The following is a 72,089-nucleotide window of genomic DNA, read 5'->3' as shown; positions in this document are numbered from 1 at the left end:
TTTTATTTACAGTATATAATGTACATTTCGTGTAATTTTTGATATTTTATGTAGAGTATATTAAATATAATTACTGTAGTTTTTGATAGTTTATTTACAGTATATATAACACATATTTGGTGTACTTTTAGATATTTTATGTACAGTATGTAATATATATTTACTGTACTTCTTGATATATTATTTACAGTATATAAAATGTATTTGGTGTACTTTTTGTTAATATTATATGTACAATACATGAAATATATTTAGTGTACTTTTTGATATTTTATGTACAGTATATAAGATATATTTTGTGTCGTTTTGATATTTTATGTAAATTATATAATACATATTTGGTGTAGTTTTTGATATTTTACATAGGGTGTCTCATATATATTTACTGTCCTTTTTGATAATTTATTTACAGTAGATAATATACATTTGGTGTAATTTTTGATATTTTATGCACAGTATATTAAAAATAATTACTGTAGTTTTTGATAGTTTATTTACAGTACATATAACACATATTTGGTGTACTTTTTGATATTTTATGTACAGTATGTAATATATATTTACTGCACTTTTTGATATTTTATTTACAGTATATAAAATGAATTTGGTGTACTTTTTGTTAATATTATATGTACAATATATGAAATATATTTACTGTACTTTTTGATATTTTATGTACAGTATATAAGATATATTTTGTGTGCTTTTGATATTTTATGTAAATTATATAATACATATTTGGTGTAGTTTTTGATATTTTACATAGGGTGTGTCATATATATTTACTGTCCTTTTTGATATTTTATTTACAGTATATACTATACATTTGGTGTAATTTTTGATATTTTATGTACAGTATATTAAATATAATTACTGTAGTTTTTGATAGTTTATTTACAGTATATATAACACATATTTGGTGTACTTTTTGATATTTTATGTACAGTATGTAATATATATTTACTGTACTTTTTGATATTTTATGTAGAGTATATAAAATGTATTTGGTGTACTTTTTGTTAATATTATATGTACAATATATGAAATATATTTACTGTACTTTTTGATATTTTATGTACAGTATATAAGATATATTTGGTGTTCTTTTGATATTTTATATAAATTATATAATATATATTTGGTGTAGTTTTTGATGTTTTACATAGGGTGTGTAGTATATATTTACTATCCTTTTTGATATTTTATTTACAGTATATAATGTACATTTGCTGTAATTTTTGATATTTTATGTACAGTATATTAATTATAATTACTGTAGTTTTTGACAGTTTATTTACAGTATATGTAACACATATTTGGTGTACTTTTTGATATTTTATGTACATTATGTAATATATATTTACTGTACTTTTTGATATTTTATTTACAGTATATAAAATGTATTTGGTGTACTTTTAGTTAATATTATATGTACAATATATGAAACATATTTACTGTACTTTTTGATATTTTATGTACAGTATAGAAGATATATTTGGTGGCCTTTTGATATTTTATGTAAATTCTATAATATATATTTGGTGTAGTTTTTGATATTTTACATAGGGTGTGTCATATATATTTACTGTCCTTTTTGGTATTTTATTTACAGTATATAATGTACATTTCGTGTAATTTTTGATATTTTATGTACAGTATATTAAATATAATTACTGTAGTTTTTGATAGTTTATTTACAGTATATATAACACATACTTGGTGTACTTTTAGATATTTTATGTACAGTATGTAATATATATTTACTGTACTTCTTGATATATTATTTACAGTATATAAAATGTATTTGGTGTACTTTTTGTTAATATTATATGTACAATATATGAAATATATTTAGTGTACTTTTTGATATTTTATGTACAATATATAAGATATATTTTGTGTCGTTTTGATATTTTATGTAAATTATATAATACATATTTGGTGTAGTTTTTGATATTTTACATAGGGTGTGTCATATATATTTACTGTCCTTTTTGATATTTTATTTACAGCAGATAATATACATTTGGTGTAATTTTTGATATTTTATGCACAGTATATTAAATATAATTACTGTAGTTTTTGATAGTTTATTTACAGTACATATAACACATATTTGGTGTACTTTTTGATATTTTATGTACAGTATGTAATATATATTTACAGAACTTTTTGATATTTTATGTACAGTATATAAAATGAATTTGGTGTACTTTTTGTAAATATTATATGTACAATATATGAAATATATTTACTGTACTTTTTGATATTTTATGTACAGTATATAAGATATATTTTGTGTCCTTTTGATATTTTATGTAAATTATATAATACATATTTGGTGTAGTTTTTGATATTTTACATAGGGTGTGTCATATATATTTACTTTCCTTTTTGATATTTTATTTACAGTATATACTATACATTTGGTGTAATTTTTGATATTTTATGTACAGTATATTAAATATAATTACTGTAGTTTTTGATAGTTTATTTACAGTATATATAACACATATTTGGTGTACTTTTTGATATTTTATGTACAGTATGTAATATATATTTACTGTACTTTTTGATATTTTATGTAGAGTATATAAAATGTATTTGGTGTACTTTTTGTTAATATTATATGTACAATATATGAAATATATTTACTGTACTTTTTGATATTTTATGTACAGTATATAAGATATATTTGGTGTTCTTTTGATATTTTATATAAATTATATAATATATATTTGGTGTAGTTTTTGATGTTTTACATAGGGTGTGTAGTATATATTTACTATCCTTTTTGATATTTTATTTACAGTATATAATGTACATTTGCTGTAATTTTTGATATTTTATGTACAGTATATTAAATATAATTACTGTAGTTTTTGACAGTTTATTTACAGTATATGTAACACATATTTGGTGTACTTTTTGATATTTTATGTACATTATGTAATATATATTTACTGTACTTTTTGATATTTTATTTACAGTATATAAAATGTATTTGGTGTACTTTTAGTTAATATTATATGTACAATATATGAAACATATTTACTGTACTTTTTGATATTTTATGTTCAGTATATAAGATATATTTGGTGGCCTTTTGATATTTTATGTAAATTATATAATATATATTTGGTGTAGTTTTTGATATTTTACATAGGGTGTGTCATATATATTTACTGTCCTTTTTGATATTTTATTTACAGTATATAATGTACATTTCGTGTAATTTTTGATATTTTATGTACAGTATATTAAATATAATTACTGTAGTTTTTGATAGTTTATTTACAGTATATATAACACATATTTGGTGTACTTTTAGATATTTTATGTACAGTATGTAATATATATTTACTGTACTTCTTGATATATTATTTACAGTATATAAAATGTATTTGGTGTACTTTTTGTTAATATATGTACAATACATGAAATATATTTAGTGTACTTTTTGATATTTTATGTACAGTATATAAGATATATTTTGTGTCGTTTTGATATTTTATGTAAATTATATAAAACATATTTGGTGTAGTTTTTGAAATTTTACATAGGGTGTGTCATATATATTTACTGTCCTTTTTGATATTTTATTTACAGAAGATAATATACATTTGGTGTAATTTTTGATATTTTATGCACAGTATATTAAATATAATTACTGTAGTTTTTGATAGTTTATTTACAGTACATATAACACATATTTGGTGTACTTTTTGATATTTTATGTACAGTATGTAATATATATTTACTGCACTTTTTGATATTTTATTTACAGTATATAAAATGAATTTGGTGTACTTTTTGTTAATATTATATGTACAATATATGAAATATATTTACTGTACTTTTTGATATTTTATGTACAGTATATAAGATATATTTTGTGTCCTTTTGATATTTTATGTAAATTATATAATACATATTTGGTGTAGTTTTTGATATTTTACATAGGGTGTGTCATATATATTTACTGTCCTTTTTGATATTTTATTTACAGTATATACTATACATTTGGTGTAATTTTTGATATTTTATGTACAGTATATTAAATATAATTACTGTAGTTTTTGATAGTTTATTTACTGTATATATAACACATATTTGGTGTACTTTTTGATATTTTATGTACAGTATGTAATATATATTTACTGTACTTTTTGATATTTTTTGTAGAGTATATAAAATGTATTTGGTGTACTTTTTGTTAATATTATATGTACAATATATGAAATATATTTACTGTACTTTTTGATATTTTATGTACAGTATATAAGATATACTTGGTGTTCTTTTGATATTTTATATAAATTATATAATATATATTTGGTGTAGTTTTTGATGTTTTACATAGGGTGTGTAGTATATATTTACTATCCTTTTTGATATTTTATTTACAGTATATAATGTACATTTGCTGTAATTTTTGATATTTTATGTACAGTATATTAAATATAATTACTGTAGATTTTGATAGTTTATTTACAGTATATGTAACCCATATTTGGTGTACTTTTTGATATTTTATGTACATTATGTAAGATATATTTACTGTATTTTTGATATTTTATTTACAGTATATAAAATGTATTTGGTGTACTTTTAGTTAATATTATATGTACAATATATGAAATATATTTACTGTATTTTGATATTTTATGTACAGTATATAAGATCTATTTGGTGTCCTTTTGATATTTTATGTAAATTATATAATACATATTTGGTGTAGTTTTTGATATTTTACATAGGGTGTGTCATATATATTTACTGTCCTTTTTGATATTTTATTTACAGTATATACTACACATTTGGTGTAATTTTTGATATTTTATGTACAGTATATTAAATATAATTATTGTAGTTTTTGATTGTTTATTTACAGTATATGTAACACATATTTGGTGTACTTTTTGATATTTTATGTACAGTATGTCATATATATTTACAGTACTTTTTGATATTTTATATACAGTATATAAAATGTATTTGGTGTACTTTTAGTTAATATTATATGTACAATATATTTAATATATTTACTGTATTTTTGATATTTTATGTACAGTATATAAGATATATTTGGTGGCCTTTTGATATTTTATGTAAATTATATAATATATATTTGGTGTAGTTTTGATATTTTACATAGGGTGTGTCATATATATTTACTGTCCTTTTTGATATTTTATTTACAGTATATACTATACATTTGGTGTAATTTTTGATATTTTATGTACAGTATATTAAATATAATTACTGTAGTTTTTGATAGTTTATTTACAGTATATATAACACATATTTGGTGTACTTTTTGATATTTTATGTACAGTATGTAATATATATTTACTGCACTTTTTGATATTTTATTTAGAGTATATAAAATGTATTTGGTGTACTTTTTATTAATATTATATGTACAATATATGAAATATATTTACTGTACTTTTAGATATTTTATGTACAGTATATAAGATATATTTGGTGTCCTTTTGATATTTTATATAAATTATATAATATATTTTTGGTGTAGTTTTTGATATTTTACATAGGGTGTGTAATATGTATTTACTGTAATTTTTGATATTTTATTTACAGTATATAATGTACATTTGGTGTAATATTTGATATTTTATGTACAGTATATTAAATATAATTACTGTAGTTTTTGATAGTTTATTTACAGTATATATAACACATATTTGGTGTACTTTTTGATATTTTATGTACAGTATGTAATATATATTTACTGTACTTTTTGATATTTTATTTACAGTATATAAAATGTATTTGGTGTACTTTTAGTTATTATTATTAATACAATATATGAAATATATTTACTGTATTTTTGATATTTTATGTACAGTATATAAGATATATTTGGTGTCCTTTTGATATTTTATGTAAATTATATAATACATATTTGGTGTAGTTTTTGATATTTTACATAGGGTGTGTCATATATATTTACTGTCCTTTTTGATATTTTATTTACAGTATATACTATACATTTGGTGTAATTTTTGATATTTTATGTACAGTATATTAAATATAATTACTGTAGTTTTTGATAGTTTATTTACAGTATATATAACACATATTTGGTGTACTTTTTGATATTTTATGTACAGTATGAAATATATATTTACTGCATTTTTGATATTTTATTTAGAGTATATAAAATGTATTTGGTGTACTTTTTATTAATATTATATGTACAATATATGAAATATATTTACTGTACTTTTAGATATTTTATGTACAGTATATAAGATATATTTGGTGTCCTTTTGATATTTTATATAAATTATATAATATATTTTTGGTGTAGTTTTTGATATTTTACATAGGGTGTGTAGTATATATTTACTATCCTTTTTGATATTTTATTTACAGTATATAATGTACATTTGCTGTAATTTTTGATATTTTATGTACAGTATATTAATTATAATTACTGTAGTTTTTGATAGTTTATTTACAGTATATGTAACACATATTTGGTGTACTTTTTGATATTTTATGTTCATTATGTAATATATATTTACTGTAATTTTTGATATTTTATTTACAGTATATAAAATGTATTTGGTGTACTTTTAGTTAATATTATATGTACAATATATGAAATATATTTACTGTATTTTGATATTTTATGTACAGTATATAAGATATATTTGGTGTCCTTTTGATATTTTATGTAAATTATATAATACATATTTGCTGTAGTTTTTGATATTTTACATAGGGTGTGTCATATATATTTATTGTCCTTTTTGATATTTTATTTACAGTATATACTATACATTTGGTGTAATTTTTGATATTTTATGTACAGTATAGTAAATATAATTACTGTAGATTTTGATAGTTTATTTACAGTATATATAACACATATTTGGAGTACTTTTTGATATTTCATGTACAGTATGTAATATATATTTACTGTACATTTTGATATTTTATGTACAGTATATAAAATGTATTTGGTGTACTTTTAGTTAATATTATATGTACAATATATGAAACATATTTACTGTACTTTTTGATATTTTATGTACAATATATAAGATATATTTGGTGTCCTTTTGATATTTTATGTAAATTATATAATATATATTTGGTGTAGTTTTTGATATTTTACATAGGTTGTGTCATATATATTTACTGTCCTTTTTGATATTTTATTTACAGTATATAATGTACATTTGGTGTAATTTTTATGTTTTATGTACAGTATATTAAATATAATTACTGTAGTTTTTGATAGTTTATTAACAGTATATGTAACACATATTTGGTGTACTTTTTGATATTTTATGTACAGTATGTCATATATATTTACTGTACTTTTTGATATTTTATTTACTGCATATAAAATGTATTTGGTGTACTTTTAGTTAATATTATATGTACAATATATGAAATATATTTACTGTACATTTTGATATTTTATGTACAGTATATAAGATATATTTGGTGTCCTTTTGATATTTTATATAAATTATATAATATATTTTTGGTGTAGTTTTTGATATTTTACATAGGGTGTGTCATATATATTTACTGTCCTTTTTGATATTTTATTTACACTATATAATGTACATTTGGTGTAATGTTTGATATTTTATGTACAGTATATTAAATATAATTACTGTAGATTTTGATACTTTATTTACAGTATATATAACACATATATGGTGTACTTTTTGATATTTTATGTACAGTATGTAATATAGATTTACTGTACTTTTTGATATTTTATGTAGAGTATATAAAATGTATTTGGTGTACTCTTAGTTAATATTACATATTCAATATATGAAATATATTTACTGTACTTTTTGATATTTTATGTACAGTATATAAGATATATTTGGTGTCCTTTTTATATTTTATGTAAATTATATAATACATATTTGGTGTAGTTTTTGATATTTTACATGGGGTGTGTCATATATATTTACTGTCCTTTTTGATATTTTATTTACAGTATATACTATACATTTGGTGTAATTTTTGATATTTTATGTACAGTAAATTAAATATAATTACTGTAGTTTTTGGTAGTTTATTTACAGTATATATAACACATATTTGGTGTACTTTTTGATATTTTATGTACAGTATGTAATATATATTTACTGTACTTTTTGATATTTTATTTACAGTATATAAAATGTATTTGGTGTATTTTTAGTTAATATTATATGTACAATATATGAAATATATTTAATGTACTTTTGATATTTTATGTACCGTATATAAGATATATTTGGTGTCCTTTTGATATTTTATGTAAATTATATAATACATATTTGGTGTAGTTTTTGATATTTTACATAGGATGTGTCATATATATTTACTGTCTTTTTGATATTTTATTTACAGTATATACTATACATTTGGTGTAATTTTTGATATTTTATGTACAGTATATTAAATATAATTACTGTAGATTTTGGTAGTTTATTTACAGTATACATAACAAATATTTGGTATAGTTTTTGATATTTTATGTACAGTATGTAATATATATTTACTGTACTTTCTGATATTTTATGTACAGTATATAAAATGTATTTGGTGTACTTTTAGTTAATATTATATGTACAATATATGAAACATATTTACTGTACTTTTTCACATTTTATGTACAGTATATAAGATATATTTGGTGGCCTTTAGATATTTTATGTAAATTATATAATATATATTTTGTGTAGTTTTTGATATTTTACATAGGGTGTGTAGTATATATTTACTGTCCTTTTTGATATTTTATTTACTGTATATAATGTACATTTGTTGTAATTTTTGATATTTTATGTACAGTATATTAAATATAATTACTGTAGTTTTTGATAGTTTATTTACCGTATATATAACACATATTTGGTGTACTTTTTGATATTTTATTTACAGTATGTAATATATATTTACTGTACTTCTTGATATTTTATTTACAGTATAAAAAATGTATTTGGTGTACTTTTTGTTAATATTGTATATACAATATATGAAATATATTTACTGTATTTGTGATATTTTATGTACAGTATATAAGATATATTTGGTGTCCTTTTGATATTTTATGTAAATTATATAATACATATTTGGTGTAGTTTTTGATATTTTACATAGGGTGTGTCATATATATTTACTGTCCTTTTTGATATTTTATTTACAGTATATACTATACATTTGGTGTAATTTTTGATATTTTATGTACAGTATATTAAATATAATTACTGTAGATTTTGATAGCTTATTTACAGTATATATAACACATATTTGGTGTACTTTTCGATATTTTATGTACAGTATGTAATATATATTTACTGTAGTTTTTGATATTTTATGTACAGTATATAAAATGTATTTGGTGTACTTTTAGTTAATATTATATGTACAATATATGAAACATATATACTGTACTTTTTGATATCTTATGTACAGTATATAAGATATATTTGGTGGCCTTTTGATATTTTATGTAAATTATACAATACATATTTGGTGTAGTTTTTGATATTTTACATAGGGTGTGTCATATATATTTACTCTCCTTCTTGATATTTTATTTACAGTATATACTATATATTTGGTGTAATTTTTGATATTTTATGTACAGTATATTAAATATAATTACTGTAGATTTTGATAGTTTATTTACAGTATATATAACACATATTTGGTGTACTTTTTGATATTTTATGTACAGTATGTAATATATATTTGGTGTCCTTTTGATATTTTATATAAATTATATAATATATTTTTGGTGTAGTTTTTGATATTTTACATAGGGTGTGTAGTATATATTTACTGTAATTTTTGGTATTTTATTTACAGTATATAATGTACATTTGGTGTAATTTTTGATATTTTACGTACAGTATATTAAATATAATTACTGTAGTTTTTGATAGTTTATTTACAGTATATATAACACATATTTGGTGTACTTTTTGATATTTTATGTACAGTATGTTATATATAGTTACTGTACTTTTTGATATTTTATTTACAGTATATAAAATGTATTTGGTGTACTTTTAGTTATTATTATTAATACAATATATGAAATATATTTACTGTATTTTTGATATTTTATGTACAGTATATAAGATATATTTGGTGTCCTTTTGATATTTTATGTAAATTATATAATACATATTTGGTGTAGTTTTTGATATTTTACATAGGGTGTGTCATATATATTTACTGTCCTTTTTGATATTTTATTTACCCTACATACTATATATTTGGTGTAATTTTTGATATTTTATGTACAGTATATTAAATATAATTACTGTAGATTTTGATAGTATATTCACAGTATATATAACACATATTTGGTGTACTTTTTGATATTTTATGTACAGTATGTAATATATATTTACTGTAATTTTTGATATTTTATGTACAGTATATAAAACGTATTTGGTGTACTTTTAGTTAATATTATATGTACAATATATGAAACATATTTACTGTACTTTTTGATATTTTATGTACAGTATATAAGATATATTTGGTGTCCTTTTGATATTTTATGTAAATTATATAATTTATATTTGGAGTAGTTTTTGATATTTTACATAGGGTGTGTCGTATATATTTACTGTCCTTTTTGATATTTTATTTACAGTATATAATGTACATTTGGTGTAATTTTTGATATTTTATGTACAGTATATTAAATATAATTACTGTAGTTTTTGATAGTTTATTTACAGTATATATAACACATATTTGGTGTACTTTTAGATATTTTATGTACAGTATGTCATATATATTTACTGTATATTTTGATATTTTATGTAGAGTATATAAAATGTATTTGGTGTACTTTTTGTTAATATTATATGTACAATATATGAAAAATGTTTACTGTACTTTTTGATATTTTATGTACAGTATATAAGATATATTTGGTGTCCTTTTGATATTTTATGTAAATTATATAATACATATTTGGTGTAGTTTTTGATATTTTACATAGGGTGTGTCATACATATTTACTGTCCTTTTTGATATTTTATTCACAGTATATACTATACATTTGGTGTGATTTTTGATATTTTATGTACAGTATATTAAATATAATTACTGTAGTTTTTGATAGTTTATTTACAGTATATATAACACATATTTGGTGTACTTTTTGATATTTTATGTACAGTATGTAATATATATTTACTGCACTTTTTGATATTTTATTTAGAGTATATAAAATGTATTTGGTGTACTTTTTATTAATATTATATGTACAATATATGAAATATATTTACTGTACTTTTAGATATTTTATGTACAGTATAAAAGATATATTTGGTGTCCTTTTGATATTTTATAGAAATTACATAATATATTTTTGGTGTAGTTTTTGATATTTTACATAGGGTGTGTAATATGTATTTACTGTAATTTTTGATATTTTATTTACAGTATATAATGTAAATTTGGTGTAATATTTGATATTTTATGTACAGTATATTAAATATAATTACTGTAGTTTTTGATAGTTTATTTACAGTATATATAACACATATTTGGTGTACATTTTGATATTTTATGTACAGTATGTAATATATATTTACTGTACTTTTTGATATTTTATTTACAGTATATAAAATGTATTTGGTGTACTTTTAGTTAATATTATTAATACAATATATGAAATATATTTACTGTATTTTTGATATTTTATGTACAGTATATAAGATATTTGGTGTCCTTTTGATATTTTATGTAAATTATATAATACATATTTGGTGTAGTTTTTGATATTTTACATAGTGTAATATGACAGTGTCATATATATTTACTGTCCTTTTTGATATTTTATTTACAGTATATAATATATATATGGTGTAATTTTTGATATTTTATGTACAGTATATTAAATATAATTACTGTAGATTTTGATAGTTTATTTACAGTATATATAACACATATTTGGTGTACTTTTTGATATTTTATGTACAGTATGTAATATATATTTACTGTACTTTTTGATATTTTATGTACAGTGTATGAAATGTATTTGGTTTACTTTTAGGTAATGTTATATGTACAATATAGGAAAGATATTTACTGTACTTTTTGACATTTTATGTACAGTATATAAGATATATTTTGGGGCTTTTTGCTATTTTATGTAAATTATATAATATATATTTGGTGTAGTTTTTGATATTTTACATAGGGTGTGTAGTATATATTTACTGTCCTTTTTGATATTTTATTTACTGTATATAATGTACATTTGTTGTAATTTTTGATATTTTATGTACAGTATATTAAATATAATTACTGTAGTTTTTGATAGATTATTTACCATATATATAACACATATTTGGTGTACTTTTTGATATTTTATTTACAGTATGTAATATATATTTACTGTACTTCTTGATATTTTATTTACAGTATAAAAAATGTATTTGGTGTACTTTTTGTTAATATTATATATACAATATATGAAATATATTTACTGTATTTTTGATATTTTATGTACAGTATATAAGATATATTTGGTGTCCTTTTGATATTTTATGTAAATTATATAATACATATTTGGTGTAGTTTTTGATATTTTACATAGGGTGTGTCATATATATTTACTGTCCTTTTTGATATTTTATTTACAGTATATACTATACATTTGGTGTAATTTTTGATATTTTATGTACAGTATATTAAATATAATTACTGTAGATTTTGATAGCTTATTTACAGTATATATAACACATATTTGGTGTACTTTTCGATATTTTATGTACAGTATGTAATATATATTTACTGTAGTTTTTGATATTTTATGTACAGTATATAAAATGTATTTGGTGTACTTTTAGTTAATATTATATGTACAATATATGAAACATATATACTGTACTTTTTGATATTTTATGTACAGTATATAAGATATATTTGGTGGCCTTTTGATATTTTATGTAAATTATACAATACATATTTGGTGTAGTTTTTGATATTTTACATAGGGTGTGTCATATATATTTACTCTCCTTCTTGATATTTTATTTACAGTATATACTATATATTTGGTGTAATTTTTGATATTTTATGTACAGTATATTAAATATAATTACTGTAGATTTTGATAGTTTATTTACAGTATATATAACACATATTTGGTGTACTTTTTGATATTTTATGTACAGTATGTAATATATATTTACTGTACTTTTTGATATTTTATGTAGAGTACATAAAATGTATTTGGTGTACGTTTTGTTAATATTATATGTACAATATATGAAATATATTTACTGTAGTTTTGATATTTTATGTACAGTATATAAGATATATTTGGTGTCCTTTTGAAATTTTATGTAAATTATATAATACATATTTGGTGTAGTTTTTGATATTTTACATAGGGTGTGTCATATATATTTACTGTACTTTTTGATATTTTATTTACAGTATATAATATATATTTGGTGTAATTTTTGATATTTTATGTACAGTATATTAAATATAATTACTGTAGATTTTGATAGTTTATTTACAGTATATATAACACATATTTGGTGTACTTTTTGATATTTTATGTACAGTATGTAATATATATTTACTGTACTTTTTGATATTTTATGTACCGTATATGAAATGTATTTGGTGGACTTTTAGTTAATATTATTAATACAATATATGAAATATATTTACTGTGTTTTTGATATTTTATGTACAGTATATAAGATATATTTGGTGTCCTTTTGATATTTTATGTAAATTATATCATACATATTTGGTGTAGTTTTTGTTATTTTACATAGTGTGTGTCATATATATTTACTGTCTTTTTTGATATTTTATTTACAGTATACAATATATATATGGTGTAATTTTTGATATTTTATGTACAGTATATTAAATATAATTACTGTAGATTTTGATAGTTTATTTACAGTATATATAACACATATTTGGTGTACTTTTCGATATTTTATGTACAGTATGTAATATATATTTACTGTACTTTTTGATATTTTATGTACAGTATATAAAATGTATTTGGTGTACTTTTAGGTAATGTTATATGTACAATATAGGAAACATATTTACTGTACTTTTTGACATTTTATGTACAGTATATAAGATATATTTTGGGGCTTTTTGCTATTTTATGTAAATTATATAATATATATTTGGTGTAGTTTTTGATATTTTACATAGGGTGTGTAGTATATATTTACTGTCCTTTTTGTTATTTTATTTACTATATATAATGTTCATTTGTTGTAATTTTTGATATTTTATGTACAGTATATTAAATATACTTACTGTAGTTTTTGATAGCTTATTTACAGTATATATAACACATATTTGGTGTACTTTTCGATATTTTATGTACAGTATGTAATATATATTTACTGTAGTTTTTGATATTTTATGTACAGTATATAAAATGTATTTGGTGTACTTTTAGTTAATATTATATGTACAATATATGAAACATATATACTGTACTTTTTGATATTTTATGTACAGTATATAAGATATATTTGGTGGCCTTTTGATATTTTATGTAAATTATATAATACATATTTGGTGTAGTTTTTGATATTTTACATAGGGTGTGTCATATATATTTACTGTCCTTCTTGATATTTTATTTACAGTATATACTATATATTTGGTGTAATTTTTGATATTTTATGTACAGTATATTAAATATAATTACTGTAGATTTTGATAGTTTATTTACAGTATATATAACACATATTTGGTGTACTTTTTGATATTTTATGTACAGTATGTAATATATATTTACTGTACTTTTTGATATTTTATGTAGAGTACATAAAATGTATTTGGTGTACGTTTTGTTAATATTATATGTACAATATATGAAATATATTTACTGTATTTTTGATATTTTATGTACAGTATATAAGATATATTTGGTGTCCTTTTGATATTTTATGTAAATTATATAATACATATTTGGTGTAGTTTTTGATATTTTACATAGGGTGTGTCATATATATTTACTGTACTTTTTGATATTATATTTACAGTATATAATATATATTTGGTGTAATTTTTGATATTTTATGTACAATATATTAAATATAATTACTGTAGATTTTGATAGTTTATTTACAGTATATATAACACATATTTGGTGTACTTTTTGATATTTTATGTACAGTATGTAATATATATTTACTGTACTTTTTGATATTTTATGTACTGTATATGAAATGTATTTGGTGTACTTTTAGTTAATATTATTAATACAATATATGAAATATATTTACTGTATTTTTGATATTTTATGTACAGTATATAAGATATATTTGGTGTCCTTTTGATATTTTATGTAAATTATATAATACATATTTGGTGTAGTTTTTGTTATTTTACATAATGTGTGTCATATATATTTACTATCTTTTTTGATATATTATTTACAGTATATAATATATATATGGTGTAATTTTTGATATTTTATGTACAGTATATTAAATATAATTACTGTAGATTTTGATAGTTTATTTACAGTATATATAACACATATTTGGTGTACTTTTCGATATTTTATGTACAGTATGTAATATATATTTACTGTACTTTTTGATATTTTATGAACAGTATATAAAATGTATTTGGTGTACTTTTAGGTAATGTTATATGTACAATATAGGAAACATATCTACTGTACTTTTTGACATTTTATGTACAGTATATAAGATATATTTTGGGGCTTTTTGCTATTTTATGTAAATTATATAATATATATTTGGTGTAGTTTTTGATATTTTACATAGGGTGTGTAGTATATATTTACTGTCCTTTTTGTTATTTTATTTACTGTATATAATGTACATTTGTTGTAATTTTTGATATTTTATGTACAGTATATTAAATATAATTACTGTAGTTTTTGATAGTTTATTTACCGTATATATAACACATATTTGGTGTACTTTTTGATATTTTATTTACAGTATGTAATATATATTTACTGTACTTCTTGATATTTTATTTACAGTATAAAAAATGTATTTGGTGTACTTTTTGTTAATATTATATATACAATATATGAAATATATTTACTGTATTTTTGATATTTTATGTACATTATATAAGATATATTTGGTGTCCTTTTGATATTTTATGTAAATTATATAATACATATTTGGTGTAGTTTTTCATATTTTACATAGGGTGTGTCATATATATTTACTGTCCTTTTTGATATTTTATTTACAGTATATACTATACATTTGGTGTAATTTTTGATATTTTATGTACAGTATATTAAATATAATTACTGTAGATTTTGATAGCTTATTTACAGTATATATACCACATATTTGGTGTACTTTTCGATATTTTATGTACAGTATGTAATATATATTTACTGTAGTTTTTGATATTTTATGTACAGTATATAAAATGTATTTGGTGTACTTTTAGTTAATATTATATGTACAATATATGAAACATATATACTGTACTTTTTGATATTTTATGTACAGTATATAAGATATATTTGGTGGCCTTTTGATATTTTATGTAAATTATACAATACATATTTGGTGTAGTTTTTGATATTTTACATAGGGTGTGTCATATATATTTACTCTCCTTCTTGATATTTTATTTACAGTATATACTATATATTTGGTGTAATTTTTGATATTTTATGTACAGTATATTAAATATAATTACTGTAGATTTTGATAGTTTATTTACAGTATATATAACACATATTTGGTGTACTTTTTGATATTTTATGTACAGTATGTAATATATATTTACTGTACTTTTTGATATTTTATATTGAGTACATAAAATGTATTTGGTGTACGTTTTGTTAATATTATATGTACAATATATGAAATATATTTACTGTATTTTTGATATTTTATGTACAGTATATAAGATATATTTGGTGTCCTTTTGATATTTTATATAAATTATATAATACATATTTGGTGTAATTTTTGATATTTTACATAGGGTGTGTCATATATATTTACTGTACTTTTTGATATTTTATTTACAGTATATAATATATATTTGGTGTAATTTTTGATATTTTATGCACAGTATATTAAATATAATTACTGTAGATTTTGATAGTTTATTTACAGTATATATAACACATATTTGGTGTACTTTTTGATATTTTATGTACAGTATGTAATATATATTTACTGTACTTTTTGATATTTTATGTACCGTATATGAAATGTATTTGGTGGACTTTTAGTTAATATTATTAATACAATATATGAAATATATTTACTGTGTTTTTGATATTTTATGTACAGTATATAAGATATATTTGGTGTCCTTTTGATATTTTATGTAAATTATATAATACATATTTGGTGTAGTTTTTGTTATTTTACATAGTGTGTGTCATATATATTTACTGTCTTTTTTGATATTTTATTTACAGTATACAATATATATATGGTGTAATTTTTGATATTTTATGTACAGTATATTAAATATAATTACTGTAGATTTTGATAGTTTATTTACAGTATATATAACACATATTTGGTGTACTTTTCGATACTTTATGTACAGTATGTAATATATATTTACTGTACTTTTTGATATTTTATGTACAGTATATAAAATGTATTTGGTGTACTTTTAGGTAATGTTATATGTACAATATAGGAAACATATTTACTGTACTTTTTGACATTTTATGTACAGTATATAAGATATATTTTGGGGCTTTTTGCTATTTTATGTAAATTATATAATTTATATTTGGTGTAGTTTTTGATATTTTACATAGGGTGTGTAGTATATATTTACTGTCCTTTTTGTTATTTTATTTACTATATATAATGTACATTTGTTGTAATTTTTGATATTTTATGTACAGTATATTAAATATACTTACTGTAGTTTTTGATAGCTTATTTACAGTATATATAACACATATTTGGTGTACTTTTCGATATTTTATGTACAGTATGTAATATATATTTACTGTAGTTTTTGATATTTTATGTACAGTATATAAAATGTATTTGGTGTAGTTTTAATTAATATTATATGTACAATATATGAAACATATATACTGTACTTTTTGATATTTTATGTACAGTATATAAGATATATTTGGTGGCCTTTTGATATTTTATGTAAATTATATAATACATATTTGGTGTAGTTTTTGATATTTTACATAGGGTGTGTCATATATATTTACTGTCCTTGATATTTTATTTACAGTATATACTATATATTTGGTGTAATTTTTGATATTTTATGTACAGTATATTAAATATAATTACTGTAGATTTTGCTAGTTTATTTACAGTATATATAACACATATTTGGTGTACTTTTTGATATTTTATGTACAGTATGTAATATATATTTACTGTACTTTTTGATATTTTATGTACAGTATATGAAATGTATTTGGTGTACTTTTAGGTAATGTTATATGTACAATATAGGAAAGATATTTACTGTACTTTTTGACATTTTATGTACAGTATATAAGATATATTTTGGGGCTTTTTGCTATTTTATGTAAATTATATAATATATATTTGGTGTAGATTTTGATATTTTACATAGGGTGTGTAGTATATATTTACTGTCCTTTTTGATATTTTATTTACTGTATATAATGTACATTTGTTGTAATTTTTGATATTTTATGTACAGTATATTAAATATAATTACTGTAGTTTTTGATAGTTTATTTACCGTATATATAACACATATTTGGTGTACTTTTTGATATTTTATTTACAGTATGTAATATATATTTACTGTACTTCTTGATATTTTATTTACAGTATAAAAAATGTATTTGGTGTACTTTTTGTTAATATTATATATACAATATATGAAATATATTTACTGTATTTTTGATATTTTATGTACAGTATATAAGATATATTTGGTGTCCTTTTGATATTTTATGTAAATTATATAATACATATTTGGTGTAGTTTTTGATATTTTACATAGGGTGTGTCATATATATTTACTGTCCTTTTTGATATTTTATTTACAGTATATACTATACATTTGGTGTAATTTTTGATATTTTATGTACAGTATATTAAATATAATTACTGTAGATTTTGATAGCTTATTTACAGTATATATAACACATATTTGGTGTACTTTTCGATATTTTATGTACAGTATGTAATATATATTTACTGTAGTTTTTGATATTTTATGTACAGTATATAAAATGTATTTGGTGTACTTTTAGTTAATATTATATGTACAATATATGAAACATATATACTGTACTTTTTGATATTTTATGTACAGTATATAAGATATATTTGGTGGCCTTTTGATATTTTATGTAAATTATACAATACATATTTGGTGTAGTTTTTGATATTTTACATAGGGTGTGTCATATATATTTACTCTCCTTCTTGATATTTTATTTACAGTATATACTATATATTTGGTGTAATTTTTGATATTTTATGTACAGTATATTAAATATAATTACTGTAGATTTTGATAGTTTATTTACAGTATATATAACACATATTTGGTGTACTTTTTGATATTTTATGTACAGTATGTAATATATATTTGGTGTCCTTTTGATATTTTATATAAATTATATAATATATTTTTGGTGTAGTTTTTGATATTTTACATAGGGTGTGTAGTATATATTTACTGTAATTTTTGGTATTTTATTTACAGTATATAATGTACATTTGGTGTAATTTTTGATATTTTACGTACAGTATATTAAATATAATTACTGTAGTTTTTGATAGTTTATTTACAGTATATATAACACATATTTGGTGTACTTTTTGATATTTTATGTACAGTATGTTATATATAGTTACTGTACTTTTTGATATTTTATTTACAGTATATAAAATGTATTTGGTGTACTTTTAGTTAATATTATTAATACAATATATGAAATATATTTACTGTATTTTTGATATTTTATGTACAGTATATAAGATATTTGGTGTCCTTTTGATATTTTATGTAAATTATATAATACATATTTGGTGTAGTTTTTGATATTTTACATAGTGTAATATGACAGTGTCATATATATTTACTGTCCTTTTTGATATTTTATTTACAGTATATAATATATATATGGTGTAATTTTTGATATTTTATGTACAGTATATTAAATATAATTACTGTAGATTTTGATAGTTTATTTACAGTATATATAACACATATTTGGTGTACTTTTTGATATTTTATGTACAGTATGTAATATATATTTACTGTACTTTTTGATATTTTATGTACAGTATATGAAATGTATTTGGTGTACTTTTAGGTAATGTTATATGTACAATATAGGAAAGATATTTACTGTACTTTTTGACATTTTATGTACAGTATATAAGATATATTTTGGGGCTTTTTGCTATTTTATGTAAATTATATAATATATATTTGGTGTAGTTTTTGATATTTTACATAGGGTGTGTAGTATATATTTACTGTCCTTTTTGATATTTTATTTACTGTATATAATGTACATTTGTTGTAATTTTTGATATTTTATGTACAGTATATTAAATATAATTACTGTAGTTTTTGATAGTTTATTTACCGTATATATAACACATATTTGGTGTACTTTTTGATATTTTATTTACAGTATGTAATATATATTTACTGTACTTCTTGATATTTTATTTACAGTATAAAAAATGTATTTGGTGTACTTTTTGTTAATATTATATATACAATATATGAAATATATTTACTGTATTTTTGATATTTTATGTACAGTATATAAGATATATTTGGTGTCCTTTTGATATTTTATGTAAATTATATAATACATATTTGGTGTAGTTTTTGATATTTTACATAGGGTGTGTCATATATATTTACTGTCCTTTTTGATATTTTATTTACAGTATATACTATACATTTGGTGTAATTTTTGATATTTTATGTACAGTATATTAAATATAATTACTGTAGATTTTGATAGTTTATTTACAGTATATATAACACATATTTGGTGTACTTTTTGATATTTTATGTACAGTATGTAATATATATTTACTGTACTTTTTGATATTTTATGTAGAGTACATAAAATGTATTTGGTGTACGTTTTGTTAATATTATATGTACAATATATGAAATATATTTACTGTAGTTTTGATATTTTATGTACAGTATATAAGATATATTTGGTGTCCTTTTGAAATTTTATGTAAATTATATAATACATATTTGGTGTAGTTTTTGATATTTTACATAGGGTGTGTCATATATATTTACTGTACTTTTTGATATTTTATTTACAGTATATAATATATATTTGGTGTAATTTTTGATATTTTATGTACAGTATATTAAATATAATTACTGTAGATTTTGATAGTTTATTTACAGTATATATAACACATATTTGGTGTACTTTTTGATATTTTATGTACAGTATGTAATATATATTTACTGTACTTTTTGATATTTTATGTACCGTATATGAAATGTATTTGGTGGACTTTTAGTTAATATTATTAATACAATATATGAAATATATTTACTGTGTTTTTGATATTTTATGTACAGTATATAAGATATATTTGGTGTCCTTTTGATATTTTATGTAAATTATATAATACATATTTGGTGTAGTTTTTGTTATTTTACATAGTGTGTGTCATATATATTTACTGTCTTTTTTGATATTTTATTTACAGTATACAATATATATATGGTGTAATTTTTGATATTTTATGTACAGTATATTAAATATAATTACTGTAGATTTTGATAGTTTATTTACAGTATATATAACACATATTTGGTGTACTTTTCGATATTTTATGTACAGTATGTAATATATATTTACTGTACTTTTTGATATTTTATGTACAGTATATAAAATGTATTTGGTGTACTTTTAGGTAATGTTATATGTACAATATAGGAAACATATTTACTGTACTTTTTGACATTTTATGTACAGTATATAAGATATATTTTGGGGCTTTTTGCTATTTTATGTAAATTATATAATATATATTTGGTGTAGTTTTTGATATTTTACATAGGGTGTGTAGTATATATTTACTGTCCTTTTTGTTATTTTATTTACTATATATATTGTTCATTTGTTGTAATTTTTGATATTTTATGTACAGTATATTAAATATACTTACTGTAGTTTTTGATAGCTTATTTACAGTATATATAACACATATTTGGTGTACTTTTCGATATTTTATGTACAGTATGTAATATATATTTACTGTAGTTTTTGATATTTTATGTACAGTATATAAAATGTATTTGGTGTACTTTTAGTTAATATTATATGTACAATATATGAAACATATATACTGTACTTTTTGATATTTTATGTACAGTATATAAGATATATTTGGTGGCCTTTTGATATTTTATGTAAATTATATAATACATATTTGGTGTAGTTTTTGATATTTTACATAGGGTGTGTCATATATATTTACTGTCCTTCTTGATATTTTATTTACAGTATATACTATATATTTGGTGTAATTTTTGATATTTTATGTACAGTATATTAAATATAATTACTGTAGATTTTGATAGTTTATTTACAGTATATATAACACATATTTGGTGTACTTTTTGATATTTTATGTACAGTATGTAATATATATTTACTGTACTTTTTGATATTTTATGTAGAGTACATAAAATGTATTTGGTGTACGTTTTGTTAATATTATATGTACAATATATGAAATATATTTACTGTATTTTTGATATTTTATGTACAGTATATAAGATATATTTGGTGTCCTTTTGATATTTTATGTAAATTATATAATACATATTTGGTGTAGTTTTTGATATTTTACATAGGGTGTGTCATATATATTTACTGTACTTTTTGATATTATATTTACAGTATATAATATATATTTGGTGTAATTTTTGATATTTTATGTACAATATATTAAATATAATTACTGTAGATTTTGATAGTTTATTTACAGTATATATAACACATATTTGGTGTAGTTTTTGATATTTTATGTACAGTATGTAATATATATTTACTGTACTTTTTGATATTTTATGTACCGTATATGAAATGTATTTGGTGTACTTTTAGTTAATATTATTAATACAATATATGAAATATATTTACTGTATTTTTGATATTTTATGTACAGTATATAAGATATATTTGGTGTCCTTTTGATATTTTATGTAAATTATATAATACATATTTGGTGTAGTTTTTGTTATTTTACATAATGTGTGTCATATATATTTACTATCTTTTTTGATATTTTATTTACAGTATATAATATATATATGGTGTAATTTTTGATATTTTATGTACAGTATATTAAATATAATTACTGTAGATTTTGATAGTTTATTTACAGTATATATAACACATATTTGGTGTACTTTTCGATATTTTATGTACAGTATGTAATATATATTTACTGTACTTTTTGATATTTTATGAACAGTATATAAAATGTATTTGGTGTACTTTTAGGTAATGTTATATGTACAATATAGGAAACATATTTACTGTACTTTTTGACATTTTATGTACAGTATATAAGATATATTTTGGGGCTTTTTGCTATTTTATGTAAATTATATAATATATATTTGGTGTAGTTTTTGATATTTTACATAGGGTGTGTAGTATATATTTACTGTCCTTTTTGTTATTTTATTTACTGTATATAATGTACATTTGTTGTAATTTTTGATATTTTATGTACAGTATATTAAATATAATTACTGTAGTTTTTGATAGTTTATTTACCGTATATATAACACATATTTGGTGTACTATTTGATATTTTATGTACAGTATGTAATATATATTTACTGTACTTCTTGATATTTTATTTACAGTATATAAAATGTATTTGGTGTACTTTTTGTTAATATTATATGTACAATATATGAAATATATTTACTGTATTTTTGATATTTTATGTACAGTATATAAGATATATTTGGTATCCTTTTGATATTTTATGTAAATTATATAATACATATTTGGTGTAGTTTTTGATATTTTACATAGGGTGTGTCATATATATTTACTGTCCTTTTTGATATTTTATTTACAGTATATACTATACATTTGATGTAATTTTTGATATTTTATGTACAGTATATTAAATATAATTACTGTAGATTTTGATAGCTTATTTACAGTATATATAACACATATTTGGTGTACTTTTCGATATTTTATGTAGAGTATGTAATATATATTTACTGTAGTTTTTGATATTTTATGTACAGTATATAAAATGTATTTGGTGTACTTTTAGTTAATATTATATGTACAATATATGAAACATATATACTGTACTTTTTGATATTTTATGTACAGTATATAAGATATATTTGGTGGCCTTTTGATATTTTATGTAAATTATATACTACATATTTGGTGTAGTTTTTGATATTTTACATAGGGTGTGTCATATATATTTACTGTCCTTTTTGATATTTTATTTACAGTATATACTATATATTTGGTGTAATTTTTGATAATTTATGTACAGTATATTAAATATAATTACTGTAGATTTTGATAGTTTATTTACAGTATATATAACACATATTTGGTGTACATTTTGATATTTTATGTACAGTATGTAATATATATTTACTGTACTTTTTGATATTTTATGTACAGTATATAAAATGTATTTGGTGTACTTTTAGTTAATATTATTAATACAATATATGAAATATATTTACTGTATTTTTGATATTTTATGTACAGTATATAAGATATATTTGGTGTCCTTTTGATATTTTATGTAAATTATATAATACATATTTGGTGTAGTTTTTGATATTTTACATAGGGTGTGTCATATATATTTACTGTACTTTTTGATATTTTATTTACTGTATATACTATATATTTTGTGTAATTTTTGATATTTTATGTACAGTATATTAAATATAATTACTGTAGATTTTGATAGCTTATTTACAGTATATATAACACATATTTGGTGTACTTTTCGATATTTTATGTACAGTATGTAATATATATTTACTGTAGTTTTTGATATTTTATGTACAGTATATAAAATGTATTTGGTGTACTTTTAGTTAATATTAAATGTACAATATATGAAACATATATACTGTACTTTTTGATATTTCATGTACAGTATATAAGATATATTTGGTGGCCTTTTGATATTTTATGTAAATTATATAATACATATTTGGTGTAGTTTTTGATATTTTACATAGGATGTGTCATATATATTTACTGTCCTTTTTGATATTTTATTTACAGTATATACTATATATTTGGTGTAATTTTTGATATTTTATGTACAGTATATTAAATATAATTACTGTAGATTTTGATAGTTTATTTACAGTATATATAACACATATTTGGTGTACATTTTGATATTTTATGTACAGTATGTAGTATATATTTACTGTACTTTTTGATATTTTATGTACAGTATATAAAATGTATTTGGTGTACTTTTAGTTAATATTATTAATACAATATATGAAATATATTTACTGTATTTTTGATATTTTATGTACAGTATATAAGATATATTTGGTGTCCTTTTGATATTTTATGTAAATTATATAATACATATTTGGTGTAGTTTTTGATATTTTACATAGGGTGTGTCATATATATTTACTGTACTTTTTGATATTTTATTTACAGTATATACTATACATTTGGTGTAATTTTTGATATTTTATGTACAGTATATTAAATATAATTAGTGTAGATTTTGATAGTTTATTTACAGTATATATAACACATATTTGGTGTACTTTTTGATATTTTATGTACAGTATGTAATATATATTTACTGTACTTTTTGATATTTTATGTACAGTATATAAAATGTATTTGGTGTACTTTCAGTTAATCTTATATGTACAATATATGAAACATATTTACTGTACTTTTTGATATTTTATGTACAGTATATAAGATATATTTGGTGTACTTTTGATATTTTATGTAAATTATATAACAGATATTGGGTGTAGTTTTTGATATTTTACATAGGGAGTGTCATAAATATTTACTGTCTTTTTGATATTTTATTTACAGTATATACTATACATTTGGTATAATTTTTGGTATTTTATGTAGAGTATATTAAATATAATTACTGTAGATTTTGATAGTTTATTTACAGTATATATAACACATATTTGGTGTACTTTTTGATATTTTATGTACAGTATGCAATATATATTTACTGTAATTTTTGGTATTTTATGTACAGTATATAAAATGTATTTGGTGTACTTTTAGTTAATAGTATATGTGCAATATATGAAGCATATTTACTGTACTTTTTGATATTTTATGTACAGTATATAAGATATGTTTGGTGGCCTTTTGATATTTTATAAAAATTATATAATATATATTTGGTGTAGTTTTTGATATTTTACATAGGGTGTGTCATATATATTTACTGTCCTTTTTGATATTTTATTTACAGTTTATAATGTACATTTGGTGTAATTTTTGATATTTTATGTGCAGTATATTAAATATAATTACTGTAGTTTTTGATAGTTTATTTACAGTATATATAACACATATTTGGTGTACTTTTTGATATTTTATGTACAGTATGTAATATATATTTACTGTACTTTTTGATATTTTATGTACAGTATATAAAACGTATTTGGTGTACTTTTAGTTAATATTATATGTACAATATATGAAACATATTTACTGTACTTTTTGATATTTTATGTACAGTATATAAGATATATTTGGTGTCCCTTTGATATTTTATGAAAATTATATAATTTATATTTGGTGTAGTTTTTGATATTTTACATAGGGTGTGTCGTATATATTTACTGTCATTTTTGATATTTTATTTACAGTATATAATGTACATTTGGTGTAATTTTTGATATTTTATGTACAGTATATTAAATATAATTACTGTAGTTTTTGATAGTTTATTTACAGTATATATAACACATATTTGGTGTACTTTTAGATATTTTATGTACAGTATGTCATATATATTTACTGTATATTTTGATATTTTATGTAGAGTATATAAAATGTATTTGGTGTACTTTTTGTTAATATTATATGTACAATATAGGAAACATATTTAGTGTATTTTTCGATATTTTATGTACACTATATAAGATATATTTGGTGTCCTTTTGATATTTTTTGTAAATTATATAATATATATTTGGTGTAGTTTTTGATATTTTACATAGGGTGTGTCATATATATTTACTGTCCTTTTTGATATTTTATTTACAGTATATAATGTACATTTGGTGTAATTTTTGATATTTTATGTACAGTATATTAAATACAATTACTGCAGTTTTTGATAGTTTATTTACAGTATATATAACACATATTTGGTGTACTTTTTGATATTTTATGTACAGTATGTAATATATATTTACTGTACATTTTGATATTTTATGTAGAGTATATAAAATGTATTTGGTGTACTTTTTGTTAATATTATATGTAAAATATATGAAATATATTTACTGTATTTTTGATATTTTATGTACAGTATATCAGATATATTTGGTGTCCTTTTGATATTTTATGTAAATTATATAATACATATTTGGTGTAGTTTTTGTATTTTACATAGGGTGTGTCATATATATTTACTTTCCTTTTTGATATTTTATTTACAGTATATACTATACATTTGGTGTAATTTTTGATATTTTATGTACAGTATATTAAATATAATTACTGTAGATTTTGATAGTTTATTTACAGTATATATAACACATATTTGGTGTACTTTTGATATTTTATGTACAGTATGTAATATATATTTACTGTATTTTTGATATTTTATTTACAGTATATGAAATGTATTTGGTGTACTTTTAGTTAATAATATATGTACAATATATGAAATATATTTACTGTACTTTTTGATATTTTATGTACAGTATATAAGATATATTTGGTGTCCTTTTGATATTTTATGTAAATTATATAATATATATTTGGTGTAGTTTTTGATATTTTACATAGGGTGTGTCATATACATTTACTGTCCTTTTTGATATTTTATTTATAGTATATAATGTATATTTGGTGAAATTTTTGATGTTTTATGTACAGTATATTAAATATAATTACTGTAGTTTTTGATAGTTTATTTACAGTATATGTAACACATATTTGGTGTACTTTTTGATATTTTATGTACAGTATGTAATATATATTTACTGTACTTTTGATATTTTATGTAGAGTATATAAAATGTATTTGGTGTACTTTTTGTTAATATTATATGTACAATATATGAAATATATTTACTGTATTATTGATATTTTATGTACAGTATATAAGATATATTTGGTGTCCTTTTGATATTTTATGTAAATTATATAATATATATTTGGTGTAGTTTTTGATATTTTACATAGGGTGTGTCATATAAACTTACTGTCCTTTTTGATATTTTATTTACACTATATAATGTACATTTGGTGTAATTTTTGATATTTTATGTACAGTATATTAAATATAATTACTGTAGATTTTGATAGTTTATTTACAGTATATATAACACATATTTGGTGTACTTTTTGATATTTTATGTACAGTATGTAATATATATTTACTGTACTTTTTGATATTTTATGTACAGTATATAAAATGTATTTGGTGTACTTTTAGTTAATATTATATGTACAATATATGAAACATATTTACGGTACTTTTTGATATTTTATGTACAGCATATAAGATATATTTGGTGGCCTTTTGATATTTTATGTAAATTATATAATATATATTTGGTGTAGTTTTTGATATTTTACATAGGGTGTGTCATATATATTTACTGTCCTTTTTGATATTTTATTTACAGTATATAATGAACATTTGGTGTAATTTTTTATATTTTATGTACAGTATATTAAATATAATTACTGTAGTTTTTGATAGTTTATTTACAGTATATATAACACATATTTGGTGTACCTTGTGATATTTTATGTACAGTATGTAATATAAATTTACTGTACTTTTTGATATTTTATGTAGAGCATATAAAATGTATTTGGTGTACTTTTTGTTAATAGTATATGTACAATATATGAAATATATTTAATGTACTTTTTGATATTTTTGATACAGTATATAACATATATTTGGTGTCCTTTTGATATTTTATATAAATTATATAATATATATTTGGTGTAGTTTTTGATATTTTACATAGGGTGTGTATTATATATTTACTGTCATTTTTGATACATTATTTACAGTATATAATGTACATTTGGTGTAATTTTTGATATTTTATGTACAGTAGATTAAATATAATTGCTGTAGTTTTTGATAGTTTATTTACAGTATATATAACACATATTTGGTGTACTTTTTGATATTTTATGTACAGTATGTAATATATATTTACTGTACTTTTTGATATTTTATTTACAGTATATAAAATGTATTTGGTGTACTTTTAGTTAATATTATATGTACAATATACGAAATATATTTACTGTATTTTTGATATTTTATGTACAGTATATAAGATATATTTGGTGTCCTTTTGATATTTTATGTAAATTATATGATACATATTCGGTGTAGTTTTTGATATTTTACATAGGGTGTGTCATATATATTTACTGTCCTTTTTGATATTTTTTTTACCGTATATACTATACATTTGGTTTAATTTTTGATATTTTATGTACAGTATATTAAATATAATTACTGTAGATTTTGATAGTTTATTCACAGTATATATAACACATATTTGGTGTACTTTTTGATATTTTATATACAGTATGTAATATATATTTACTGTACTTTTTGATATATTATGTACAGTATATAAAATGAATTTGGTGTACTTTTAGTTAATATTATATGTACAATATATGAAACATATTTACTGTACTTTTTGATATTTTATGTACAGTATATAAGATATATTTGGTGGACTTTGGTATTTTATGTAAATTATATAATATATATTTGGTGTAGTTTTGATATTTTACATAGGGTGTGTCATATATATTTACTGTCCTTTTTGATATAATATTTACAGTATATACTGTACATTTGGTGTAATTTTTGATATTTTATGTACAGTATATTAAATATAATTACTGTAGATATTGATAGTTTATTTACAGTATATATAACACATATTTGGTGTACTTTTTGATATTTTATGTACATTATGTAATATATATTTACTGTACTTTTTGATACTTTATGTACAGTATATAAAATGTATTTGGTGTACTTTTAGTTAATATTATATGTACCATATATGAAACATATTTACTGTAGTTTTTGATATTTTATGTACAGCATATAAGATATATTTGGTGGCCTTTTGATATTTTATGTAAATTATATAATATATATTTGGTGTAATTTTTGATATTTTACATAGGGTGTGTCATATATATTTACTGTCGTTTCTGATATTTTATTTACAGTATATGATGTACATTTGGTGTAATTTTTGATATTTTATGTACAGTATATTAAATATAATTACTGTAGTTTTTGATAGTGTATTTACAGTTTATATAACACATATTTGGTGTACTTTTTGATATTTTATATACAGTATGTAATATATATTTACTGTAAGTTTTGATATTTTATGTAGAGTATATAAAACGTATTTGGTGTACTTTTTGTTAATATTATATGTCCAATATATGAAATATATTTACTGTACTTTTTGATATTTTATGTACAGTATATAAGATATATTTGGTGTCCTTTTGTTATTTTATATAAATTATATAATATATATTTGGTGTAGTTTTTGATATTTTACATAGGGTGTGTAGAATATATTTACTGTCCTTTTTGATATTTTATTTACACTATATAATGTACATTTCGTGTAATTTTTGATATTTTATGTACAGTATATTAAATATAATTACTGTAGTTTTTGATAGTTTATTTACAGTATATATAAGACATATTTGGTGTACTTTTTGATATTTTATGTACAGTATGTAATATATATTTACTGTACATTTTGATATTTTATTTACAGTATATAAAAGGTATTTGGTGTACTTTCAGTTAATATTATATGTACAATATATGAAATATATTTACTGTATTTTTGATATTTTATGTACAGTATATAAGATATATTTGGTATCCTTTTGATATTTTATGTAAATTATATAATACATATTTGGTGTAGTTTTTGATATTTTACATAGTGTGTGTCATATATATTTACTGTCCTTTTTGATATTTTATTTACAGTATATACTATACATTTGGTGTAATTTTTGATATTTTATGTACAGTATATTAAATATAATTACTGTAGTATTTGATCGTTTATTTACAGTATATATAACACATATTTGGTGTACTTTTTGATATTTTATGTACAGTATGTAATATATATTTACTGTACTTTTTGATATTTTATGTACAGTATATAAAAAGTATTTGGTGTGCTTTTAGTTAACATTATATGTACAATATATGAAATATATTTACTGTAATTTTTGATATTTTATGTACAGTATATAAGATATATTTGGTGTCCTTTTGATATTTTATGTATATTATATAATACATATTTGGTGTAGTTTTTGATATTTTACATAGGGTGTGTCATATATATTTACTGTCTTTTTGATATTTTATTTACAGTATATAATATACATTTGGTGTAACTTTTGATAGTTTATGTACAGTATATTAAATATAATTACTGTAGTTTTTGATAGTTTATTTACAATATATATAACACCTATTTGGTGTACTTTTTGATATTTTATGTACAGTATGTAATCTATATTTACTGTACTTTTTGATATTTTATTTACAGTACATAAAATGTATTGGGTGTACTTTTAGTTAATATTATATGTACAATATATGAAATATATTTACTGTACTTTTTGATATTTTATGTACAGTATATAAGATATATTTGGTGTCCTTTTGATATTTTATATAAATTATATAATATATATTTGGTGTAGTTTTTGATATTTTAGATAGGGTGTGTAGTATATATTGACTATCTTTTTGATATTTTATTCACAGTGTTTAATGTACATTTGGTTTAATTTTTGATATTTTATGTACAGTATATTAAATATAATTACTGTAGTTTTTGATAGTTTATTTACAGTATATATAACACATATTTGGTGTACTTTTAGATATTTTATGTACAGTATGTCATATATATTTACTGTACATTTTGATATATTATGTAGAGTATATAAAATGTATTTGGTGTACTTTTTGTTAATATTATATGTACAATATATGAAATATATTTACTGTACTTTTTGATATTTTATGTATAGTATATAAGACATATTTGGTGTCCTTTTGATATTTTATATAAATTATATAATATATATTTGGTGTAGTTTTTGATATTTTACATAGGGTGTTTAGTATATATTTACTGTCCTTTTTGATATTTTATTTACAGTATATAATGTACATTTTGTGTAATTTTTGATATTTTATGTACAGTATATTAGATATAATTACTGTAGTTTTTGATAGTTTATTTACAGTATATATAACACATATCTGGTGTACTTTTTGATATTTTATGTACAGTATGTCATATATATTTAGTGTACTTTTTGATATTTTATGTACAGTATATAAAATGTATTTGGTGTACTTTTAGTTAATATTATATGTACAATATATGAAACATATTTACTGTACTTTTTGATATTTTATGTACAGTATATTAAATATAATTACTGTAGTTTTTGATAGTTTATTTACAGTATATATAACACATATATGGTGTACTTTTTGATATTTTATGTACAGTATGTAATATATATTTACTGTACTTTTTGATATTTTATGTAGAGTACATAAAATGTATTTGGTGTACTTTTTGTTAATATTTTATGTACAATATATGAAATATATTTACTGTACTTTTTGATATTTTATGTACAGTATATAAGATATATTTGGTGGCCTTTTGATATTTTATGTAAATTATATAATACATATTTGGTGTAGTTTTTGATATTTTACATAGGGTGTGTCATATATATTTACTGTCCTTTTTGATATTTTATTTACAGTATATACTATACATTTGGTGTAATTTTTGATATTTTATGTACAGTATATTAAGTATAATTACTGTAGTTTTTGATAGTTTATTTACAGTATATATAACACATATTTGGTGTACTTTTAGATATTTTATGTACAGTATGTCATATATATTTACTGTACATTTTGATATATTATGTAGAGTATATAAAATGTATTTGGTGTACTTTTAGTTAATATTATATGTACAATATATGAAACATATTTACTGTACTTTTTGATATTTTATGTATAGTATATAAGACATATTTGGTGTCCTTTTGATATTTTATATAAATTATATAATATATATTTGGTGTAGTTTTTGATATTTTACATAGGGTGTTTAGTATATATTTACTTTCCTTTTTGATATTTTATTTACAGTATATAATGTACATTTTGTGTAATTTTTGATATTTTATGTACAGTATATTAGATATAATTACTGTAGTTTTTGATAGTTTATTTAGAGTATTTATAACACATATTTGGTGTACTTTTTGATATTTTATGTACAGTATGTCATATATATTTACTGTACTTTTTGATATTTTATGTACAGTATATAAAATGTATTTGGTGTACTTTTAGTTAATATTATATGTACAATATATGAAACATATTTACTGTACTTTTTGATATTTTATGTACAGTATATTAAATATAATTACTGTAGTTTTTGATAGTTCATTTACAGTACATATAACACATATATGGTGTACTTTTTGATATTTTATGTACAGTATGTAATATATATTTACTGTACTTTTTGATATTTTATGTAGAGTACATAAAATGTATTTGGTGTACTTTTTGTTAATATTATATGTACAATATTTGAAATATATTTACTGTACTTTTTGATATTTTATGTATAGTATATAAGATATATTTGGTGGCCTTTTGATATTTTATGTAAATTATATAATACATATTTGGTGTAGTTTTTGATATTTTACATAGGGTGTGTCATATATATTTACTGTCCTTTTTGATATTCTATTTACAGTATATACTATACATTTGGTGTAATTTTTGATATTTTATGTACAGTATATTAAATATAATTACTGTAGTTTTTGATAGTTTATTTACAGTATATATAACACATATTTGGTGTACTTTTAGATATTTTATGTACAGTATGTCATATATATTTACTGTACATTTTGATATTTTATGTAGAGTATATAAAATGTATTTGGTGTACTTTTTGTTAATATTATATGTACAATATATGAAATATATTTTCTGTACTTTTTGATATTTTATGTATAGTATATAAGACATATTTGGTGTCCTTTTGATATTTTATATAAATTATATAATATATATTTGGTGTAGTTTTTGATATTTTACATAGGGTGTTTAGTATATATTTACTGTCCTTTTTGATATTTTATTTACAGTATATAATGTACATTTTGTGTAATTTTTGATATTTTATGTACAGTATATTAAATATAATTACTGTAGTTTTTGATTGTTTATTTACAGTATATATAACACATATTTGGTGTACTTTTTGATATTTTATGTACAGTATGTCATATATATTTACTGTACTTTTTGATATTTTATGTACAGTATATAAAATGTATTTGGTGTACTTTTAGTTAATATTATATGTACAATATATGAAACATATTTACTGTACTTTTTGATATTTTATGTACAGCATATTAAATATAATTACTGTAGTTTTTGATAGTTTATTTACAGTATATATAACACATATATGGTGTACTTTTTGATATTTTATGTACAGTATGTAATATATATTTACTGTACTTTTTGATATTTTATGTAGAGCACATAAAATGTATTTGGTGTACTTTTTGTTAATATTATATGTAAAATATATGAAATATATTTACTGTACTTTTTGATATTTTATGTACAGTATATAAGATATATTTGGTGGCCTTTTGATATTTTATGTAAATTATATAATACATATTTGGTGTAGTTTTTGATATTTTACATAGGGTGTGTCATATATATTTACTGTCCTTTTTGATATTTTATTTACAGTATATACTATACATTTGGTGTAATTTTTGACATTTTATGTACAGTATATTAAATATAATTACTGTGGTTTTTGATAGTTTATTTACAGTATATATAACACATATTTGGTGTACTTTTAGATATTTTATGTACAGTATGTCATATATATTTACTGTACATTTTGATATTTTATGTAGAGTATATAAAATGTATTTGGTGTACTTTTTGTTAATATTATATGTACAACATATGAAATATATTTACTGTACTTTTTGATATTTTATGTATAGTATATAAGACATATTTGGTGTCCTTTTGATATTTTATATAAATTATATAATATATATTTGGTGTAGTTTTTGATATTTTACATAGGGTGTTTAGTATATATTTACTGTCCTTTTTGATATTTTATTTACAGTATATAATGTACATTTTGTGTAATTTTTGATATTTTATGTACAGTATATTAAATATAATTACTGTAGTTTTTGATAGTTTATTTACAGTATATATAACACATATTTGGTGTACTTTTTGATATTTTATGTACAGTATGTCATATATATTTACTGTACTTTTTGATATTTTATGTACAGTATATAAAATGTATTTGGTGTACTTTTAGTTAATATTATATGTACAATATATGAAACATATTTACTGTACTTTTTGATATTTTATGTACAGTATATTAAATATAATTACTGTAGTTTTTGATAGTTTATTTACAGTATATATAACACATATATGGTGTACTTTTTGATATTTTATGTACAGTATGTAATATATATTTACTGTACTTTTTGATATTTTATGTAGAGTACATAAAATGTATTTGGTGTACTTTTTGTTAATATTATATGTACAATATATGAAATATATTTACTGTACTTTTTGATATTTTATGTACAGTATATAAGATATATTTGGTGGCCTTTTGATATTTTATGTAAATTATATAATACATATTTGGTGTAGTTTTTGATATTTTACATAGGGTGTGTCATATATATTTACTGTCCTTTTTGATATTTTATTTACAGTATATACTATACATTTGGTGTAATTTTTGATAATATATGTACAGTATATTAAATATAATTACTGTAGTTTTTGATAGTTTATTTACAGTATATATAACACATATTTGGTGTACTTTTAGATATTTTATGTACAGTATGTCATATATATTTACTGTACATTTTGATATTTTATGTAGAGTATATAAAATGTATTTGGTGTACTTTTTGTTAATATACTATGTACAATATATGAAATATATTTACTGTACTTTTTGATATTTTATGTATAGTATATAAGACATATTTGGTGTCCTTTTGATATTTTATATAAATTATATAATATATATTTGGTGTAGTTTTTGATATTTTACATAGGGTGTTTAGTATATATTTACTGTCCTTTTTGATTTTTTATTTACAGTATATAATGTACATTTTGTGTAATTTTTGATATTTTATGTACAGTATATTAAATATAATTACTGTAGTTTTTGATAGTTTATTTACAGTATATATAACACATATTTGGTGTACTTTTTGATATTTTATGTACAGTATGTCATATATATTTACTGTACTTTTTCATATTTTATATACAGTATATAAAATGTATTTGGTGTACTTTTAGTTAATATTATATGTACAATATATGAAACATATTTACTGTACTTTTTGATATTTTATGTACAGTATATTAAATATAATTACTGTAGTTTTTGATAGTTTATTTACAGTATATATAACACATATATGGTGTACTTTTTGATATTTTATGTACAGTATGTAATATATATTTACTGTACTTTTTGATATTTTATGTAGAGTACATAAAATGTATTTGGTGTACTTTTTGTTAATATTTTATGTACAATGTATGAAATATATTTACTGTACTTTTTGATATTTTATGTACAGTATATAAGATATATTTGGTGGCCTTTTGATATTTTATGTAAATTATATAATACATATTTGGTGTAGTTTTTGATATTTTACATAGGGTGTGTCATATATATTTACTGTCCTTTTTGATATTTTATTTACAGTATATACTATACATTTGGTGTAATTTTTGGTATTTTCTGTACAGTATATTAAATATAATTACTGTAGTTTTTGATAGTTTATTTACAGTATATATAACACATATTTGGTGTACTTTTAGATATTTTATGTACAGTATGTCATATATATTTACTGTACATTTTGATATTTTATGAAGAGTATATAAAATGTATTTCGTGTACTTTTTGTTAATATTATATGTACAATATATGAAATATATTTACTGTACTTTTTGATATTTTATGTATAGTATATAAGACATATTTGGTGTCCTTTTGATATTTTATATAAATTATATAATATATATTTGGTGTAGTTTTTGATATTTTACATAGGGTGTTTAGTATATATTTACTGTCCTTTTTGATATTTTATTTACAGTATATAATGTACATTTTGTGTAATTTTTGATATTTTATGTACAGTATATTAGATATAATTAGTGTAGTTTTTGATAGTTTATTTAGAGTATTTATAACACATATTTGGTGTACTTTTTGATATTTTATGTACAGTATGTCATATATATTTACTGTACTTTTTGATATTTTATGTACAGTATATAAAATGTATTTGGTGTACTTTTAGTTAATATTATATGTACAATATATGAAACATATTTACTGTACTTTTTGATATTTTATGTACAGTATATTAAATATAATTACTGTAGTTTTTGATAGTTCATTTACAGTACATATAACACATATATGGTGTACTTTTTGATATTTTATGTACAGTATGTAATATATATTTACTGTACTTTTTGATATTTTATGTACAGTACATAAAATGTATTTTGTGTACTTTTTGTTAATATTATATGTACAATATTTGAAATATATTTACTGTACTTTTTGATATTTTATGTATAGTATATAAGATATATTTGGTGGCCTTTTGATATTTTATGTTAATTATATAATACATATTTGGTGTAGTTTTTGATATTTTACATAGGGTGTGTCATATATATTTACTGTCCTTTTTGATATTTTATTTACAGTATATACTATACATTTGGTGTAATTTTTGATATTTTATGTACAGTATATTAAATATAATTACTGTAGTTTTTGATCGTTTATTTACAGTATATATAACACATATTTGGTGTACTTTTAGATATTTTATGTACAGTATGTCATATATATTTACTGTACATTTTGATATTTTATGTAGAGTATATAAAATGTATTTGGTGTACTTTTTGTTAATATTATATGTACAATATATGAAATATATTTTCTGTACTTTTTGATATTTTATGTATAGTATATAAGACATATTTGGTGTCCTTTTGATATTTTATATAAATTATATAATATATATTTGGTGTAGTTTTTGATATTTTACATAGGGTGTTTAGTATATATTTACTGTCCTTTTTGATATTTTATTTACAGTATATAATGTACATTTTGTGTAATTTTTGATATTTTATGTACAGTATATTAAATATAATTACTGTAGATTTTGATAGTTTATTTACAGTATATATAACACATATTTGGTGTACTTTTTGATATTTTATGTACAGTATGTCATATATATTTACTGTACTTTTTGATGTTTTATGTACAGTATATAAAATGTATTTGGTGTACTTTTAGTTAATATTATATGTACAATATATGAAACATATTTACTGTACTTTTTGATATTTTATGTACAGTATATTAAATATAATTACTGTAGTTTTTGATAGTTTATTTACAGTATATATAACACATATATGGTGTAGTTTTTGATATTTTATGTACAGTATGTAATATATATTTACTGTACTTTTTGATATTTTATGTAGAGTACATAAAATGTATTTGGTGTACTTTTTGTTAATATTATATGTAAAATATATGAAATATATTTACTGTACTTTTTGATATTTTATGTACAGTATATAAGATATATTTGGTGGCCTTTTGATATTTTATGTAAATTATATAATACATATTTGGTGTAGTTTTTGATATTTTACATAGGGTGTGTCATATATATTTACTGTCCTTTTTGATATTTTATTTACAGTATATACTATACATTTGGTGTAATTTTTGACATTTTATGTACAGTATATTAAATATAATTACTGTGGTTTTTGATAGTTTATTTACAGTATATATAACACATATTTGGTGTACTTTTAGATATTTTATGTACAGTATGTCATATATATTTACTGTACATTTTGATATTTTATGTAGAGTATATAAAATGTATTTGGGGTACTTTTTGTTAATATTATATGTACAACATATGAAATATATTTACTGTACTTTTTGATATTTTATGTATAGTATATAAGACATATTTGGTGTCCTTTTGATATTTTATATAAATTATATAATATATATTTGGTGTAGTTTTTGATATTTTACATAGGGTGTTTAGTATATATTTACTGTCCTTTTTGATATTTTATTTACAGTATATAATGTACATTTTGTGTAATTTTTGATATTTTATGTACAGTATATTAAATATAATTACTGTAGTTTTTGATAGTTTATTTACAGTATATATAACACATATATGGTGTACTTTTTGATATTTTATGTACAGTATGTAATATATATTTACTGTACTTTTTGATATTTTATGTAGAGTACATAAAATGTATTTGGTGTACTTTTTGTTAATATTTTATGTACAATATATGAAATATATTTACTGTACTTTTTGATATTTTATGTACAGTATATAAGATATATTTGGTGGCCTTTTGATATTTTATGTAAATTATATAATACATATTTGGTGTAGTTTTTGATATTTTACATAGGGTGTGTCATATATATTTACTGTCCTTTTTGATATTTTATTTACAGTATATACTATACATTTGGTGTAATTTTTGATATTTTATGTACAGTATATTAAGTATAATTACTGTAGTTTTTGATAGTTTATTTACAGTATATATAACACATATTTGGTGTACTTTTAGATATTTTATGTACAGTATGTCATATATATTTACTGTACATTTTGATATATTATGTAGAGTATATAAAATGTATTTGGTGTACTTTTAGTTAATATTATATGTACAATATATGAAACATATTTACTGTACTTTTTGATATTTTATGTATAGTATATAAGACATATTTGGTGTCCTTTTGATATTTTATATAAATTATATAATATATATTTGGTGTAGTTTTTGATATTTTACATAGGGTGTTTAGTATATATTTACTTTCCTTTTTGATATTTTATTTACAGTATATAATGTACATTTTGTGTAATTTTTGATATTTTATGTACAGTATATTAGATATAATTACTGTAGTTTTTGATAGTTTATTTAGAGTATTTATAACACATATTTGGTGTACTTTTTGATATTTTATGTACAGTATGTCATATATATTTACTGTACTTTTTGATATTTTATGTACAGTATATAAAATGTATTTGGTGTACTTTTAGTTAATATTATATGTACAATATATGAAACATATTTACTGTACTTTTTGATATTTTATGTACAGTATATTAAATATAATTACTGTAGTTTTTGATAGTTCATTTACAGTACATATAACACATATATGGTGTACTTTTTGATATTTTATGTACAGTATGTAATATATATTTACTGTACTTTTTGATATTTTATGTAGAGTACATAAAATGTATTTGGTGTACTTTTTGTTAATATTATATGTACAATATTTGAAATATATTTACTGTACTTTTTGATATTTTATGTATAGTATATAAGATATATTTGGTGGCCTTTTGATATTTTATGTAAATTATATAATACATATTTGGTGTAGTTTTTGATATTTTACATAGGGTGTGTCATATATATTTACTGTCCTTTTTGATATTCTATTTACAGTATATACTATACATTTGGTGTAATTTTTGATATTTTATGTACAGTATATTAAATATAATTACTGTAGTTTTTGATAGTTTATTTACAGTATATATAACACATATTTGGTGTACTTTTAGATATTTTATGTACAGTATGTCATATATATTTACTGTACATTTTGATATTTTATGTAGAGTATATAAAATGTATTTGGTGTACTTTTTGTTAATATTATATTTACAATATATGAAATATATTTTCTGTACTTTTTGATATTTTATGTATAGTATATAAGACATATTTGGTGTCCTTTTGATATTTTATATAAATTATATAATATATATTTGGTGTAGTTTTTGATATTTTACATAGGGTGTTTAGTATATATTTACTGTCCTTTTTGATATTTTATTTACAGTATATAATGTACATTTTGTGTAATTTTTGATATTTTATGTACAGTATATTAAATATAATTACTGTAGTTTTTGATAGTTTATTTACAGTATATATAACACATATTTGGTGTACTTTTTGATATTTTATGTACAGTATGTCATATATATTTACTGTACTTTTTGATATTTTATGTACAGTATATAAAATGTATTTGGTGTACTTTTAGTTAATATTATATGTACAATATATGAAACATATTTACTGTACTTTTTGATATTTTATGTACAGCATATTAAATATAATTACTGTAGTTTTTGATAGTTTATTTACAGTATATATAACACATATATGGTGTACTTTTTGATATTTTATGTACAGTATGTAATATATATTTACTGTACTTTTTGATATTTTATGTAGAGCACATAAAATGTATTTGGTGTACTTTTTGTTAATATTATATGTAAAATATATGAAATATATTTACTGTACTTTTTGATATTTTATGTACAGTATATAAGATATATTTGGTGGCCTTTTGATATTTTATGTAAATTATATAATACATATTTGGTGTAGTTTTTGATATTTTACATAGGGTGTGTCATATATATTTACTGTCCTTTTTGATATTTTATTTACAGTATATACTATACATTTGGTGTAATTTTTGACATTTTATGTACAGTATATTAAATATAATTACTGTGGTTTTTGATAGTTTATTTACAGTATATATAACACATATTTGGTGTACTTTTAGATATTTTATGTACAGTATGTCATATATATTTACTGTACATTTTGATATTTTATGTAGAGTATATAAAATGTATTTGGTGTACTTTTTGTTAATATTATATGTACAACATATGAAATATATTTACTGTACTTTTTGATATTTTATGTATAGTATATAAGACATATTTGGTGTCCTTTTGATATTTTATATAAATTATATAATATATATTTGGTGTAGTTTTTGATATTTTACATAGGGTGTTTAGTATATATTTACTGTCCTTTTTGATATTTTATTTACAGTATATAATGTACATTTTGTGTAATTTTTGATATTTTATGTACAGTATATTAAATATAATTACTGTAGTTTTTGATAGTTTATTTACAGTATATATAACACATATTTGGTGTACTTTTTGATATTTTATGTACAGTATGTCATATATATTTACTGTACTTTTTGATATTTTATGTACAGTATATAAAATGTATTTGGTGTACTTTTAGTTAATATTATATGTACAATATATGAAACATATTTACTGTACTTTTTGATATTTTATGTACAGTATATTAAATATAATTACTGTAGTTTTTGATAGTTTATTTACAGTATATATAACACATATATGGTGTACTTTTTGATATTTTATGTACAGTATGTAATATATATTTACTGTACTTTTTGATATTTTATGTACAGTATATAAAATGTATTTGGTGTACTTTTAGTTAATATTATATGTACAATATATGAAACATATTTACGGTACTTTTTGATATTTTATGTACAGCATATAAGATATATTTGGTGGCCTTTTGATATTTTATGTAAATTATATAATATATATTTGGTGTAGTTTTTGATATTTTACATAGGGTGTGTCATATATATTTACTGTCCTTTTTGATATTTTATTTACAGTATATAATGAACATTTGGTGTAATTTTTTATATTTTATGTACAGTATATTAAATATAATTACTGTAGTTTTTGATAGTTTATTTACAGTATATATAACACATATTTGGTGTACCTTGTGATATTTTATGTACAGTATGTAATATAAATTTACTGTACTTTTTGATATTTTATGTAGAGCATATAAAATGTATTTGGTGTACTTTTTGTTAATAGTATATGTACAATATATGAAATATATTTAATGTACTTTTTGATATTTTTGATACAGTATATAACATATATTTGGTGTCCTTTTGATATTTTATATAAATTATATAATATATATTTGGTGTAGTTTTTGATATTTTACATAGGGTGTGTATTATATATTTACTGTCATTTTTGATACATTATTTACAGTATATAATGTACATTTGGTGTAATTTTTGATATTTTATGTACAGTAGATTAAATATAATTGCTGTAGTTTTTGATAGTTTATTTACAGTATATATAACACATATTTGGTGTACTTTTTGATATTTTATGTACAGTATGTAATATATATTTACTGTACTTTTTGATATTTTATTTACAGTATATAAAATGTATTTGGTGTACTTTTAGTTAATATTATATGTACAATATACGAAATATATTTACTGTATTTTTGATATTTTATGTACAGTATATAAGATATATTTGGTGTCCTTTTGATATTTTATGTAAATTATATGATACATATTCGGTGTAGTTTTTGATATTTTACATAGGGTGTGTCATATATATTTACTGTCCTTTTTGATATTTTTTTTACCGTATATACTATACATTTGGTTTAATTTTTGATATTTTATGTACAGTATATTAAATATAATTACTGTAGATTTTGATAGTTTATTCACAGTATATATAACACATATTTGGTGTACTTTTTGATATTTTATATACAGTATGTAATATATATTTACTGTACTTTTTGATATATTATGTACAGTATATAAAATGAATTTGGTGTACTTTTAGTTAATATTATATGTACAATATATGAAACATATTTACTGTACTTTTTGATATTTTATGTACAGTATATAAGATATATTTGGTGGACTTTGGTATTTTATGTAAATTATATAATATATATTTGGTGTAGTTTTGATATTTTACATAGGGTGTGTCATATATATTTACTGTCCTTTTTGATATAATATTTACAGTATATACTGTACATTTGGTGTAATTTTTGATATTTTATGTACAGTATATTAAATATAATTACTGTAGATATTGATAGTTTATTTACAGTATATATAACACATATTTGGTGTACTTTTTGATATTTTATGTACATTATGTAATATATATTTACTGTACTTTTTGATACTTTATGTACAGTATATAAAATGTATTTGGTGTACTTTTAGTTAATATTATATGTACCATATATGAAACATATTTACTGTAGTTTTTGATATTTTATGTACAGCATATAAGATATATTTGGTGGCCTTTTGATATTTTATGTAAATTATATAATATATATTTGGTGTAATTTTTGATATTTTACATAGGGTGTGTCATATATATTTACTGTCGTTTCTGATATTTTATTTACAGTATATGATGTACATTTGGTGTAATTTTTGATATTTTATGTACAGTATATTAAATATAATTACTGTAGTTTTTGATAGTGTATTTACAGTTTATATAACACATATTTGGTGTACTTTTTGATATTTTATATACAGTATGTAATATATATTTACTGTAAGTTTTGATATTTTATGTAGAGTATATAAAACGTATTTGGTGTACTTTTTGTTAATATTATATGTCCAATATATGAAATATATTTACTGTACTTTTTGATATTTTATGTACAGTATATAAGATATATTTGGTGTCCTTTTGTTATTTTATATAAATTATATAATATATATTTGGTGTAGTTTTTGATATTTTACATAGGGTGTGTAGAATATATTTACTGTCCTTTTTGATATTTTATTTACACTATATAATGTACATTTCGTGTAATTTTTGATATTTTATGTACAGTATATTAAATATAATTACTGTAGTTTTTGATAGTTTATTTACAGTATATATAAGACATATTTGGTGTACTTTTTGATATTTTATGTACAGTATGTAATATATATTTACTGTACATTTTGATATTTTATTTACAGTATATAAAAGGTATTTGGTGTACTTTCAGTTAATATTATATGTACAATATATGAAATATATTTACTGTATTTTTGATATTTTATGTACAGTATATAAGATATATTTGGTATCCTTTTGATATTTTATGTAAATTATATAATACATATTTGGTGTAGTTTTTGATATTTTACATAGGGTGTGTCATATATATTTACTGTCCTTTTTGATATTTTATTTACAGTATATACTATACATTTGGTGTAATTTTTGATATTTTATGTACAGTATATTAAATATAATTACTGTAGTATTTGATCGTTTATTTACAGTATATATAACACATATTTGGTGTACTTTTTGATATTTTATGTACAGTATGTAATATATATTTACTGTACTTTTTGATATTTTATGTACAGTATATAAAAAGTATTTGGTGTGCTTTTAGTTAACATTATATGTACAATATATGAAATATATTTACTGTAATTTTTGATATTTTATGTACAGTATATAAGATATATTTGGTGTCCTTTTGATATTTTATGTATATTATATAATACATATTTGGTGTAGTTTTTGATATTTTACATAGGGTGTGTCATATATATTTACTGTCTTTTTGATATTTTATTTACAGTATATAATATACATTTGGTGTAACTTTTGATAGTTTATGTACAGTATATTAAATATAATTACTGTAGTTTTTGATAGTTTATTTACAGTATATATAACACCTATTTGGTGTACTTTTTGATATTTTATGTACAGTATGTAATCTATATTTACTGTACTTTTTGATATTTTATTTACAGTACATAAAATGTATTGGGTGTACTTTTAGTTAATATTATATGTACAATATATGAAATATATTTACTGTACTTTTTGATATTTTATGTACAGTATATAAGATATATTTGGTGTCCTTTTGATATTTTATATAAATTATATAATATATATTTGGTGTAGTTTTTGATATTTTAGATAGTGTGTGTAGTATATATTGACTATCTTTTTGATATTTTATTCACAGTGTTTAATGTACATTTGGTTTAATTTTTGATATTTTATGTACAGTATATTAAATATAATTACTGTAGTTTTTGATAGTTTATTTACAGTATATATAACACATATTTGGTGTACTTTTAGATATTTTATGTACAGTATGTCATATATATTTACTGTACATTTTGATATATTATGTAGAGTATATAAAATGTATTTGGTGTACTTTTTGTTAATATTATATGTACAATATATGAAATATATTTACTGTACTTTTTGATATTTTATGTATAGTATATAAGACATATTTGGTGTCCTTTTGATATTTTATATAAATTATATAATATATATTTGGTGTAGTTTTTGATATTTTACATAGGGTGTTTAGTATATATTTACTGTCCTTTTTGATATTTTATTTACAGTATATAATGTACATTTTGTGTAATTTTTGATATTTTATGTACAGTATATTAGATATAATTACTGTAGTTTTTGATAGTTTATTTAGAGTATTTATAACACATATTTGGTGTACTTTTTGATATTTTATGTACAGTATGTCATATATATTTACTGTACTTTTTGATATTTTATGTACAGTATATAAAATGTATTTGGTGTACTTTTAGTTAATATTATATGTACAATATATGAAACATATTTACTGTACTTTTTGATATTTTATGTACAGTATATTAAATATAATTACTGTAGTTTTTGATAGTTCATTTACAGTACATATAACACATATATGGTGTACTTTTTGATATTTTATGTACAGTATGTAATATATATTTACTGTACTTTTTGATATTTTATGTAGAGTACATAAAATGTATTTGGTGTACTTTTTGTTAATATTATATGTACAATATTTGAAATATATTTACTGTACTTTTTGATATTTTATGTATAGTATATAAGATATATTTGGTGGCCTTTTGATATTTTATGTAAATTATATAATACATATTTGGTGTAGTTTTTGATATTTTACATAGGGTGTGTCATATATATTTACTGTCCTTTTTGATATTCTATTTACAGTATATACTATACATTTGGTGTAATTTTTGATATTTTATGTACAGTATATTAAATATAATTACTGTAGTTTTTGATAGTTTATTTACAGTATATATAACACATATTTGGTGTACTTTTAGATATTTTATGTACAGTATGTCATATATATTTACTGTACATTTTGATATTTTATGTAGAGTATATAAAATGTATTTGGTGTACTTTTTGTTAATATTATATGTACAATATATGAAATATATTTTCTGTACTTTTTGATATTTTATGTATAGTATATAAGACATATTTGGTGTCCTTTTGATATTTTATATAAATTATATAATATATATTTGGTGTAGTTTTTGATATTTTACATAGGGTGTTTAGTATATATTTACTGTCCTTTTTGATATTTTATTTACAGTATATAATGTACATTTTGTGTAATTTTTGATATTTTATGTACAGTATATTAAATATAATTACTGTAGTTTTTGATTGTTTATTTACAGTATATATAACACATATTTGGTGTACTTTTTGATATTTTATGTACAGTATGTCATATATATTTACTGTACTTTTTGATATTTTATGTACAGTATATAAAATGTATTTGGTGTACTTTTAGTTAATATTATATGTACAATATATGAAACATATTTACTGTACTTTTTGATATTTTATGTACAGCATATTAAATATAATTACTGTAGTTTTTGATAGTTTATTTACAGTATATATAACACATATATGGTGTACTTTTTGATATTTTATGTACAGTATGTAATATATATTTACTGTACTTTTTGATATTTTATGTAGAGCACATAAAATGTATTTGGTGTACTTTTTGTTAATATTATATGTAAAATATATGAAATATATTTACTGTACTTTTTGATATTTTATGTACAGTATATAAGATATATTTGGTGGCCTTTTGATATTTTATGTAAATTATATAATACATATTTGGTGTAGTTTTTGATATTTTACATAGGGTGTGTCATATATATTTACTGTCCTTTTTGATATTTTATTTACAGTATATACTATACATTTGGTGTAATTTTTGACATTTTATGTACAGTATATTAAATATAATTACTGTGGTTTTTGATAGTTTATTTACAGTATATATAACACATATTTGGTGTACTTTTAGATATTTTATGTACAGTATGTCATATATATTTACTGTACATTTTGATATTTTATGTAGAGTATATAAAATGTATTTGGTGTACTTTTTGTTAATATTATATGTACAACATATGAAATATATTTACTGTACTTTTTGATATTTTATGTATAGTATATAAGACATATTTGGTGTCCTTTTGATATTTTATATAAATTATATAATATATATTTGGTGTAGTTTTTGATATTTTACATAGGGTGTTTAGTATATATTTACTGTCCTTTTTGATATTTTATTTACAGTATATAATGTACATTTTGTGTAATTTTTGATATTTTATGTACAGTATATTAAATATAATTACTGTAGTTTTTGATAGTTTATTTACAGTATATATAACACATATTTGGTGTACTTTTTGATATTTTATGTACAGTATGTCATATATATTTACTGTACTTTTTGATATTTTATGTACAGTATATAAAATGTATTTGGTGTACTTTTAGTTAATATTATATGTACAATATATGAAACATATTTACTGTACTTTTTGATATTTTATGTACAGTATATTAAATATAATTACTGTAGTTTTTGATAGTTTATTTACAGTATATATAACACATATATGGTGTACTTTTTGATATTTTATGTACAGTATGTAATATATATTTACTGTACTTTTTGATATTTTATGTAGAGTACATAAAATGTATTTGGTGTACTTTTTGTTAATATTATATGTACAATATATGAAATATATTTACTGTACTTTTTGATATTTTATGTACAGTATATAAGATATATTTGGTGGCCTTTTGATATTTTATGTAAATTATATAATACATATTTGGTGTAGTTTTTGATATTTTACATAGGGTGTGTCATATATATTTACTGTCCTTTTTGATATTTTATTTACAGTATATACTATACATTTGGTGTAATTTTTGATAATATATGTACAGTATATTAAATATAATTACTGTAGTTTTTGATAGTTTATTTACAGTATATATAACACATATTTGGTGTACTTTTAGATATTTTATGTACAGTATGTCATATATATTTACTGTACATTTTGATATTTTATGTAGAGTATATAAAATGTATTTGGTGTACTTTTTGTTAATATTCTATGTACAATATATGAAATATATTTACTGTACTTTTTGATATTTTATGTATAGTATATAAGACATATTTGGTGTCCTTTTGATATTTTATATAAATTATATAATATATATTTGGTGTAGTTTTTGATATTTTACATAGGGTGTTTAGTATATATTTACTGTCCTTTTTGATTTTTTATTTACAGTATATAATGTACATTTTGTGTAATTTTTGATATTTTATGTACAGTATATTAAATATAATTACTGTAGTTTTTGATAGTTTATTTACAGTATATATAACACATATTTGGTGTACTTTTTGATATTTTATGTACAGTATGTCATATATATTTACTGTACTTTTTCATATTTTATATACAGTATATAAAATGTATTTGGTGTACTTTTAGTTAATATTATATGTACAATATATGAAACATATTTACTGTACTTTTTGATATTTTATGTACAGTATATTAAATATAATTACTGTAGTTTTTGATAGTTTATTTACAGTATATATAACACATATATGGTGTACTTTTTGATATTTTATGTACAGTATGTAATATATATTTACTGTACTTTTTGATATTTTATGTAGAGTACATAAAATGTATTTGGTGTACTTTTTGTTAATATTTTATGTACAATGTATGAAATATATTTACTGTACTTTTTGATATTTTATGTACAGTATATAAGATATATTTGGTGGCCTTTTGATATTTTATGTAAATTATATAATACATATTTGGTGTAGTTTTTGATATTTTACATAGGGTGTGTCATATATATTTACTGTCCTTTTTGATATTTTATTTACAGTATATACTATACATTTGGTGTAATTTTTGGTATTTTCTGTACAGTATATTAAATATAATTACTGTAGTTTTTGATAGTTTATTTACAGTATATATAACACATATTTGGTGTACTTTTAGATATTTTATGTACAGTATGTCATATATATTTACTGTACATTTTGATATTTTATGAAGAGTATATAAAATGTATTTCGTGTACTTTTTGTTAATATTATATGTACAATATATGAAATATATTTACTGTACTTTTTGATATTTTATGTATAGTATATAAGACATATTTGGTGTCCTTTTGATATTTTATATAAATTATATAATATATATTTGGTGTAGTTTTTGATATTTTACATAGGGTGTTTAGTATATATTTACTGTCCTTTTTGATATTTTATTTACAGTATATAATGTACATTTTGTGTAATTTTTGATATTTTATGTACAGTATATTAGATATAATTAGTGTAGTTTTTGATAGTTTATTTAGAGTATTTATAACACATATTTGGTGTACTTTTTGATATTTTATGTACAGTATGTCATATATATTTACTGTACTTTTTGATATTTTATGTACAGTATATAAAATGTATTTGGTGTACTTTTAGTTAATATTATATGTACAATATATGAAACATATTTACTGTACTTTTTGATATTTTATGTACAGTATATTAAATATAATTACTGTAGTTTTTGATAGTTCATTTACAGTACATATAACACATATATGGTGTACTTTTTGATATTTTATGTACAGTATGTAATATATATTTACTGTACTTTTTGATATTTTATGTACAGTACATAAAATGTATTTTGTGTACTTTTTGTTAATATTATATGTACAATATTTGAAATATATTTACTGTACTTTTTGATATTTTATGTATAGTATATAAGATATATTTGGTGGCCTTTTGATATTTTATGTAAATTATATAATACATATTTGGTGTAGTTTTTGATATTTTACATAGGGTGTGTCATATATATTTACTGTCCTTTTTGATATTTTATTTACAGTATATACTATACATTTGGTGTAATTTTTGATATTTTATGTACAGTATATTAAATATAATTACTGTAGTTTTTGATCGTTTATTTACAGTATATATAACACATATTTGGTGTACTTTTAGATATTTTATGTACAGTATGTCATATATATTTACTGTACATTTTGATATTTTATGTAGAGTATATAAAATGTATTTGGTGTACTTTTTGTTAATATTATATGTACAATATATGAAATATATTTTCTGTACTTTTTGATATTTTATGTATAGTATATAAGACATATTTGGTGTCCTTTTGATATTTTATATAAATTATATAATATATATTTGGTGTAGTTTTTGATATTTTACATAGGGTGTTTAGTATATATTTACTGTCCTTTTTGATATTTTATTTACAGTATATAATGTACATTTTGTGTAATTTTTGATATTTTATGTACAGTATATTAAATATAATTACTGTAGATTTTGATAGTTTATTTACAGTATATATAACACATATTTGGTGTACTTTTTGATATTTTATGTACAGTATGTCATATATATTTACTGTACTTTTTGATGTTTTATGTACAGTATATAAAATGTATTTGGTGTACTTTTAGTTAATATTATATGTACAATATATGAAACATATTTACTGTACTTTTTGATATTTTATGTACAGTATATTAAATATAATTACTGTAGTTTTTGATAGTTTATTTACAGTATATATAACACATATATGGTGTAGTTTTTGATATTTTATGTACAGTATGTAATATATATTTACTGTACTTTTTGATATTTTATGTAGAGTACATAAAATGTATTTGGTGTACTTTTTGTTAATATTATATGTAAAATATATGAAATATATTTACTGTACTTTTTGATATTTTATGTACAGTATATAAGATATATTTGGTGGCCTTTTGATATTTTATGTAAATTATATAATACATATTTGGTGTAGTTTTTGATATTTTACATAGGGTGTGTCATATATATTTACTGTCCTTTTTGATATTTTATTTACAGTATATACTATACATTTGGTGTAATTTTTGACATTTTATGTACAGTATATTAAATATAATTACTGTGGTTTTTGATAGTTTATTTACAGTATATATAACACATATTTGGTGTACTTTTAGATATTTTATGTACAGTATGTCATATGTATTTACTGTACATTTTGATATTTTATGTAGAGTATATAAAATGTATTTGGGGTACTTTTTGTTAATATTATATGTACAACATATGAAATATATTTACTGTACTTTTTGATATTTTATGTATAGTATATAAGACATATTTGGTGTCCTTTTGATATTTTATATAAATTATATAATATATATTTGGTGTAGTTTTTGATATTTTACATAGGGTGTTTAGTATATATTTACTGTCCTTTTTGATATTTTATTTACAGTATATAATGTACATTTTGTGTAATTTTTGATATTTTATGTACAGTATATTAAATATAATTACTGTAGTTTTTGATAGTTTATTTACAGTATATATAACACATATATGGTGTACTTTTTGATATTTTATGTACAGTATGTAATATATATTTACTGTACTTTTTGATATTTTATGTAGAGTACATAAAATGTATTTGGTGTACTTTTTGTTAATATTATATGTACAATATATGAAATATATTTACTGTACTTTTTGATATTTTATGTACAGTATATAAGATATATTTGGTGGCCTTTTGATATTTTATGTAAATTATATAATACATATTTGGTGTAGTTTTTGATATTTTACATAGGGTGTGTCATATATATTTACTGTCATTTTTGATATTTTATTTACAGTATATACTATACATTTGGTGTAATTTTTGATATTTTATGTACAGTATATTAAATATAATTACTGTAGTTTTTGATACTTTATTTACAGTATATATAACACATATTTGGTGTACTTTTAGATATTTTATGTACAGTATGTCATATATATTTACTGTACATTTTGATATTTTATGTAGAGTATATAAAATGTATTTGGTGTATTTTTTGTTAATATTCTATGTACAATATATGAAATATATTTACTGTACTTTTTGATATTTTATGTATAGTATATAAGATATATTTGGTGTCCTTTTGATATTTTATATAAATTATATAATATATATTTGGTGTAGTTTTTGATATTTTACATAGGGTGTTTAGTATATATTTACTGTCCTTTTTGATATTTTATTTACAGTATATAATGTACATTTTGTGTAATTTTTGATATTTTATGAACAGTATATTAGATATAATTACTGTAGTTTTTGATAGTTTATTTAGAGTATTTATAACACATATTTGGTGTACTTTTTGATATTTTATGTACAGTATGTCATATATATTTACTGTACTTTTTGATATTTTATGTACAGTATATAAAATGTATTTGGTGTACTTTTAGTTAATATTATATGTACAATATATGAAACATATTTACTGTACTTTTTGATATTTTATGTACAGTATATTAAATATAATTACTGTAGTTTTTGATAGTTTATTTACAGTATATATAAGACATATATGGTGTACTTTTTGATATTTTATGTACAGTATGTAATATATATTTACTGTACTTTTTGATATTTTATGTAGAGTACATAAAATGTATTTGGTGTACTTTTTGTTAATATTTTATGTACAATGTATGAAATATATTTACTGTACTTTTTGATATTTTATGTACAGTATATAAGATATATTTGGTGGCCTTTTGATATTTTATGTAAATTATATAATACATATTTGGTGTAGTTTTTGATATTTTACATAGGGTGTGTCATATATATTTACTGTCCTTTTTGATATTTTATTTACAGTATATACTATACATTTGGTGTAATTTTTGATATTTTCTGTACAGTATATTAAATATAATTACTGTAGTTTTTATAGTTTATTTACAGTATATATAACACATATTTGGTGTACTTTTAGATATTTTATGTACAGTATGTCATATATATTTACTGTACATTTTGATATATTATGTAGAGTATATAAAATGTATTTGGTGTACTTTTTGTTAATATTATATGTACAATATATGAAATATATTTACTGTACTTTTTGATATTTTATGTATAGTATATAAGACATATTTGGTGTCCTTTTGATATTTTATATAAATTATATAATATATATTTGGTGTAGTTTTTGATATTTTACATAGGGTGTTTAGTATATATTTACTGTCCTTTTTGATATTTTATTTACAGTATATAATGTACATTTTGTGTAATTTTTGATATTTCATGTACAGTATATTAGATATAATTACTGTAGTTTTTGATAGTTTATTTACAGTATATATAACACATATCTGGTGTACTTTTTGATATTTTATGTACAGTATGTCATATATATTTACTGTACTTTTTGATATTTTATGTACAGTATATAAAATGTATTTGGTGTACTTTTACTTAATATTATATGTACAATATATGAAACATATTTACTGTACTTTTTGATATTTTATGTACAGTATATTAAATATAATTACTGTAGTTTTTGATAGTTTATTTACAGTATATATAACACATATATGGTGTACTTTTTGATATTTTATGTACAGTATGTAATATATATTTACTGTACTTTTTGATATTTTATGTAGAGTACATAAAATGTATTTGGTGTACTTTTTGTTAATATTATATGTACAATATATGAAATATATTTACTGTAATTTTTGATATTTTATGTACAGTATATAAGATATATTTGGTGGCCTTTTGATATTTTATGTAAATTATATAATACATATTTGGTGTAGTTTTTGATATTTTACATAGGGTGTGTCATATAGATTTACTGTCCTTTTTGATATTTTATTTACAGTATAAACTATACATTTGGTGTAATTTTTGGTATTTTATGTACAGTATATTAAATATAATTACTGTAGTTTTTGATAGTTTATTTACAGTATATATAACACATATTTGGTGTACTTTTAGATATTTTATGTACAGTATGTCATATATATTTACTGTACATTTTGATATTTTATGAAGAGTATATAAAATGTATTTCGTGTACTTTTTGTTAATATTATATGTACAATATATGAAATATATTTACTGTACTTTTTGATATTTTATGTATAGTATATAAGACATATTTGGTGTCCTTTTGATATTTTATATAAATTATATAATATATATTTGGTGTAGTTTTTGATATTTTACATAGGGTGTTTAGTATATATTTACTGTCCTTTTTGATATTTTATTTACAGTATATAATGTACATTTTGTGTAATTTTTGATATTTTATGAACAGTATATTAGATATAATTACTGTAGTTTTTGATAGTTTATTTAGAGTATTTATAACACATATTTGGTGTACTTTTTGATATTTTATGTACAGTATGTCATATATATTTACTGTACTTTTTGATATTTTATGTACAGTATATAAAATGTATTTGGTGTACTTTTAGTTAATATTATATGTACAATATATGAAACATATTTACTGTACTTTTTGATATTTTATGTACAGTATATTAAATATAATTACTGTAGTTTTTGATAGTTCATTTACAGTACATATAACACATATATGGTGTACTTTTTGATATTTTATGTACAGTATGTAATATATATTTACTGTACTTTTTGATATTTTATGTACAGTACATAAAATGTATTTTGTGTACTTTTTGTTAATATTATATGTACAATATTTGAAATATATTTACTGTACTTTTTGATATTTTCTGTATAGTATATAAGATATATTTGGTGGCCTTTTGATATTTTATGTAAATTATATAATACATATTTGGTGTAGTTTTTGATATTTTACATAGGGTGTGTCATATATATTTACTGTCCTTTTTGATATTTTATTTACAGTATATACTATACATTTGGTGTAATTTTTGATATTTTATGTACAGTATATTAAATATAATTACTGTAGTTTTTGATAGTTTATTTACAGTATATATAACACATATTTGGTGTACTTTTAGATACTTTATGTACAGTATGTCATATATATTTACTGTACATATTGATATTTTATGTAGAGTATATAAAATGTATTTGGTGTACTTTTTGTTAATATTATATGTACAATATATGAAATATATTTTCTGTACTTTTTGATATTTTATGTATAGTATATAAGACATATTTGGTGTCCTTTTGATATTTTATATAAATTACATAATATATATTTGGTGTAGTTTTTGATATTTTACATAGGGTGTTTAGTATATATTTACTGTCCTTTTTGATATTTTATTTACAGTATATAATGTACATTTTGTGTAATTTTTGATATTTTATGTACAGTATATTAAATATAATTACTGTAGTTTTTGATAGTTTATTTACAGTATATATAACACATATTTGGTGTACTTTTTGATATTTTATGTACAGTATGTCATATATATTTACTGTACTTTTTGATATTTTATGTACAGTATATAAAATGTATTTGGTGTACTTTTAGTTAATATTATATGTACAATATATGAAACATATTTACTGTACTTTTTGATATTTTATGTACAGTATATTAAATATAATTACTGTAGTTTTTGATAGTTTATTTCCAGTATATATAACACATATATGGTGTAATTTTTGATGTTTCATGTACAGTATGTAATATATATTTACTGTACTTTTTGATATTTTATGTAGAGTACATAAAATGTATTTGGTGTACTTTTTGTTAATATTATATGTACAATATATGAAATATATTTACTGTACTTTTTGATACTTTATGTACAGTATATAAGATATATTTGGTGGCCTTTTGATATTTTATGTAAATTATATAATACATATTTGGTGTAGTTTTTGATATTTTACATAGGGTGTGTCATATATATTTACTGTCCTTTTTGATATTTTATTTACAGTATATACTATACATTTGGTGTAATTTTTGACATTTTATGTACAGTATATTAAATATAATTACTGTAGATTTTGATAGTCTATTTACAGTATATATAACACATATTTGGTGTACTTTTTGATATTTTATGTACAGTATGTCATATATATTTACTGTATATTTTGATATTTTATGTAGAGTATATAAAATGTATTTGGTGTACTTTTTGTTAATATTATATGTACAATATATGAAATATATTTACTGTACTTTTTGATATTTTATGTATAGTATATAAGACAAATTTGGTGTCCTTTTGATATTTTATATAAATTGTATAATATATATTTGGTGTAGTTTTTGATATTTTACATAGGGTGTTTAGTATATATTTACTGTCCTTTTTGATATTTCATTTACAGTATACAATGTACATTTCGTGTCATTTTTGATATTTTATGTACAGTGTATTAAATATAATTACTGTAGTTTTTGATAGTTTATTTACAGTATATATAACACATATTTGGTGTACTTTTTGATATTTTATGTACAGTATGTCATATATTTTTACTGTACTTTTTGATACTTTATGTACATTATATAAAATGTATTTGGTGTACATTTAGTTAATATTATATGTACAATATATGAAACATATTTACTGTACTTTTTGATATTGTATGTACAGTATATTAAATATAATTACTGTAGTTTTTGATAGTTTATTTACAGTATTCATAACACATATATGGTGTACATTTTGATATTTTATGTACAGTATGTAATATATATTTTCTGCACTTTTTGATATTTTATGTAGAGTACATAAAATGTATTTGGTGTACTTTTTGCTAATATTATATGTATAATATATGAAATATATTTACTGTATTTTTGATATTTTATGTACAGTATATAAGATATATTTGCTGTCCTTTTCATATTTTATGTAAATTATATAATACATATTTGGTGTAGTTTTTGATATTATACATAGGGTGTGTCATATATATTTACTGTCCTTTTTCATATTTTATTTACAGTATATACTATACATTTGGTGTAATTTTTGATATTTTATGTACAGTATATAAAATATAATTACTGTAGATTTTGATAGTTTATTTACAGTATATATAACACATATTTGGTGTACATTTTGATATTTTATGTACAGTATGTAATATATATTTACTGAACTTTTTGATATTTTATGTACAGTATACAAAATATATTTGGTGTACTTTTAGTTAATATTAAATGTACAATATATGAAACATATTTACTGTACTTTCTGATATTTTATGTACAGTATATAAGATATATTTGATGTCTTTTGATATTTTATGTAAATTATATAATTCATATTCGGTGTAGTTTTTGATATTTTACATAGGGTGTGTCATATATATTTACTGTCCTTTTTGATATTTTATTTACAGTATATAATATACATTTGGTGTAATTTTTGATATTTTATGTACAGTATAGTAAATATAATTACTGTAGTTTTTGATAGTTTATTTACAGTATATATAATACTTATTTGGTGTACTTTTTGATATTTTATGCACAGTATGTACTATATATTTACTGTACTTCGTGATATATTATTTACACTATATCAAATGTATTTCGTGTACTTTTAGTTAACATTATATGTATAATACATGAAATATACTTACTGTACTTTTTGATATTTTATGTAGAGTATATAAGATATATTTGGTGGCCTTTTGTTATTTTATGTAAATTACATAATATATATTTGGTGTAATTTTTGATATTTTACATAGGGTGTGTCATATATATTTACTGTCCTTTTTGATATTTTATTTACAGTATATAATATACATTTGGTGTAAATTTGATATTTTATGTATAGTATATTAAATATAATTACTGTAGATTTTGATAGTTTATTTAAACTATATATAAGACATATTTGGTGTAGTTTTTGATATATTATGTACAGTATCTAATACATATTTACTGTAATTTTTGATATTTTATTTACAGTATATAAAATGTATTTGGTGTACTTTTAGTTAATATTATATGTACAATATATGAAACATATTTACTGTACTTTTTGATATTTTATGTACAGTATATAAGATATATTTGGTGGCCTTTTGATATTTTATGTAATTTATATAATATATATTTGGTGTAGTTTTTGATATTTTACATAGGGTGTGTCATATATATTTACTGTCCTTTTTGATATTTTATTTACAGTTTATAATATACATTTGGTGTAATTTTTGATATTTTATGTACAGTATATTAAATATAATTAATGTAGATTTTTACAGTTTATTTACAGTATATATAACACTTATTTGGTGTACTTTTTGATATTTTATGTACAGTATGTAATATATTTACTGTACTTTTTGATATTTTATTTACAGTATATAAAATGTATTTGGTGTACTTTTAGTTAGTATTATATGTACAATATATGAAACATATATACTGTACTTTTTGATATTTTATGTACAGTATATAAGATATATTTGGTGGCCATTTGATATTTTATGTAAATTACATAATATATATTTGGTGTAGTTTTTGATATTTTACATAGGGTGTGTCATATATATTTACTGTCCTTTTTGATATTTTATTTACAGTATGTAATATACATTTGTGTAATTTTTGATATTTTATGGACAGTATATTAAATATAATTACTGTAGTTTTTGATAGTTTATTTACAGTATATGTAACACATATTTGGTGTACTTTTTGATATTTTATGTACATTATGTAATATATATTTACTGTACTTTTTGATATATTATTTACAGTATATAAAATGTATTTGGTGTACTTTTAGTTAATATTATATGTACAATATATTAAACATATTTACTGCACTTTTTGGTATTTTCTGTACAGTATATAAGATATATTTGGTGGCCTTTTGATATTTCATGTAAATTACATAATATATATTTGGTGTAGTTTTTGATAGTTTACATAGGGTGTGTCATATATATTTACTGTCATTTTTGATATTTTATTTATAGTATATAATATACATTTGGTGTAATTTATGATATTTTATGTACAGTATAGTAAATATAATTACTGTAGTTTTTGATAGTTTATTTACAGTATATATAACACTTATTTGGTATACTTTTCGATATTTTATGTACAGTATGTAATATATATTTACTGTACTTCGTGACATTTTATTTACACTTTATCAAATGTATTTCGTGTACTTTTAGTTAACATTATATGTACAATACATGAAATTCATTTACTGTACTTTTTGATATTTTATGTAGAGTATATAAGATATATTTGGTGGCCTTTTGTTATTTTATGTAAATTATATAATATATATTTGGTGTAGTTTTTGATATTTTACATAGGGTGTGTCATATATATTTACTGTCTTTTTGATATTTTATTTACAGTATATAGTATACATTTGGTCTAATTTTGATATATTATGTACAGTATATTAAATATAATTACTGTAGTTTTTGATAGTTTATTTACAGTATATATAATACTTATTTGGTGTACTTTTTGATATTTTATGTACAGTATGTAATATGTATTTACTGTACTTTTTGATATTTTATTTACACTATATAAAATGTATTTGGTGTATTTTTAGTTAATATTATATGTACAATACATGAAACATATTTACTGTACTTTTTGATATTTTATGTACAGTATATAAGATATATTTGGTGGCCTTTTGATGTTTTATGCAATTTATATAATATATATTTGGCGTAGTTTTTGATATTTTACATAGGGTGTGTCATATATATTTACTTTCCTTTTTGATATTTTATTTACAGTATATAATATACATTTGGTGCAATTTTTGATATTTTATGTACAGTATATTAAATATAATTACTGTAGATTTGGTAGTTTATTTACAGTATATATAACACATATTTGGTGTTGTTTTTGATATTTTATGTACAGTATGTAATATATATTTACTGTACTTTTTGATATTTTATTTACAGTATATAAAATGTATTTGGTGTACTTTTAGTTAATATTATATGTACAATATATGAAACATATTTACTGTACTTTTTGATATTTTATGTACAGTATATAAGATATATTTGGTGGACTTTTGATATTTTTTGTAATTTATATAATATGTATTTGGTGTAGTTTTTGATATTTTACATAGGGTGTGTCATATATATTTACTGTCCTTTTTGATATTTTATTTACAGTATATACTATACCTTTGGCGTAATTTTTGATATTTTATGTACAGTATATTAAATATAATTACTGTAGATTTTGATAGTTTATTTACAGTATATATAACACATATTTGGTGTACTTTTTGATATTTTATGTACAGTATATAAAATGTATTTGGTGTACTTTTAGTTAATATTATATGTACAATATATGAAACATATTTACTGTACTTTTTGATATTTTATGTACAGTATATAAGATATATTTGGTGGCCTTTTGATATTTTATGTAAATTATATAATATATATTTGGTGTAGTTTTTGATATTTTACATAGGGTGTGTCATATATATTTACTGTCCTTTTTGATATTTTATTTACAGTATATAATGTACATTTCGTGTAATTTTTGATATTTTATGTAGAGTATATTAAATATAATTACTGTAGTTTTTGATAGTTTATTTACAGTATATATAACACATATTTGGTGTACTTTTAGATATTTTATGTGCAGTATGTAATATATATTTACTGTACTTCTTGATATATTATTTACAGTATATAAAATGTATTTGGTGTACTTTTTGTTAATATTATATGTACAATACATGAAATATATTTAGTGTACTTTTTGATATTTTATGTACAGTATATAAGATATATTTTGTGTCGTTTTGATATTTTATGTAAATTATATAATACATATTTGGTGTAGTTTTTGATATTTTACATAGGGTGTGTCATATATATTTACTGTCCTTTTTGATATTTTATTTACAGTAGATAATATACATTTGGTGTAATTTTTGATATTTTATGCACAGTATATTAAAAATAATTACTGTAGTTTTTGATAGTTTATTTACAGTACATATAACACATATTTGGTGTACTTTTTGATATTTTATGTACAGTATGTAATATATATTTACTGCACTTTTTGATATTATATTTACAGTATATAAAATGAATTTGGTGTACTTTTTGTTAATATTATATGTACAATATATGAAATATATTTACTGTACTTTTTGATATTTTATGTACAGTATATAAGATATATTTGGTGGCCTTTTGATGTTTTATGCAATTTATATAATATATATTTGGCGTAGTTTTTGATATTTTACATAGGGTGTGTCATATATATTTACTGTCCTTTTTGATATTTTATTTACAGTATATACTATACATTTGGTGTAATTTTTGATATTTTATGTACAGTATATTAAATATAATTACAGTAGTTTTTGATAGTTTATTTACAGTATATATAACACATATTTGGTGTACTTTTTGATATTTTATGTACAGTATGTAATATATATTTACAGTACTTTTTGATATTTTATATACAGTATATAAAATGTATTTGGTGTACTTTTAGTTAATATTATATGTACAATATATGAAATATATTTACTGTATTTTTGATATTTTATGTACAGTATATAAGATATATTTGGTGGCCTTTTGATATTTTATGTAAATTATATAATATATATTTGGTGTAGTTTTTGATATTTTACATAGGGTGTGTCATATATATTTAGTGTCCTTTTTGATATTTTATTTACAGTATATACTATACATTTCGTGTAATTTTTGATATTTTATGTACAGTATATTAAATATAATTACTGTAGTTTTTGATAGTTTATTTGCAGTATATATAACACATATTTGGTGTAGTATTTGATATTTTATGAACAGTATGTAACATATAAGTACTGTACTTTTTGATATTATATCTACAGTATATAAAATGTATTTGGTGTACTTTTAGTTACTATTATATGTACAATATATGAAATATATTTACTGTATTTTTGATATTTTATGTACAGTATATAAGATATATTTGGTGTCCTTTTGATATTTTATGTAAATTATACAATACATATTTGGTGTAGTTTTTGATATTTTACATAGGGTGTGTCATATATATTTACTGTCTTTTTGATATTTTATTTACAGTATATAATATACATTTGGTCTAATTTTGATATTTTATGTACAGTATATGAAATATAATTACTGTAGTTTTTGATAGTTTATTTACAGTATATATAACACTTATTTGGTGTACTTTTTGATATTTTATGTACAGTATGTAATAAGAATTTACTGTACTTTTTGATATTTTATTTACACTGTATAAAATGTATTTGGTGTATTTTTAGTTAATATTATATGTACAATACATGAAACATATTTACTGTACTTTTTGATATTTTATGTACAGTATATACGATTTATTTGGTGGCCTTTTGATGTTTTATGCAATTTATATAATATATATTTGGCGTAGTTTTTGATATTTTACACAGGGTGTGTCATATGTATTTACTTTCCTTTTTGGTATTTTATTTAGAGTATATAATATACATTTGGTGTAATTTTTGATATTTTATGTAGAGTATATTAAATATAATTACTGTAGATTTGGTAGTTTATTTACAGTATATATAACACATATTTGGTGTAGTTTTTGATATTTTATGTACAGTATGTAATATATATTTACTGTACTTTTTGATATTTTATTTACAGTATATAAAATGTATTTGGTGTACTTTTAGTTAATATTATATGTACAATATATGAAACATATTTACTGTACTGTTTGGTATTTTATGTACAGTATATAAGATATATTTGGTGGCCTTTTGATATTTTATGTAAATTACATAATATATATTTCGTGTAGTTTTTGATATTTTACATAGGTTGTGTCATATATATTTACTGTCCTTTTTGATATTTTATTTACAGTAGATAATATACATTTGGTGTAATTTTTGATATTTTATGTATAGTATATTAAATATAATTACTGTAGTTTTTGATAGTTTATTTAAAGTATATATAACACTTATTTGGTGTACTTTTTGATATTTCATGTACAGTATGTAATATATATTTACTGTACTTTTTGATATTTTATGTACAGTATATAAAATGTATTTGGTGTACTTTTAGTTAATATTATATGTACAATATATGAAACATATTTACGGTATTTTCGATATTTTATGTACAGTATATAAGATATATTTGGTGGCCTTTTGATATTTTATGTAAATTATATAATATATATTTTGTGTAGATTTTGATATTTTACATAGGGTGTGTCATATATATTTACTGTCCTTTTTGATATTTTATTTACAGTATAAAATGTACATTTGGTGTAATTTTTGATATTTTATGTACAGTATATTAAATATAATTACTGTAGATTTTGATAGTTTACTTACAGTATATATAACACATATTTGGTGTACTTTTTGATATTTTATGTACAGTATGTAATATATATTTACCGTACTTTTTATATTTTATGTACAGTATATAAAATGTATTTGGTGTACTTTTTGTTAATATTATATGTACAATATATGAAATATATTTACTGTACTTTTTGATATTTTATGTACAGTATATAAGATATATTTGGTGTCCTTTTGATATTTTATGTAAATTATATAATACATATTTGGTGTAGTTTTTGATATTTTACATAGGGTGTGTCATATATATTTACTGTTCTTTTTGATATTTTATTTACTGTATATACTATACATTTGGTGTAATTTTTGATATTTTATGTACAGTATATTAAATATAATTACTGTAGATTTTGATAGTTAATTTACAGTATATATAACACATATTTGGTGTACTTTTCGATATTTTATGTACAGTATGTAATATATATTTACTGTACTTTTTGATATTTTATGTACAGTATATAAAATATATTTGGTGTACTTTTAGTTAATGTTATATGTACAATATATGAAACATATTTACTGTACTTTTTGATATTTTATGTACAGTATATAAGATATATTTTGTGGCCTTTTGATATTTTATGTAAATTATATAATACATATTTGGTGTAGTTTTTGATATTTTACATAGGGTGTGTCATATATATTTACTGTCCTTTTTGATATTTTATTTACAGTATATACTATATATTTGGTGTAATTTTTGATATTTTATGTACAGTATATTAAATATAATTACTGTAGATTTTGATAGTTTATTTACAGTATATATAACACATATTTGGTGTACTTTTTGATATTTTATGTACAGTATGTAATATATATTTACTGTACTTTTTGATATTTTATGTACAGTATATAAAATGTATTTGGTGTACTTTCAGTTAATATTATATGTACAATATATGAAACATATTTACTGTACTTTTTGATATTTTATGTACAGTATATAAGATATATTTGGTGTACTTTTGATATTTTATGTAAATTATATAACAGATATTGGGTGTAGTTTTTGATATTTTACATAGGGTGTGTCATATATATTTACTGTCTTTTTGATATTTTATTTACAGTATATACTATACATTTGGTATAATTTTTGATATTTTATGTAGAGTATATTAAATATAATTACTGTAGATTTTGATAGTTTATTTACAGTATATATAACACATATTTGGTGTACTTTTTGATATTTTATGTACAGTATGCAATATATATTTACTGTAATTTTTGGTATTTTATGTACAGTATATAAAATGTATTTGGTGTACTTTTAGTTAATATTATATGTGCAATATATGAAGCATATTTACTGTACTTTTTGATATTTTATGTACAGTATATAAGATATATTTGGTGGCCTTTTGATATTTTATATAAATTATATAATATATATTTGGTGTAGTTTTTGATATTTTACATAGGGTGTGTCATATATATTTACTGTCCTTTTTGATATTTTATTTACAGTTTATAATGTATATTTGGTGTAATTTTTGATATTTTATGTGCAGTATATTAAATATAATTACTGTAGTTTTTGATAGTTTATTTACAGTATATATAACACATATTTGGTGTACTTTTTGATATTTTATGTACAGTATGTAATATATATTTACTGTACTTTTTGATATTTTATGTACAGTATATAAAACGTATTTGGTGTACTTTTAGTTAATAGTATATGTACAATATATGAAACATATTTACTGTACTTTTTGATATTTTATGTACAGTATATAAGATATATTTTGTGTCCTTTTGATATTTTATGTAAATTATATAATTTATATTTAGTGTAGTTTTTGATATTTTACATAGGGTGTGTCGTATATATTTACTGTCCTTTTTGATATTTTATTTACAGTATATAATGTACATTTGGTGTAATTTTTGATATTTTATATACAGTATATTAAATATAATTACTGTAGTTTTTGATAGTTTATTTACAGTATATATAACACATATTTGGTGTACTTTTAGATATTTTATGTACAGTATGTCATATATATTTACTGTATATTTTGATATTTTATGTAGAGTATATAAAATGTATTTGGTGTACTTTTTGTTAATATTATATGTACAATATATGAAAAATATTTACTGTACTTTTTGATATTTTATGTACAGTATATAAGATATATTTGGTGTCCTTTTGATATTTTATGTAAATTATATAATACATATTTGGTGTAGTTTTTGATATTTTACATAGGGTGTGTCATATATATTTACTGTCCTTTTTGATATTTTATTTACAGTATATACTATACATTTGGTGTAATTTTTGATATTTTATGTACAGTATATTAAATATAATTACTGTAGTTTTTGATAGTTTATTTACAGTATATATAAAACATATTTGGTGTACTTTTTGATATTTTATGTACAGTATGTAATATATATTTACTGCACTTTTTGATATTTTATTTAGAGTATATAAAATGTATTTGGTGTACTTTTTATTAATAGTATATGTACAATATATGAAATATATTTACTGTACTTTTAGATATTTTATGTACAGTATATAAGATATATTTGGTGTCCTTTTGATATTTTATATAAATTATATAATATATTTTTGTGTAGTTTTTGATATTTTACATAGGGTGTGTAATATGTATTTACTGTAATTTTTGATATTTTATTTACAGTATATAATGTACATTTGGTGTAATATTTGATATTTTATGTACAGTATATTAAATATAATTACTGTGGTTTTTGATAGTTTATTTACAGTATATATAACACATATTTGGTGTACTTTTTGATATTTTATGTACAGTATGTAATATATATTTACTGTACTTTTTGATATTTTATTTACAGTATATAAAATGTATTTGGTGTACTTTTAGTTAATAGTATTAATACAATATATGAAATATATTTACTGTATTTTTGATATTTTATGTACAGTATATAAGATATATTTGGTGTCCTTTTGATATTTTATGTAAATTATATAATACATATTTGGTGTAGTTTTTGATATTTTCCATAGTGTGTGTCATATATATTTACTGTCCTTTTTGATATTTTATTTACAGTATATAATATATATGGTGTAATTTTTGATATTTTATGTACAGTATATTAAATATAATTACTGTAGATTTTGATAGTTTATTTACAGTATATATAACACATATTTGGTGTACTTTTTGATATTTTATGTACAGTATGTAATATATATTTACTGTATTTTTGATATTTTATGTACAGTATATAAAATGTATTTGGTGTACTTTTAGGTAATGTTATATGTACAATATAGGAAACATATATACTGTACTTTTTGACATTTTATCTACAGTATATAAGATATATTTTGGGGCTTTTTGCTATTTTATGTAAATTATATAATATATATTTGGTGTAGTTTTTGATATTTTACATAGGGTGTGTAGTATATATTTACTGTCCTTTTTGATATTTTATTTACTGTATATAATGTACATTTGTTGTAATTTTTGATATTTTATGTACAGTATATTAAATATAATTACTGTAGTTTTTGATAGTTTATTTACCGTATATATAACACATATTTGGTGTACTTTTTGATATTTTATGTACAGTATGTAATATATATTTACTGTACTTCTTGATATTTTATTTACAGTATAAAAAATGTATTTGGTGTAATTTTTGTTAATATCATATGTACAATATATGAAATATATTTACTGTATTTTTGATATTTTATGTACAGTATATAAGATATATTTGGTGTCCTTTTGATATTTTATGTAAATTATATAATACATATTTGGTGTAGTTTTTGATATTTTACATAGGGTGTGTCATATATATTTACTGTCCTTTTTGATATTTTATTTACAGTATATACTATACATTTGGTGTAATTTTTGATATTTTATGTACAGTATATTAAATATAATTACTGTAGATTTTGATAGCTTATTTACAGTATATATAACACATATTTGGTGTACTTTTCGATATTTTATGTACAGTATGTAATATATATTTACTGTAGTTTTTGATATTTTATGTACAGTATATAAAATGTATTTGGTGTACTTTTAGATAATATTATATGTACAATATATGAAACATATATACTGTACTTTTTGATATTTTATGTACAGTATATAAGATATATTTGGTGGCCTTTTGATATTTTATGTAAATTATATAATACATATTTGGTGTAGTTTTTGATATTTTACATAGGGTGTGTCATATATATTTACTGTCCTTCTTGATATTTTATTTACAGTATATACTATATATTTGGTGTAATTTTTGATATTTTATGTACAGTATATTAAATATAATTACTGTAGTTTTTGATAGTTTATTTACAGTATATATAACACATATTTGGTGTACTTTTAGATATTTTATGTACAGTATGTCATATATATTTACTGTACATTTTGATATTTTATGAAGAGTATATAAAATGTATTTCGTGTACTTTTTGTTAATATTATATGTACAATATATGAAATATATTTACTGTACTTTTTGATATTTTATGTATAGTATATAAGACATATTTGGTGTCCTTTTGATATTTGATATAAATTATATAATATATATTTGGCGTAGTTTTTGATATTTTACATAGGGTGTTTAGTATATATTTACTGTCCTTTTTGATATTTTATTTACAGTATATAATGTACATTTTGTGTAATTTTTGATATTTTATGTACAGTATATTAGATATAATTACTGTAGTTTTGATAGTTTTGTTTAGAGTATTTATAACACATATTTGGTGTACTTTTTGATATTTTATGTACAGTTTGTCATATATATTTACTGTACTTTTTGATATTTTATGTACAGTATATAAAATGTATTCGGTGTACTTTTAGTTAATATTATATGTACAATATTTGAAATATATTTACTGTACTTTTTGATATTTTATGTATAGTATATAAGATATATTTGGTGGACTTTTGATATTTTATGTAAATTATATAATACATATTTGGTGTAGTTTTTGATATTTTACATAGGGTGTGTCATATATATTTACTGTCCTTTTTGATATTTTATTTACAGTATATACTATACATTTGGTGTAATTTTTGATATTTTATGTACAGTATATTAAATATAATTACTGTAGTTTTTGATAGTTTATTTACAGTATATATAACACATATTTGGTGTACTTTTAGATATTTTATGTACAGTATGTCATATATATTTACTGTATATTTTGATATATTATGTAGAGTATATAAAATGTATTTGGTGTACTTTTTGTTAATATTATAGTACAATATATGAAATATATTTACTGTACTTTTTGATATTTTATGTATAGTATATAAGACATATTTGGTGTCCTTTTGATATTTTATATAAATTATATAATATATATTTGGTGTAGTTTTTGATATTTTACATAGGGTGTTTAGTACATATTTACTGTCCTTTTTGATATTTTATTTACAGTATATAATGTACATTTTGTGTAATTTTTGATATTTTATGTACAGTATATTAAATATAATTACTGTAGTTTTTGATAGTTTATTTACAGTATATATAACACATATTTGGTGTACTTTTTGATATTTTATGTACAGTATGTCATATATATTTACTGTACTTTTTGATATTTTATGTACAGTATATAAAATGTATTTGGTGTACTTTTAGTTAATATTATATGTACAATATATGAAACATATTTACTGTACTTTTTGATATTTTATGTACAGTATATTAAATATAATTACTGTAGTTTTTGATAGTTTATTTACAGTATATATAACACATATATGGTGTACTTTTTGATATTTTATGTACAGTATGTAATATATATTTACTGTACTTTTTGATATTTTATGTAGAGTACATAAAATGTATTTGGTGTACTTTTTGTTAATATTATATGTACAATATATGAAATATATTTACTGTACTTTTTGATATTTTATGTACAGTATATAAGATATATTTGGTGGCCTTTTGATATTTTATGTAAATTATATAATACATATTTGGTGTAGTTTTTGATATTTTACATAGGGTGTGTCATATATATTTACTGTCCTTTTTGATATTTTATTTACAGTATATACTATACATTTGGTGTAATTTTTGATATTTTATGTACAGTATATTAAATATAATTACTGTAGTTTTTCATAGTTTATTTACAGTATATATAACACATATTTGGTGTACTTTAAGATATTTTATGTACAGTATGTCATATATATTTACTGTACATTTTGATATTTTATGTAGAGTATATAAAATGTATTTGGTGTACTTTTTGTTAATATTCTATGTACAATATATGAAATATATTTACTGTACTTTTTGATATTTTATGTATAGTATATAAGACATATTTGGTGTCCTTTTGATATTTTATATAAATTATATAATATATATTTGGTGTAGTTTTTGATATTTTACATAGGGTGTTTAGTATATATTTACTGTCCTTTTTGATATTTTATTTACAGTATATAATGTACATTTTGTGTAATTTTTGATATTTTATGTACAGTATATTAAATATAATTACTGTAGTTTTTGATAGTTTATTTACAGTATATATAACACATATTTGGTGTACTTTTTGATATTTTATGTACAGTATGTCATATATATTTACTGTACTTTTTGATATTTTATATACAGTATATAAAATGAATTTGGTGTACTTTTAGTTAATATTATATGTACAATATATGAAACATATTTACTGTACTTTTTGATATTTTATGTACAGTATATTAAATATAATTACTGTAGTTTTTGATAGTTTATTTACAGTATATATAACACATATATGGTTTACTTTTTGATATTTTATGTACAGTATGTAATATATATTTACTGTAATTTTTGATATTTTATGTAGAGTACATAAAATGTATTTGGTGTACTTTTTGTTAATATTATATGTACAATATATGAAATATATTTACTGTACTTTTTAATATTTTATGTACAGTATATAAGATATATTTGGTGGCCTTTTGATATTTTATGTAAATTATATAATACATATTTGGTGTAGTTTTTGATATTTTACATAGGGTGTGTCATATATATTTACTGTCCTTTTTGATATTTTATTTACAGTATATACTATACATTTGGTGTAATTTTTGATATTTTATGTACAGTATATTAAATATAATTACTGTAGTTTTTGATAGTTTATTTA

Source organism: Pan troglodytes, chromosome 14 (assembly GCF_028858775.2).
Source record: "Pan troglodytes isolate AG18354 chromosome 14, NHGRI_mPanTro3-v2.0_pri, whole genome shotgun sequence".
Lineage (NCBI taxonomy): Eukaryota > Metazoa > Chordata > Mammalia > Primates > Hominidae > Pan > Pan troglodytes.
The sequence above is the reverse complement of the archived record's forward strand: the minus strand, read 5'-3'. Positions refer to the sequence as shown.